Source organism: Cryptomeria japonica, chromosome 7 (genome assembly GCF_030272615.1).
Source record: "Cryptomeria japonica chromosome 7, Sugi_1.0, whole genome shotgun sequence".
Taxonomy (NCBI): Eukaryota; Viridiplantae; Streptophyta; class Pinopsida; order Cupressales; family Cupressaceae; genus Cryptomeria; species Cryptomeria japonica.
Genome location: NC_081411.1, coordinates 2,050,709 through 2,122,797, shown reverse-complemented (window position 1 = coordinate 2,122,797; position 72,089 = coordinate 2,050,709). Strand labels below are relative to the sequence as shown.

Below are 72,089 nucleotides of genomic sequence, written 5' to 3'. Positions count from 1 at the left end.
TCAAATTTTGATAATTCTTTTAACTTGGCACTTCCTCCATTAAACTCTAAATGTGAAAAAATACATTGGTTGTTCTATATATCTCATCGGATTTAGAATTATTTTTCTATTTTGTTAATTTGATATAAAGTTAGGCCCCATCCTAATTTTCTATTGTGTTAATTTGATATAAAGTTAAAATGCCTTTTTGTTGCAAGAGGGTACACACACAAACCCCCTATCACACACAACAATTCAAATGCATATGAAATTATGTGAACCAAAATAAAAAATACACAAACAAGAACCTAATTTTATGTTGGCCCAAGGTTTGTTGTTGCACCAAAAGATCAACTTGTTAAAGCTTGATATAAACACTAGATAGATAAACAAACCATGAGAGGTGGTTAAGAAATATCGTGAATCCCCAAGGGCGATGTTGAACAACTAAGGAAATGGAGGCATCAACCTTCCAAGAATCCTCCCACCTAGAATGACCATGGGATCTAAACCTATGAATTGAGCTCTGATTTACTGGTTGGCCCAACGTTTTTCATTGCACCAAAAGATCGACCTCTTAAGGGTCAATACAAACACCAAAGGTAAAAAACATGGGAGGTAGTTTTTTCCATGTCACGGATCCCTAAGCACAGCATTGAACAACCAAGTAGACAAAGGCACCAACCTTCCAACAATTTCTTCATTCAATAATGTAAGAAATGGGGTCATGTCTCTAAAAATAAAAATAATACATTATATTACATCCTCATGTGCTAATTAAAACTCATGAAACTTGTTTTAAAATAAGTCCAACAACATTTTAAAAATTGGAGAATAAGCTCCAAAAAATTCTTCTCCAAACTGATTCTTCTAAATGAGAATCTCACCTCTCTAACTTACAAAATTTCATATAAACCAATAAAACTTCGTTAATGGATTTTTGTAGCCAAGTTCTTGCTGCAAAATATCTTCACAATTGATAACAAGAGGTTAAAAAAAACTCTTTCAAATATCCACCCCCACACCTGCCAATCTTGACTTTTGCAAATGAAAAGCCAACTTAAATCTCAACTTATTGGAATGAAATTACATTCCATTTCATTGAATTTGTCTCCTAGAAATGCTACACATAAGTTTCGACCTCCTCACTTACATGCATTAAATGGCATTCTATATGCATAAACGTTCTCTTACAATTTCATAAAAGATTTGCCACTTGTCTCATTCTTTGTTGGCTAGCTCCTAGAATAAAAAACTGCCAAGCATGCACCTAGATGTTTACCTTGTTATAAAGAATCTATCATAACCTATAACCTCCACAATCATGCAATGGGTCTATTTTGGTCCACCGAAAGTGTTAATAAGCTTCTTCCAAAATCTCAAGTCTAACTTCTCTAGATTTACACAAAATTCATCCAAATGCTATTTAGGACTAGATTTAAATTTATTACAAAGATGCCAAAATATTTTCTAGAATATTTGATTTTAGTAAATACATAAAATCCACCTATTGTGTACACTAATCAACCTAGAACAAACAACCAAACAAAACAAATAAAACTGAAAAATCCTATTGAATGATGTTGATTTCCAATATACCAAAGATGCTTCTACATCGCTTATGTTTGTTAGAGTTTCCATTTTAGCTATCCTCCACCTGCAATGGATTCTTTGTCAGCCCTAATCCCTTGCAAGTCAAACTATGACAAAGAAACAAGGAAAAGTTTCCAAGTTTGTGATACCATAAGGTTTTGAAAATTTTGACTTCAATTTGAATTGTTTTCAACTTCGTTAATTTACCAAAATACTAAGAAAGTTCAACAATTATCTGAACACAAAGATTCTCCCCATATTGCTAACACAATTAGGAATATGATTGATTTTTTAATTTTTTAATAAATTTTGTGCAATTGAATAAACTCCCTTTATATTAAATAAAAATGAGCATTACATTATTTGCCTAACGACAAAGAGAAGACCAAGATATAGATGCCTTCTATTAGTTCTTGGAGTCTTTCAACCTAGGCGGGGTAAAATAGGCTTTCATGAAAGTTTACAAAATAATCATAGGTTTCCATGATAATTTTTGGGAAGACCCGCACGAAGAAGAGTAATGGCTTGCTGGAAGTTTCCAAATTTGAGAGGTGTGGTGATTTAGATCACATACCCAACAAGACCCTCCAAAGAGTTTCTGCTAAGGTGCTTAATTGCTATAGTGGCCTCATTGCAAAATCGAGGGACTTTCCTTCCCCACTCAAAGCCTATAGACATCCACACTAAATTGAATAGAAAATGTTCCAGGAGCTCAACATTGTGAATGTGACCAAAATGTTCCAGGAGCTCAACATTGTGAATGTGACCATGAACAAGGTGTTTTCATCGATGATATTTGGAACCACTCCTTCCTCCACATCGCTATTTAGCACGGAGATTTTCTTTAACTGATCTGCCAATGTCTGGTAGGCACAACTGTATTTGCATCCATGCATCTTCAAATAGTCAGTTGTGCGCACATTGGAACCACTAATCGAACCCACCATTGTGTCTTCTAGTGTGAGCGCCATGAAAAATTCTCATATAAATAACTCCAGAGGAACCCCTTGGGACATGCTTCAAGAAGCACAATCAAATCAAGATTAATCGCCTCAAACTTCGAGCAGGGAAAAAGTTCCTGATGTTAGAGTTATAGGATACATTAGAAAGTTCAATTCCACCACGACAAGAGAAATGTAGGAGCAGAAGAGAAGAGTCATTACTTAGTTCATATCAATCTTTTCCAATAGGTTTATTGAGTACCATCTGTGACATAGTAAAAGCCAACCGGTCCAAGATCGGATAAGAGAATCATTATGAGTTGTGCCATCTAGCTTTTCACTTGTAATTCTTCTCAGAAGACATATTGCTTGAATTGCAAGACATTCTAAACAAATCACGATATGATTATGGTGTTGTCTTAATCATTTTGTGTATTAAAGAATGATCTTCTTCTCTAGGATTAGGCAAAGGTTGGACAAATGGGATTATAACAACATTTGGTGTCTTCGGGGAAGAAGCTGTTGGAGAAACAAGTCCATGAGGCCTATCACGACATCTTTGTCAACATTCTCTCGCACAACAGTTTCGTTTAATAGTTTTAGCTGAAGGTTGTAAAGGTTTAGGAGTAATAGGCATAGGCTTCTTTTCTTCTTTCAAGGAAGGATACATAAGAGAAGTTTTTTTAGGTTGAAAGATAGGAGATGTCAGGTGATTCCCTTTGTAAAATGTAGGAGGTGGAACCGCACCATATAAAGGAGGAATAGAAGGTGTAGGAAGGAGACAGGGTCCATCATGAGGAGGAGGAATAGTATGTTTATCCTTAGAAGAAGGAATAGATTTTCTCTTAGGAAGAAGAGTTTTTCTATCCTTGGGGGAAGAATAGTCTCATCCTTAGGAGAAGGAACAAATTCTTCTTTAGAATAAAGAATACTTCTATCCTTGGAAGGAAGAATAGACTTATCCTTAAGAAGAGGCATATGGTCATCAATTGGAGGAAGACTAAGTGTTGGATTTCTAGGTCTACTCAAGCATAAAATCATGTTATTTTTTCATTTTTGATAGGATTTGAAATGAGCATTACTTCTAGGTTGAAGAGGTCGGAATTGTTCAGACCAAAAATAGTCAAGAAAAACATCTCCATGACTCACCACAGGTTGATACATGCTATGATTAATAGTTATAGTTTTATCATCATGAGGAAATTTCAAACACTTATTGACAATAGAAGCAATAGCTTTCATGGAAGAGATTCAAGTATGTCCCAACTTTACACGAAATTGATCGGATGTAGGAATGATAACAAAGACAACATCTAAGCACTTAGTGATAACCTCAATAGGAAGTGTAATAGAACCAATAGCAAGACAAGAGAATCCATCAAAGACTCTAAGTATCACATAAATTTTATCATATGTCACTTGATGCAATTGTAAAGTATAAATAAATTCTTCAGTTATAACATTAACCATACAAGTCAAATCAATGAGCACCCCCTGAGAGGGTATGCCTTTGATTCTCACAGTGATATATAATGGGCCTCATTTGCTTCAATAGTCTCACTAGGATCAAATGTGATGCATAAGTCTTTAGGAGATTTAATTTTATCAATAAGATTAACCACATTATTAGACTCAAGGCTAGGATCAGTAGAAGAGAAGGCAAGACGATCAATCTCAATAACATTAGTGGAATGGTCCAAGGTAAAGGATTAGTCAAAATTTGAAGATTTTGATTAGGAGGAGCTATAGATTTGTTTCCTTTATCAATCACACCAGTCACAAATATGGTATTGTTATCAATCAAGTCTTGAATCTTACTCCTTAAGGAATAACACTTTTCAGTTTCATGACGAGGTTGACGATGATATTGGCAAAAAACTTTGGTATCATAAGAAGGTGACAAATGGTTTGATGTATCAAGTGGCCTAATAGGGGGGATGTTCAATACATTCCTTTGTAACAATTGCGATATAATACTATACAAATATTCATTAAGAGTAGTGAATTCTTTTCTAAAATATTTGGACAAAGGAGGCACGCCTGTTGTTGTAGAATTTGATGAATCCCTTATTCAGATTGAACTTCTCAAAATGTTGTTGAGCACTTTCACTTTTATCAGTCGGGGCCATTGAAGAGGATTGTTCCAACTGACTCGCGGTAAGGTGATAATTGTGAAGTACTGCACACAACTACATAAAGGAAGTAAACTCGAAAAGAAAAGTTTATCTCTAATGTCTTTTTGCAAATTAGAAATGAAAATTCTTTGAATATCGTGATCAAGCACAGGAAAAGTAATTGGTGAATACAAATGTTTTTATCTACCATTAAAATCAGACACTTTTCTTTAACGCCTTGCTTACAACGCATCAAATTAGTCAAAGTAATCTTAGGACTAATATTAATGTGAAATTGTTGAATGAAAGCATTAGCCAATTGTTGAAATGAAGTAATAGAATAAGGAGACAAAGAAAAATACCATTGCAAATTTTTATCCCTATGTGTTATAGTAAACAATTTAGCCAAAAGTCTTTGATCATGAGCAAAGTCACTACACAAAGTTTGAAATGTTTTCACATGGGTTAAGGGATCACCTTTTCCATTATAAAGCTCCAATTGAAGGGCTTCTACATGTCTAGGAGGGACAGCACAAATAATGTCATTGGATAATGGACTTGCTACATCAAATGTGGGCAAGTTATACTTAGATTGATTCATGGAAGCTATTTGTTGTTGTAAGGAAGACATTGTTTGGGCTAGATTATTTATGGTAGCTTCAGTGGATGTATTGAACTTGGACATGTTTGATTGGGATGGATGGGTAATAGTATGGAATGAAGGAGGAGCTTGAGAATAAGGAGGTGGGACACTATGATAGGCAGGTATAGGTGATGATTGGGCAATAAATGGAAGAGTCATAGGAGGAGGGATGAAAGAATTATGATTAGAGGAGTTGCCCCCTTGACTAACATGTGTAGGTAGGACATTTTGTGTAGAGGTAGCCATGATGTTAGATGTAAAGGTAGGAACACTATACATAGGAGTAGTCATAGGGATAGAATGTTTCCTACACGTGTAGCTATTTCCTACACACGGAAAGAAAGGGAAATAGGTTGGGAATAGGGGCTTGCCTAAGTCAAATCCCAGTTTTGGAATTAACCATGAAATAGAGATAAAAGATAATTGAATTGTTGTAATTGAAGATTCTCCTTTTGATAGAGATGTTGAATAATGACTAAAAAATAAATGATATACCTCTTTGTGAAGGTTTGTTTGTCTCCACACAAGATTAGGGTTTCATGAAGTCTTTGATAAAATAGGATGTAAATGCCCACTTCAATGCTTGAATCTTGACTTTGTTGTTGCTCCAAGGCTTGAAGGAAGACTGATTACTTGCTCAATTGCTTGAATGCTCAATTTCTTGATGAGATGATCCCATAATATTGGGCTACACTTTTTGGCCAAACTTGACACTAAAATCAGCATTTTGCACCAAATCATTACTTACTAACACTTATAGCAACTAAACCATTAAGAATTTGAAGATGAGGTAAACTACTAATTTATGAGATTTTGCATATAGATTCTAAATATTATTTTTTTTAAATAATTAGAAATTAATTGTCCATATTATTATGTAACTTTTAATAACTTAATATTTACAGTACTCAACATTTTTGAGAAGTGACGTTTATTCTGTAATGCATAACATTTCTATAGAAAGAAGAAAATTCTAATTAAAAAAAAAATAGATTTGTCACACCAATATCTAGTGGATGGATATTTTTTTCATAATTTTTTTTTGCATATATTTTGTTAATTAATTTTTGAAGTCAATGTAATTGTAATTTGGACAAAGGTGTATTCTGTAATGCATAACTTTTTTTGTATGCATTTAAATTATATTTTTCTTTTTGTGTTGAAATGATGATATCAATGCCTAAGGAAAAGATAATTTTTACAAAAAAAATTCTGTATTTTTCAAATTTTCTACATGCATGAAACATAATCCTTAATCTTTGATGAAAACCTACATTCATTATAAATAAAAACATAAATATATTGATGAAATTAAATATATTAAAAATTATACTATTTGGAAAACTTTTATTAATAACTACATACTAAAAAACAAAACTTCTAAATGAATTCATTTGATCCCCCCAAAGCTAACGTAAAAGTGGTTTTTTATCAGCATTTTAATAGGTGCAAAGGAGACTCCATTGCGGGTATGATTTAAGAGTAGAGAGGTTTTATCCAATGGATTTTGATCTAAGAGCCTTTGATCTAAATCTCTTCAATTAATTACTTTAAATGGGACCACCCAAGCCTTAAATCACTGTATTTCTAAAAAATGTATGATTTCAGCAAAAATAAGGATGTACCAAAAAGTATAACCCAATATTGTGGGATCACTGGATGTCGAATTAAATTTCATGTGTGTGGATTTAGAATGTATATCAAAATAGGAGGGGAAAGCCTCCTTTTATACTTGCGCATTGAAAAACTAATTAATTTTCCACCATGAGCCGACATGGGGCTAAGAATCCCGCTCAAATTTGAAATGGCAAAAAGGGTTTGAAGGGAGCCCAAAAGAGGGAGGACCAAGGCATGGCACTCTGGTCCTACCCGTTTTGGGGCTAGGACAATGTGCCTAGCTAATGTGCAAGGTCAAAATAAAGTCATTTTTGCATGGTGTGAGCAAAATCGGGTCCCAGTCAGGCCTAGGGGTGCAAACACTAAGGTAGGGACCCAATGCAGTCAAATTGTACAAGGGTGCAATTTTAGGATGCTACACATATAATATCATTTTTAAGGTAATGGCGAATAGGCTAAAGAAATTAAACCCTAATATAATTTTGAAAGAACGGAGCAATTTCACTCTAAACGGGTCCATAGTGGAAGGAATTATAATTGCTCATGAGGCAATACACACTATCAGGATAGCCAAGACAAACAGAATGTTGGTGAAACTCGATATCAAAAAGGTGTATGATCTTGTAAATGGATATTTTCTCTTGAAGATTTTGCATAAATTTGGGCTCCATGATCAGTGGTTGGAATGGATTAATAGCTGCATTTCCACCTCAAGGATTTCAACATTGTAAACGATAACTTGCAAGGTTTTTTCTCGACTTCAAGGAGGATAATACAAGGTGATCCGCTTCCACCATTCCTCTTTGTTATTATGGCAGAGGCTATGAGACGGCTCATCAATAGTTGTAGAGTGAGGGGACATTGGAAAGGTGTTAAGGTTGCTAGAGGTGTTGAGGTTATCACCCACACATAGTTTGCAAATGATACCCTTCTCATGGGCGAGGCCTCAATCCGCGAAGAAAGGGTGATTCAGAAACCTTAGATAATTATTGTGTGGCTTCGAGACAGGTCGTGAACTGGCATAAATCTGAGTACTATTGCTTCAACACTCATGGTGGCATTCAGAGGAAGGTTGCAAGAATATTGGGAATCAGGGTGGGTAGACTACTGAGAAAGTTTCTTGGCATCCCATTGTTTGAGGGAGCATGTCATTCTCAATTGTGGAACAAGCTAGTGGAAAATTGCTACAACAAGATGGAGGGCTAGAAAAACAAATGGCTAACCTCGACTGGTAGATTGATGATGATAAAATCAGTAATATCTGTCATTCCTATATTTTCAATGTCTTGCTTAAAGATTCCAAAGAAGATCATTCAAGTGATTGAAAGAGGGATATGAAAATTCTTCTAGAATGGAAACCAAGTCAACGATAAGATCCCCCTTCTAACATGGGATAAAATGTGTCAACAAAAGCAAGTTGGTGGTGTAGGAATTAGAAAATGGAATATCGTGAATGTGGCAATGGGAGCAAAGCTAGTTTGGAATATGTATGCAAACCTAGGGGAAAATTGGGTGTGCATTCTATCCAGTAAGTATTTGGATGTGCAATCAATGGAAATGATTTTAACTCTAAAAAACCCAACCAGAGGGTCGTCTATTTGGAACTTTCTGATAGAATGTAGGACAGTGATTAAAAAATCATATTTCACGAAGATTGGGGATGGTCAGATGACTAACTTCTGGGAGGACTCTTGGGAAGGGCTCCAAAACCTTAATGTAGACAGGTCATGGCAAGAGGTAAAAAAAAATTACGGATGTGAGATGGGGTAAAAAGATTAGTGATTTCATGACCCAGGAGACACATCTAAGCGAAGTTGAATGGAGATGGAAGAACCCTAATGAATTGAACCGACCCAGCCTGACATGGAAATCTGGTTTAGGAATTTGCTTCAATTAAGAAATATCAAACTCTCGGGTGAAGAAGACTAATTAATTTGGTGTGGCTCTAAGAGTGGGAATTATGCAATCAAGATAGGATATAAACTCATAGACCAAGATATAGCAATAGAGAATTGACCACATCACCTTTGCTAGAATAATGATTGCTTACCAAAAGCTAGCTCTTTTTCATGGTTGGCTATAAGGGATAGAATTCTTTTAGGAGATCGACTTAGTTGTCTGGGGTTTGCGGGGCCATTTCAGTGTGTGAAGTGCAAAAAAGAAACAGAAACTTCTAGCCATCTTCTCCTGCTTTGCCCAATCACCCAATAAAACTGGAAGAAACTTTTGTGGAGATTAGAATGGTATACACCATTGACGAGTAGTCTTTTGAGCTAGTTCCAAGGTTGGATGACAGGGGAAAGCAAATTAGTGTATTCCCGCATTTGTGGAATTGCACCGTCAGTAGTAATCTAGAAATTTTGGAAGGAGAGAAATTGAAGGATTTTTCAGGAGGAGGAAAGCGAAGAGCAACTATGAAGCAGGATTGAGAGATAAATATCAAAGTTAGTTAGTACTGCAATATCAAGAGTTAACCTAAACAAGCATCCTTACAACTAGTTAGATAGTAAAATACACACTTTCTAGCCACTTATAAGTGCAGGCCCATTAATGTGCCCAATAGGGTTGTTCCTATAGCGGATGAAAGATCTAAGATTCAATGAATTCCTCCAAAAGCAAGCTGGATCAAGGTAAATTTCGATGGGGCAGCTTGGGGGAACCTAGGACAATCTAGAGATGGGTGTGAAGGTGTTATTTTTGCCAAGTGTGGACAAGTTTTAGGAGATAATACCAATAATATTGTCGAAGCAAATGCAACACTTCAGGCAATCAAGTTGATGAAGAGGCTTGGAGTGAGAAACATACATCTGGAGGGGAACTCAAAATTATAGTCCAAGCGATAACAAAAGGGAATGCGATACACTGGAAAATTAATAAAATTATCTAGACTATAAATCAACAGCTAAGTGACTTCCCCAAGTTCAGGGTATCTCATGTACGAAGAGAAGGTAACTAGGAGGCGGATAATCAAGCTAAAGATGCAGATGTAGTTGTTTTTCCACTAGGAGAAATTAAAATGGAGTTTGGAAAGATAGAAAGATACAAAGAAAAGATTAACGGTTTAAGTGGAATGAAATATCATATTGACAATATGTTTACTCAATGGGAGAAATAAAATCATTATGTTTGCAGTGGCAAGGACTTTGGTGACCCAAAATCTGATGGGAGCAATAGTATGTATGAAGATGTATGGGGCTCTTGGTTGGCGAAGGTGGTACGGAGACAGCAAAGGTAATACTAGGAGTGCAGGGGATGTTATTGACGGCAATGTGCAGTGACTAACTCCCTCATATCAAAATGGGCTGAATTTCTAAATCATGACAATTTTTTACAAATATCACCTTTTCTTGGAGCCCAATGACTAAAAAAATTGGCTCCTAAATTAGCATGATGCGAATCTTAAAGAGGTAATTTTGAATGCAAAGAGGCGATTATTATAAGTCGGTGAAGGCATAAATATTTCCATATTTGTTAGGCTAGTGCAGAGGGTTTCTTGGTTGTGATACTATTTGGTGTGCTGAAGAAGCTTGCAGAGTCGAAGGAGAGTGCAGTTGAAGATGGAAGCCAATTTCTCTTTACAGGCTGTAAAACTGATGGTGGCATTTTAGGGAGGTATTTCAGATGAAAGGCTATCCAACATCTTCATTTTCGATGATCAAACTTTCTTCACTCGGATCAAAATCATGTTGGGAGATGAATATGTCAAGGTAGGGTTCAAATATCACACAAATGTGGATGTTGTATCCATGTTCCTCGCATGGTGCCTAGAGTTGGAGGCGAAGAACATTGTAGTGTGGATAATGAACAGTTGTGTGAAAATGAATAGTTGTAGGGGTTGAATAGTCTATGCATATATCCTGAGAGAAAGAGGATCTCGTGTGTCTAGGTGGAGTTTGGATCCATGTCAGTGAATTTGCACCGCCATTATGTCCATTCCTATTATGAAGCGCAAATTGTAACAAGGAGGTTAGACGGGCATTGACGTAGATAGGGATGCAGGGGGGTGAAGTCTTACATCATATCTATGGAAGCGTTGGAGATTCAAAAGGAACTTGCAAAATGGGAGCCAAGGTATCCGCTAGCAATGAAGATGATGAAGACTCCCCCAAAACATAAGCATGGCCACCATGCAGGGTCGAGAAAAATGTGAAGGGTTTGACATCTGTTGCGAGGTGAAGCATATAGATGCAGAGTTGAACTAGAAATCATGTGCCAGAATGATGCTCGGCCTATGGTGATGGAAGGCAAAGGAAAGGCCATCTCGGAGGCAAGTCAGGAGGGTCACTATTGATGAGCTATGCTTTGTATTTTTTTTGAAATTTTGTAGCTATCTTAGAAGTTAGTTATGATATGAATGTATAGGGTCATATTTTGGTTGTTAGGAAGCTAACGTTGGACTGGATGGTGATTTTTGAATCCTGATTTCAAGTTGATGAACTATTACTATAAAAAAAATCATAATTAATACAAATATCAATTACCAATCAAAAAAAAAATCACTTTCAAGAGGCGTTCTTTTAATTCACCCTTGATATTTATACTCCGTCAAAATACGGGAGTTCAGGTCCTCCCCTACAATGATCACTTCTCTAGGCAGGCCTCCTAAAAAAAGAAAACAAGGCCACTTACTTATAATTACTCAAAGTTATTGTTTGGTTCCAATACAAGATCATAAATAAGTAATCCTGGGAATGAAAAGATGTTTTTTTTATTTTAAAACCAAATTGAAATGTGTATGATTAATTGTAATCCCTTTTTCCATATGTGGAAGGCACATCAAGCAAGAAAGAAATGATTCTATGATGAATGGAAATGATTATAACCACATTTATAAATGTAAAAGAGGCTTTTAGAGAAAGTGTGCCTTGATTTTAATGCTTTCCTTTTGTGTTGAACCCATCGATCCAATCATGAGCTTCAGGCTAGCTTTTTATCTTCCTCAAATCATGTGTATAGAAAATGCCAAAAAATGTAACCAAAGCAAGAAAATGTTATCACAAATATAATGTGATGCCCTCCTAAATGGCACAAGGTTAGTTTAAGATCAAACAACACAAAACACACAAAACATTTAGTGTCAGTCAATCGAAAACTAATCTAAAAAGGCATACCAAAAGAGACACAAAGAGACATGCTAATATATCTAATAAGTAAAACAAAGATCATGAGACATCTCCAACTGCCTCTTAGCATGGCCTTAGCTTCTTCTCCCTTGTTCCTCTCCTCTCCAAGTTCCAAAATAGTGTAGCTCTCAGCAGCTTTTTGCACTATGGATGCTTATGGAGGATTGAGATTTGTAGTATAGCTCCAAATATGAAATGAAAAGCTAATATTATGCTAAAATGATGTATTTTAACCAAAAAGACAAGATTTAGTTATGCTATGCTAAATGCTCTCTAAAAATGTCTATAGTCTAAATGCTTACAAGTTTTCAGGATCTGGATTATGAAGGAATGGGCTCTATTTATAGGAAAAATGGAGCAATGGATGGCCAGGATTGAATGGTTTAATCAAGGGTCAAGCTTGAAAGTTGGGAATCCATGTGCACAAATGGCACCAATGAAATGGTGACAAGTGTCAACATAGGGTTGGGTTGAAAGAAGAGGTTGGAGGCATTAAAGGCCTGAGAAGACCTCATGGTTATCTAAAGGCTAAGAGTCAAGTCTAAATTAGGATTACCTACTGAATTAGGAGTTAATTCAAGGATGAACCTTTGTGCAAATGATTAAGAGATAATCATGGTCAAAGCATTAAAGGCTTGATGAGACCCTTGGGTTGGGTAGAGGTTGAGTCAAAACAAATGTTTTAACCATGTGGGAGGGTTGAATTAACCATTAATGGTTATTGGAGACTTTGGGGGATTAAGTGGTTGAAAGTTGGAAGCCTTTAATGGCTATCAAATACTTTTAGACTTTGAGAAGTGACTCCATTTTGCTTAGGAATGTGACAATATTTAGGAGATGGATTAGGCTAATTAGGAAGGGGTTAGAAGAATCTAGAAGGGGATTAGATTTTTGCAAGTGGATTTGGTGGGTGAGGGAAAATAGGATTTTATTTAAAATAAAAATTCATTTATTTCAAATAAATGTGTGCAAATTGCATTTGTAGGAAAATGCAAGTGGGGTGGGGATAATGATTTAAATAAATGTTTTTATTTAATTTATTTAAAAGAGGAATAGGGGATTTAATTAAATAAATAGATTTTATTTATTTAATTGGTTGGAATTGGATTTAATGAATTAATTAAAATAAATTGAATAATTTATTTAATTAATAGAAGAATGTTTGGAGATGAATTAATTAAATATTAATTTAATTAACTGATGGCTAGTGGATTTTTAATCAAAATAAATACGAAATATTCATTTTATTAAAATGGACAGATTTGTGTGACTACATAATGTTTATGATATTAGAACTCATGCTAAAGAAACTTAAATGATGATAAATAAATCCTATGACCAATAAGATATATGCAAATAAATTATAAGCTCATCACAAAATTATCAACAAAAAAAAATGATTTTTTTTTTTGCAATGATTTTTACTCCAAAAATTAAAATGCAAAGAAAAAAACCCTTCTAAATTCGGAGAGATTTTTGAAAATGTAAAATTTTCAGAAAAATACCTTGATTTGAACCCTAGAAAACAAATTTAAGGAAAAAACCCTAGAATTTTTAAAGATCTAATTTTTCATCCAAATTAAAAGCAAAAAGAAAAAACCCCTATATAATTTGGATTTATTTCCATAAATATAACAATATATAAAAAAAAATTATTGATTTGCTCCTAACATTATTTTTTTATGAAAAAACATAAACAAATTATAAATAATTCAAAAATGATCCAAAAAATCCAATTTTCAGACTAGAAACTCCATATATTATTCCAAACCTATAGAAAAAAAATTGTGCACAAATTCACAACCGTTTGTGATATATGATCAAATCATTAAAACACCCTAATTTTCAAAGATTTGATTTTTTGCTAACTAATTTTCATCACAATTAAAAGCCCAAAGAAAATATCCCCTCTATAAACCTAATATATTTCTATTAATTTAAGACAATCTAAAAAATTCATTAATTTTCTCCCAAAATTATTTTTTATGAAAAATCATTAAAAAATTATTTAAAATTCAAAAATAATCCAAAAATTCTGATTTATTCTAATTTTTGGACTAAGAACTACTTAAACCATCTACAACCTTCAAAAAATTGTTTGTGAAAAAAATTGCATCAGTTTGTGAGATATGATCAAATCTTTTCAAAACCTTAAGCTTGTGTCTCCAACCCTAGCTGCAAAATGTGAGTCTCCAAATTTTTTTTATAAAATAGCATTATATGGTGAGAAAAAACTGCAAAAATATAGATCTAATAGGAATCTTATTCCCACAAAGCGTGCGAAAATGTATACATTGAGTTTGATCTTCTCAATATTGTAAATGCTAACATGAATTCAACCACAAAACCCTATACTTAAAATCAAATCCAACATAATGCTAATGAAGAACCATAAAACATGTAAAATCATAAACTAAATTAGATTATACCATTCACAAATTTCATGGGTTTGACCCTTATTATCCTCCTATCTCCATTCATCTTGCTTGGTATGGTTGCTCTCAAATTCGTTGCTTACACAAGAGTTCAATGGTGAATGGATGTGGTGGTGGTGATGTAGCTTGATGTGGGCTAGAGTCAATTCAACAGAATGTAAGCATGCTCCAAGGTTGCTATATGGATAAGAGAGGAAAGGAAGTCTGTTATATAGAAAGCATCCTAAAAATGGAGGGATAAGATTAAGAGGTGTGATAAAAGATAGTCAGCTAAAATTAAAGGGTAAGTAGAGGAAATAATAAAATAAAAGGAGTGATTAAGATAAATGACAGAGAAAAGATAAATGAATTAGTTAAATAAATTATAGAACTTATTTAATTAATAAAAGGAGGGCCACACAAATTAAATTAATAAAATATTTATTTAATTTGGAAAAAAAAAATTATATCTATTAAAATATTTATTAAAATTAGGATATAAAAAAGACTAGAAAGGGATAAATGAAATAATTAAATAAATAGAAACTCATTTAATTAATAGAAGAAAATAAGTTAATTATTTAAATAAAAAAATTATTTAATTAGGCTAGGACAATTTTGGGTGTCTACATTTTATAGAGCTCAAGACTTTTGAGAAGGATCAAAAAGAGGCACCCAATTTTCTACTTTATTTCCTATATAACTTGACCTTTGAAATTCCTTCAAAGAGAATGAAAAAAACATAGTTTTACTTCCAAAATGTGTTTTCAATGATGTTGCACCATATAAAATGATTTGATGCTATAGTTAACTTTGGAAAATTAAAAAATTATTAAACCAATTCATTATCTTTTGTTAATTGAAGTCATTAATTATTTTTTCAAAATTCACTAGATTTTTCTTCTATTTTGGCAACCAAATTAAAAGAATAAGATAGGAATGAAATGTCAAAGTTTACTTTCTTTACGAAAAACTAGAACAACCCACAAGATACTCTCGAAGCTTGACTTAAACCAAAAATTAAAAATCATAACATGAAAATAAAAATAAAAATTGGTGATTCAAAATTACTTTTGACCTTGGGTGCTCTTGCATCAATTGTATTAACAAAATCCTATAATTTACTTTTATATGTTAAATACATATTGTAGATGGAGAAAATCAAATATGAGATCTTATGGAACAAGATCTAGATGATTCAACATCTTCAATAATATAATGAATGCAAATATTGGAATGCTAGAATGCAAAAAGTACGCTCCAACGCTGGATTGTCAAATTGCTAAATTGCTCATTAAGATTGATGAAAACGAGGAAATCTTCTTATATAAAGAGTACCTTGGAAAATTGAGAGATAGGATTAAGAGACAAAAAAAATAAATGGTTGGCCATGATTGAAGGGTAGGTATAGAAAATGATAAAATAATAAGAGGGTACTTAAGAAAAAATAATAAAATAATGAAAGGGTAGGTAAAAGAAAATTAAGAGATAAATGACATGTCATTGAAAGAAAAAAACTAATAAATTAATTAAACAAATACATATTTATTTAATTAATAGAAGAAGTGGGACCAATTAAACAAATAAATATTTTTTTAATTTTTTTTTAAAAAGACAATTTAAATAAATAAAAAATATTTATTTAAATAAAGAAGGCTAGAAAAAAAAAATTAATGAAATAAATAAAAATCTATTTAATTAATAGAAAGTTTAGGATAAATATTTATTTAATTAAGCTAGGACAATTTTAGATATCTACATATACAATGTGTTAGCATTTCTAAAAGTGAGTATATAGATGACATTGATGGTTAGGATTTCCTAAATGCCTCCCAACATTAGCACAATTAAATTTAAAAAACATATGTATTTATATAATTAAATTGGACATATTTTATACATAACACATTTTATTCTTGCATCCATTGTAAAGTTGCTAAATTTTTCTTTCGAACATATTCATTTATTGAATTAATCAAAATAAATGTATATCATATTAGCAAACCCCCAATAATGAATGCATAAACATGCTTGATCCATTTATAATGTTGGTCTTTTAGAAATTTAGATAAATAAAATATGGAAGTATATTCTTTTCAAGACATCTATTTTAACGAAATATGATAAATTGGTTGGAAAATAAATTCCTAGAAAAAAATATTTCAAATATCTTTTACATAGATATACTAGCAGTTAATTAAAATAAATATGTATACTTATTAATAAAATTTAATACTTTATACGTAGATATGTATACTTCAAATATATACAATGCATCAGCAAAATCTTATATTTTCATGCTTACATATAAAAAATTCTACACTTAAATACATTCTCTAGAATCAAGTTTGGGTCAAGCTCAACATGTGAGTGACTTTGATGGCTGGGATCTTTGAAGTAGCTAATTAATTGAAAAATGATTTTTAATTTAGATGACACTTAAACATATTGCCGTAATCCACAATTATAAAAAAAAGATATATCAATTTGGTTGTTAAAAAAAAAAAAAAAACCTAAAAAGTTATCTACTTAAAAGTTATTTTATCAATACATTTTAATATTTTAAATGAATGTCGAAAAAAAAAAAAAAAAATTAAAAAAAGGGGAAAGAAAGAAAAAAAAATGGTGAACACACTCCCTCCATTAAACTCTGCCCCTTTTAACAAAATCATTTTTACTTCGCGCATTTATTGTAAAGTTGCCTCGAAGCTTTGCAAGGAAAATCCATTTATAAAATTAATTAAATAATATCCATTTATAAAATTAATTAAATAAAATCCATTTATAAAATTAATTAAAATAATTGTGCATAGCACAACCTCAACAATGGATACACAAACATGCTTGATAGATTTATAGTGTGTTTATCTTCTAGCAGTTCAGAATTTTTTATAGTTTTAAGCAGTTTTATTTGTTTGACACCTTTTTCTGCAATAATTCCAAGCGATTTTCAACTGAAATGGAGCCTATATTCATCACCTCATTGACGTATTGGCTTCTCAGCCGTTTATAATGTTCCCCGAAATCGGTTTCATCTGAAAGCATGTTTCCTGCTATTACCTTTTCGGTTTCCCATATGCAAATATCATGCTCTTCATTAAAGACAATCAAATACCGTATGACAACATCATTCTCATTAGAAGCCACCAAGACGTCATGAGCTTTTCTATACTTTTCCCATGAGAAAACCTCACAGAGAGCCATGACTCTGTATACTTTAGATTCCCCATGTATAGAGAAACGGTAAGAACGGCAATATGTATATGCCTTTTCCATGTGACGAGAAAGGTAGATCCCATTGCCAAGGAAATTTCCAGCAGACATGTACCCTGTCTCACTCAAGCATTTTAGGCCATTCCTGTAAAAATCAACATAGCAATCTATTTGTTAAACATCAACAAGGAGGAAGAGTCGACTGGAAATATATAAAAGAACAAAGGCAGGGTATCAATAGCACATACCTAAGGATAGAGTACCAATTGCATATATAACTTCCATGGAATGCAAAGACAGATCCTTCAGCGGCCCTGCGTTGATTAAATATTTCCTCACTCTCAGAATTATAGAAAACTGCAAACTCATAAAGAGATCCTTTCACATTCAATTTATTGGTGTTCTTTAGCACATAAAGAGAGGATCTATTTGTAAACAGCACATATGTGAGAATTTTGTATGGAAGTAATAATTGATCTGCATATTCTTCTTCCGATAAGTCATCCCGATTGATACCACCAGTTTTACAATCCTTTTGCAGCCATGATATACCCAGCTTCAAAACTAGTTCAATTTCATTGGAACACCCTTGCATCTCTGAAAGTGGGGGAAATGCATCTATTATCTGCTTTATAAGAGCCAAATTCTTATTAGCCAAAAAGTCCCTTGGTTCACTGGCAGTAGCTTTCCCTGATTCAATTGAACTGAAGAATCCAGAACGTTTTCGTATTTCATTGTTCTTCAAAAGAAAACTCGGATATGGCTCAAAAACATCACGATCTAAACATCTTGCTGCAGTAGCGGCAAGAGTAATTTCCAAATCAATTAACTCTGAGTTTTTCAGTTCCTGGAGCACAGACGTTCCAATTCCCAACTCTTCAAACCTGAACAAACTGTAAAGAAAACAAAGTTTATTGGTTAATGCTACACAATAGCATGATTTATATTCTAAGTACTGATTTGTTTAGATGGTTCATCTGGAATCACACAGACTACTGTATTTTCAGATGAAGTACTTGGCGTTTAAACCTGACCCACAGTATGCTTGCTAAAAAAACAAATTCTATTGATAAAAATATAAAAATTTGATAAAAAAAATCTACTTAGATTCAAGAAGAAAATACCATAATAGCATGATTTACATTCTAAGTATTGATTTGTTTAGGTGGTTCATCTAGGATCACACAGACTACTGTATTTTCAGATGAATGAACCACTTGTCGTTTAAACCTGACCCACACTATGCTTGCTAAAAAAACAAATTCTATTGATAAAAATATAAAAAGTTGGTAAAAAAATCTACTTGGATTCAAGAAGAAAATACCATAATACTTCGTCGCAGTACCACAGTCGAGAAAATGGTGGAAGCTTCTTCCTACAAACCGCACACCAGTTCTTCACATTCTTCATCCAATTTCCCAATGAAACCAGAAGGGAAACAATAATGTTATGAGACTCGGAAATCTGTTCCCCTACATATAGCGACCCATCAGTTGAAATTTTGCAATTATTGAAAAATTCTTTCACTGAAAGTTGCACCAACACATGAGGTCCATATGGGCGCATCCTATCCTGGAGACTTTTAGCAATGGCATTTCTCATTCTTTCATTCAATCCAACTGTCATCTTTTCCATTGAATCTCTCAACTGTCGAGACTGAATTGGGCTTTGCATCACATAAACTTGCACCGACCTAAAGATATCTAGAGAAAAAACTCTTGCAGACCATGCACTGCTACTAAATTGGAGATGAATCACAAGAGGAAGCTCGAAACAAAATCCTAGCCCTGTGGTCACATGATCCTCAACCATTATACCCTTAACTTCCATTTGCAATTCAATAGCTTCCAGATTTGGAATCAAGCTGACAGAGCACCATGGTAGTATTCCTTGTAGAATGGATGGATCATCATGGCATGCCCACAAGGCCTTATCACACTCCAATCTCGCATCTTCAGCTAAACTGACTACACATGATTCTATGTTCTCGCCACCTTCACTTAGCTTATAGCGCTGGTGTTTCTCAAATACTTGCACCATGCAGCCGAGTACTTTGCTCATGCAGTCTGGACTAAATCTTATTCGCTCAAGTTTCTCATTCAAGTCAAAAAGAGTTTCAGTGAAGGTCTCATCTCCTTCCTCTGGGTCTAAAAATATAGCCAGAAAGGAATCTTGTGAAGTAGAGGGTATAACCATCTGTATGATAGACCCTCCTATCCTAACATTAATAGACTCTGTCTCAACAGCTTCAATTTTCATGCCAAGTTCTGCTGCAATTTCTTTGTTCTGGATCATCCAGGAATTGATTTCTCCTTCCATTATTTGAATTCTAAGAGGTCATTCAACATAATCAAACGACCAACAAAATCTCTGCATACAATTGCCCAATGATAACAATTCTGTAACTTGATTGGTTGTCCACCCAAACTGAATTTTGCATTTGTAATGGATTGTCCCTTTTTATATAAGTTGGTTGTGCTTGCATCATTCATGATCTGTTTACATTTCAAGTTTTGAATCTTAGTAGTCGGTCATATACATGTGTGATATATGGCCCCTCTTGCAAATTGTATCTCTGTCGGCCCACCTCTGCAACAACCCTGACTAGATATATTTCCTAATAAAAGTTCAAATCCTATTATAACTAGCACTTGCACCCCAATGAGGTGCACTGGTTAGCCGATAGTCAGCATAGAGTTTGGGTAATTTAAATTCCTGCAAGATAAGTGAAAAAACAATGTGATGAAACTATTAAGAACTCATTGCTCATGTCATAACAAATGAATAATGAATTTTAAAATATAGACTAATACAAACAATTTGATAGTTGCCAAAACCACTTGTATTGAAAAGTAAAACTCTCCATATATTTAAGTATAAAGATTATTGTTTTGCATGCTGGTTTGGAAAAAACTAACCATTTGGCCTTCCAGTGGTAGAGTTTATTTAGGTTTTGATCAATTTTGATGAACAAATAAATTATTAAATGAAAATTTCGGTCCATTTGTATTTTATTACATTTCTTTTAGAAATTTTGAACTGTAAAATTTTGAGAATATTAGTTACTCTTCTATATATTTTTTGTTGAAGCAATAATTACTCAATGATGAAGAACCTAAATTGCTATGTTTCTTATGATTTTATTTCCTATTCAAGCTACTCATAACAGGGCACATTCGTTGCCATTAAACCAGGGCAGATGAAGATAGTGCTTGAAGTAAGTATTATTAACAAAAATGTCCAAACTTGAGTCACCAAATGCAAGCTGCAAAAATCTCACTTTTCAAGACATTTGGCAGAACAGCATGGCACTAGAAGCTGCATGCCACCTGAAGCAACTCTTTGCTAAAATCGTAATTTCAAATGGGGAAATAATTTGAGCAGAGGGATTCCACCTTCTATAAGCTGTACAGACCAAAATCTTTGGTTTTTGGACCTATCAAAGAACAGGCTAAGTGATTGATTCATACAAATCTATGAAAACGTTGTGGGCTGTAAATCTTGAATTGGGTTCTGTTGATGGCATTTTTACACGCTATGCAACACAAAATAAAATTCTAAGTATTATATCCTCTATTGAGCAAAGACTCCCAAATGCTAAGCTGCGTGAGCAAGTGGGACGACTCCAAGGTTCTCTAATGCCAAGTCTTGACGTTCTCTTGGATAGACTCAGTTGTATATGATGTGATATTGCTGGTTTCACAAGGTGGACTTACGTTGAATGCTTGAATGCTCGAATAATGCTGGAACATGGGATTTAACTTGGTTTAAAAAAAAAAAAAAAAGGAATAGAGTTTAGGAAAACTTTTCTAACTCTAGGAATGTAAGAGAAATGGACAATCTTTGATGAAACCCGACTAAATTTTGCTTTAACATTTAGCAAACATCTCCACAAGCCCAGTGCGATCTCCTAAGGATAGCTCTATGATTTTCAAATCACCACCACAAGCATAAACACCATCAAGTTGATGCATATCAATGAAGGAGCGATAATTGAAGTTAAGCTTTGGCTAAAATGGATCGTTCCAAGCTTATAGCCGCTAAGAAGGTTGATACCTCATCGCAATTTGTTTAGCCACCTTCATTTGATGTTACTGCAATCAAAACAAGAGGGCAATTTAATCATAGGCATTCAATGTTGCATAGAGAAATGAGAAAGCTACATACAAAATCGTGACATCTTTATTAATCGCCACCCACATCAAATATAAGACACCATGCATCAAATAATTGCAATTGATGCTTATGAAGGAGTTTGGATCTTGCAATCTGAACCATTATGTTGAGACATGGACCAGCTAGGACTTGAACCTAGGACCTTCCATACGCTGCTGGAGTGCTCTACCACTGAGCTACTAGCCCTTCTTGGACTAGTCCATCGTTGGTCCGGGTGTGGCTTATTTCCAACACCAACACCCCCCCTTAAGCCACACCTCTCGTGTGCTAGGGGCTCCTAGCTTGGACCTGGCTCTAATACCATGTTGAGACATGGACCAGCTAGGACTCGAACCTAGGACCTTCCATACGCTGCTGGAGTGCTCTACCACTAAGCTACTGGCCCCTCTTGGACCAATCCATCGTCAGTCCGGGTGTGGCTTATTTCCAACACCAACACCCCCCCTTAAGCCACACCTCTCGTGTGCTTGGGGCTCCTAGCCTGGACCTAGCTCTGATACCATGTTGAGACATGGACCAGCTAGGACTCGAACCTAGGACCTTCCATACACTACTGAAGTGCTCTACCACTGAGCTACTGGCCCTTCTTGGACCAATCCATCGTTTGTTTACCAACTAACCAAGACAATTACAACTTAATTAACTAGTTTTATTTCCATGTACAATATTGCTGCCAACATCATCCCCCCCAAAAGAAAAGAAGTCGTCTCCGGACAAATTAACACAAAATAGAGATGACATTAAACAGAATTGCTAATGCCAGTCGAGCCCGGAACTTATACACCTGCTGCGTCCTCGCTTGAAAACCCTTGGCTGCTACCATCCGATGCTCAAGTGCCTCTTTGACATCACAGTTCTCCTGTGCCTAAACCAAACTTGTCTGCAAAACACGCGTTGCAGTCTCAGCCTCCACCAACTGCTACTCAAATGATACTGTCTCCCTAGCCAATTTGTCCTCGATGGCCACCCGCGTTGCCCTCTCGGCATCCAACTCCTGGGTACGCTGAGCTAAGTCTCACGCTAGTACTACCTCCAACCTGGTGGTCAGCTCCTCCCGAGCCCTCTCTGCATCCACCAAGGCAACCTCACGTCCAGCCGAGACATACTCCAAGTTCCTCAAAGCGTACCATTCCTGCCTGGAGGTGGCCACAACCCACTGGCACAAAGGCTAGGAGACACCTCAAATCCTCCATCACACTCCCCAAAGGCTGCTAACTGAACTGAATAACTCTCTGTTGTCATACAATTGCGCAGACCTGCAATGCCTTCCCTCAAACTCTGTTTGTTCCCAACCTCCAAATCCGTCTCCCTCTACGGCTTATGGCTTCCCCGCCAATGCTTAGCTGCAGGCTTCTTTCTCACAGTATGGACAACCACAACACTTACCGTGACATCTCTAATGCCTTTTGCCCAACTCCAACAAGTGTACTATAGCTCAAAAATAAACTAGGGGTCTGGGGGTAGTGCCCCCAGCGAGGTCTGGGGCAGCGCCCCAACGAGGTCGAGGGGCGATGTCCCTGCAGGGTCTGGGGCCGCGCTCCTGCCGCCAACACCAATTTACAACCTTCAGAACCACACGGAAGTCCATGGCGCGCATCATTTCTGTGATATTTTATGATGTCAAAACCCTTCTTCTCCACTCTAATATTTTCAATGTCCTGGCTCCATATGTCATCGAATGATTTTTCAATCTGGTTGTTTTTTTTTTGTTTTTTGTTTTTTTTAAGTTTCCTCTGTCCCCGATGGCACCTTGGCCATACAACCTCCTCGTACAGTCAACAACAGCACTGACACCTCCGCGAGGTTTCCTTCTCCTCCTTTTTCCTTGTGTGGGCTGCATGGTGCGGGGGTTTCAAGTGCGACGTGCGGGTGTCCACCAAACGGTGGCATCCACCGCCAGTGGCATCCACCGCCAGTGGCCCCACCGTCGGTGTGACCACCACACGGTCGTTCCACCTTCGGTGGCTCCACCGTCGGTGTGACCACCGCACAATGGTTCCACCTTCTGTGGTTCCACTGTCGGTGGTCCCACCTTCGGTGTGGTCACCATACGATGGCCCCACGACTTCTTTCTCTCTCTTTTTTTTTTTTTTATTCCATGTCGTACGATCACCTGGCGTACGAGTTAGGCTTTTTTTTTCTTTTTTTTTAATATAATCTAATTGTCGAGAGTCTTCGGCTCGGGTCCCATGCTGCTGGGATCGCCCTTCATCCTTCTCGGTTTTCCTTGCCCAAGAGTCTCCCGCATTGGTCCCGTGCCTCTCAAGTCGCCTACCTGGCCTCTCGAGTCCCCTTCCATCCTCTCGGGTCCCCCTCCAGGCTCTCGGGTGTCCGTCCGGCCTCTCAGGTCCCCTGCGCGCTTTGCGTGGTAGGGTTTCAATTTGTACCCGTTGGTGGCCAATCTATTTTCAAGGTCCATCCGAAAACCTGGAACCACAAATTCTACAGGGACCACGGTCTCCTTCCGGTTCAAGGTTCAAGGTTCAATCGGTCTTTTGTCTTTTGTTTTGCAGTTGTCTCTTTAGTACTAGTCTTCTGGTCGCTTTGAACTTGAACCATTGAACCTTTTTTTTGAAATGGTTCAAGGTTCAAGGTTCATTCTCGTGTCATTGAATGTTCCTTTTGTCTCTTTATGCTTGTTCGCAAATGTTGATCTTTTGTCATTGAACTTTGAACCAATGAACTTCTTTTAAAATAGCCCAAGGTTCAAAGTGGTGTTTCAAATCAGCCCGATGGTGTTTAGGAAGAAAAGGCGGCACGATGGAAACAGAATATTCCTTGTTTTTCGTGTTTTCAAATTGCAATTATGGAAAACAATCATGAGAAAGCATGTCGACTGTGTGAAATTGATTTCTAATTAATGGGCATGTAAGAACTATATCAAATCATGAGGGGTTTTACACGGATAAATGAGCTGGGACGAAGCATGTTTTGGTACTTTTCAGTGTTTTCCGTCCTTAAATATGATGCTTCTCAGGTAAGACAATTATTGTTGCCGCTGGCGAAGAGTAGAAACGCGGAAGGTAATTTAGCTCAGTTTTTCCGAGGGTTACACAGTTTGATGGTGAAAACAGGTGAGTTCAATTGCTTATTTCGCCCTGCTCTGTTTTAGTTCTGAAATTGGAAAAGTGTAATTCTTTGCCTCGGAATTGAATGTTGTCTGATTGATGCAATTTTAAGCAAAAATGAGACCGACTCTTCCAAAATTGGGTCGAACATCATGCTTGATTAGTACCCTCCCAGAATTAGATGATACAGCCTTCGTTCAAAATGAGTTAGATAATTTTCTAGAAAGGGCTAAGAACCCAAAAGCCAATTCCATGATGGAAAAGATAGTTCACAGTGGTTTGGTTGAGGCCGCCGCATTCCCAATTGCTGCTCCTTGCCCAGAATTAGTATATGCATGCATGAACAGATATGATGCTAGTAATAGGTGTATTAGGGCCAATAATGGAGACATGCTAGTGCAGATTGACAGAGAAACAGTAATGGCTGCAATTGGAATTCCTCACAAAGAGCCGTATGAAAATTGGTCCATAGGAACCTCATATGCATTTTTCTCTGAGAAGAAAAGTGTTTATCGGAGCGTCATCGCTAGAAACTGGCTCCTTAAAATACAGAAGGGAGGTTCTAGATTGCCTAAACCCTTGACAAGAGAGCATTTTATTACAAAAGTAAGAGATATTGTGATTCTTTTGAATAGGCTTAAGGGGAATTTACATGCCTTCTATTGGGAAGACTGGATGTATTTTTACATTCAGGTATTATTATCTGGTGAGAAATACCTTGACTGGGTGCAAGTAATTGCTGAGAGATTGCACGAAGGTTTGAGTAATTTTGTCGGAATGGCTGGTTTTCATATGACTTCCTACCTGTTTTATATTTTAGCCTGTATCAGAGAATGGCCAGGATTATATCAAGAACCTTGGGTTGATGGAATGAAGGTCTATGAGTTCTATCCACATTTGCAGATACAGAGGTACACAAAAAACTTCTTGAGATGGAATGATGTCTTTGTGGGAAGATTAACTTTTGAACTGCAAGGAAATATGAATAATAGAATGTCACCTGAGGCATTAAAGTTGGTTAGTACATATGGGAGTTGTTTTATTCAATTTCCTAGATTTACTTATATTAGAATTGGTGGCTTTGAAGATGGAACCTTTCAAATTGCCCAAATATGCTCTCGATAGTTATGTACTCTTAGAAGTTTGCAGACAGTTAGCTCATGTTGATAAGAAATTAGGGATGAAAAGTGAGTCTGAAGCAATTTTCCCAGTTGAACTCGGATATTATAGTTGCAAAACTGTTTCTGATGCATTGAACTTAGAAGTGGAGCTCAAGAAAATGAATTTGCAGCCTTATGTTGCTCGACAGGGGTTTGACAACAAAGAATATGCAATGAAACACTTGAATGTTGATGTGAACTTTTCACATATACCTGTTGACGTGTATTTTATACACAATCATACACAGAATAAAATACCAATAGGTATCTTATCCTCTCTTGAGAAAATAGTCTCTAACTGCTGAAGATCTGCAAAAAGGATCAGTTAGATGGACTCCAAGGTTCTTCGATGTAGGGTCTCTACGTGTGGACAAGCTCCAGTGGTATGATGTGATTTGCTGGGATCACAAGGGGACTTACATGTGATGATTGAACTTCCAATCTGCTTTGCTGGACACAGGCTCTTACTAACTTAGATTAAAAAAAAAAAGAAAAAAAGGAAAGGGGAAAGAGAGGATCCAATCCTAATACTAAGAATGTAGGAGCAATGACTTGATTTTTGATGAAACTCTAACTAGGTCTTGTTTTGACATCAATGGAACATCTACACAAGACTAGTGCGATCTTCTAAGGGGAGCTTTATGATGTTCAAATTATCACCGCAGGCATAGATACCATCCAAGTTGATGCATATCAATGAAGAGGCAACAAATTGAAATTGAGCTTAGGCTGAATGATTCCAGTTGACTACACAAGGCAAGTCTGCAATCAACAAACTGCTAGTAGTATGGATGTACGAATTCCACCATCAATCAATCACATTTCCTCCATTCATCTAATCATCTACCATCTAAGATTGAAGACTCAACAAGAAACCATGCAAATTGCAAGAAAAACGACATATTTCACCATTACTTCAATGAAAATGGAGTTTGTTTACAATCAATGGCAACAATTTCTTGCCTTGTCCTCCTATTCTACTCTAATTGCTATTCTATCAACTATATTCTAACTCTTCCAACTATTTACAACTCTCTCTAATCCTCCTTTACAAATGAAATGTTTGGGCTTATATAGTGCCCACAATACAATTTGATGGCTTAGATCAATTCAAGATCAACGACCAAGATTTTACAATGAAAACCCTAATTAGGGTTTGTTACAACCATTACATAACATTTAATGTTTGACCAATGAAATAATTGTATTGCTTGGACACATGTCCCTTCTAGAAAAATCGACCAATGGATAGCCGGGGTAGGTACATTGGAGTTTGTGTCACCTTCCATGAGTTAAGTACATTGAATCTGGACATGCTGAGATGGACTTCACTGATTGGAGAAATGATGACTAGGACGCCACCTCATTTGACACTTGGAACTTGGTAGATATTCAACTTGATGTTGTTGAGAAGCTTGCTTTAATTAATTCATCTGGAACTATTTTGCTTCTTCAACGAGCCCTTGTTCTAACTCCTTGCGTCCTCGATGTGCAGGAAGATGATGTACCTCGCCTTGGAACGCTGGATTGAAAGAGGTCGCCCATGTCCTGGCTAAGACCGTCCCGGCGAAGACCGTCCTGGCGAAGACCATCCTTGATCCGGCTTGATTTTCCTTGAAGAGACCTCCATTTGACGCCTACACAACATTTCAAAATTAGTAACATGATTTTGCAATACATAACATAAATTAGAGAGCAATTTTTTAGGAAACTTAATGATAAGTCCTTTATTAATCATTTCCTAAAAAAGACTGAGCTAAGGAAAAACAAAATTTCAAAATTAAGGCAATGACAATCAAAATTTGAAATTAAAACAAGAGATCTTGCCATACCTTACTTGAGAGCTAACTCTAAAATGCAAAATGAATAAAATCGCCTAGGCAAAATTTGAAATAAGATGGTCTTGATGTGATCTTCAAAAGAACGTTCCTCTTATCAACTCGCTCAAATGGATCTTCAAGTTCGCCTTAACAAATCCTCCTAGTCTCGCACCTTTGACGTGGTCTTCAATCCTTGACAAATTCGCTCCAACGAAGTCTCCAAGATATCGCACCACCTTTATTAGTAAACTCCAAATCGCACTTTGAACACAATTTCGCACCTTCTCAAATCGCATGTGAATGAAGAATGATAATGTGAAAATGAAGATTCTCACCCTCCCTTTATAGCGCTCACCTCATACTTGCCTTAAGGCCGACTTGGTAATAATAAAGCAATTATAAATGATTTTTAATAAATAACAAAGGCCGACCTTCATAAAATAAACTCAAGCGATCCATTTTTATTGCAAACAATAATTAATTAATTAAATTTCCTTGTTTATTAATTAATAAATTCGATTTTTTTTTTTTTTACAAGGCAAAAATAATTAATTAATGTTTTGCGCAAATTTTAAATGCCATTTTAATAGAATTTTCAAAGATTATCGATTTTTAGCATTTAAAATAAATTCAGAAATGTTTGTTTGAATGCCAAATTGTGAAGGTGAAAGATACGTACCTCATCGCCCTGGTCCCTTGGAGAGGGACAGGAGCGATCCATCAATTTTGTCCTGATTCTCGCAATTTTGACGTTCAAAGTTCTCATCTCCACGTTGATTTTGCAATGTTTGTTGGGTCCTTCAAGCTTGAATGTCTTGCATGCGTTCATGAGTGTCTTTGGATGTTCATCGCCCTGGTCCTTGTCCAAAGGACAGGAGCGATCTTCAAATTTCCACGTTCAATATGCATCCTTTTATCTTCGATCTTCATTGTGATGTCCTCCAAACGTCGTCCCTTGCCTCGCTTAACCTCACCTTGCTTTGATCTTGAAGGAATATGAGTGCTCTTGATAGGATCGCCCTGGTCCTTGTCCAAAGGACAGGAGCAATGTGAGCTTTTTACCTTGATTAGCAATGTTTGGACGTTCAAAACTCTTGTATGTTATCTTCAAACGATGCCTTAGACCTTGCATTACCTTATGAAATCTTGTTCTTACGTAAATCTTGCACAAAATGACCAATGCATCTAACATCGCCCTGGTCCCTTGGAGAGGGACAGGAGCGATCTATGTTCTAGGATGCGAATTTCATCATTGTGACGACCTTTTAATGTTTGTGCTTGCTAAAGACACCTTGAAATGTCCCTCGCCACCTCGTCTTGACTTGGATCGACCTTGAACTTGCATAGGAAGTAACATCACCATTGTATCGCCCTGGTCCCTTGGAGAGGGACAGGAGCGATCCTCCTTTTGTAGCCTTTATCTCACTTTGTCAGGTTCCAAGTCTATATTCAACGGATTCGTCTTTCTTCACTCCATTCGTTCATGCCTTGACATTGTTTGTAACTTTGCAAGAAAATCAATTATATCAAAAATCGCTCTGGTCCCTTCCTGAGGGACAGGAGCGAACTAGACATTTAGGACCTTTGTGGACGTCCAAAAAATCTTCATTTTGTATTCAGTGCGTCCATCTCATGTTCTTCCTTGCTTTTGAACGTACACTTGTCTTGACATTTGCCTGGATTCTGTCTAATGAAGGAAATCGCTCTGGTCCCTGGGAGAGGGACAGGAGCGATTTTGCTCTTGTGGGCCTTATTTCACTTCATCACCTTCGAAAATTATATTCAACGGATTCGCAATGCCCCCTTTCATTCATTCATGCCTTGAGATCGGTTGAAATTTGGCGAGAAAATCATCTACAACAAAAATCGCTCTGGTCCCTTCCTGAGGGACAGGAGCGAACTTAAGCATTTTGGTCCTTTGTTGACGTTTGATAATCTTCAATTTGTCTTCAACGGGTTCGATTGACCTCCTTTCTTGCCTTCGAACATAAGATTTGCTTGATCTTTGCCTAGATCGTACCTTATGAAGAATTTCACTCTGGTCCTTCAGTGAGGGACAGGAGCAAATTTGACCCTCTAGGCAAAACTTCATCATCTCATTGTTTTTGATCAAGTCTGGATGCTCTATCATGCTCATTTCGTCCTTCACCATGCCTTTGATGTCTCGATTCGTCCAAACAAGGTCAGGAATGGCCTAACTAAGCATTTTCGCTCTAGTCCCTTGGTGAGGGACACGAGCGATTCGCTTTGGTCCCTTGGAGAGGGACAGGAGCGCTTTTCGCTCTGGACCCTTGGAGAAGGACACGAGCGAAATTTGACTTTTTGCACTCTCGATCAGGACAATTTTAATGGAATATAACATTTAAGTATAAGTGACCTTCTATGTTTCTTCTTTCTTATACTTTAAGTTATATTCCATATATACTTTCAGGATGTTTGAGAGTGGTTTCAGACCTCCAGGAGTTATATTGCAAAATCTAGTTTTTGGAGGTTTTTCAGTTTCCAGACTTAGTCAAATTTCAGGATCAGGACATTCCAGACTTAGCCAAATTTCAGGATCAGGACCTCACTCAAGCCGGACTTGCTATCCTATGTGATGCCCTGGGCGACACTTCAAGTTATATTCATTTGATAAAATGTACCTCTTTGGACCTTCTCACATCGTCAAGACGTTAAAATCTTGCAAGGACAAAGCAAAATTGGATTTGTAGCTCCGGTCCTTCACTGAGGGACAGGAGCGATTTTTCCCCTGGAGGCATTTCTGTGCTCATGAAAATCTTCAATTTATATTCAATGGAAAGATCTCGCCTTTCTCCATCACTTCCAATTCGTAATTCATCTTGACCCTGCAGGAATAGTAAAATATTTGAAAACGAGCTCCCGTCCTTCACTGAGGGACAGGAGCGATTTTGCTCCTACAGGCCAAAATATCATGATTTTACACATTTTATCACTTCACAAGGCGAAAACAAATCATTTGAAATGCCTAGGATCAAAATTCAAAAAAGTCAAAATTTGGTCAAAAATATTCAATTGGACAAAAATTCACATTTCATCTTCAACACTTAGACAAATTTAAGCTCTGCATCAACATTCCAATTGAAAATTAGACCATTCTGGCGAATTCATTTCATTCAAAATTTGCATTCTAGAAAAGGAAACTCAAAAGCCCTCAAAAATGACTGGATTTTGGTCCGAAAAGACGGTAATTAGAACCCTAAGGCTTGACCCTAAATCCAGACAACTAACAAACTAACAAAACCCTAAAAAAGCAAAGCGAAAACGAGCAAAACGAGCAAAAAAACATGGGTCCCCATTTGCAATGGGGCGATGTGTGAAAACGTCACAACAATACCCCAGTTAGAAGACTACTGGGAAGATTGCCGTGATGAATTTGAAGTTCGGAGAAGATTATGGTCAAGGTTCACTATACGGCAAATCATTACTTTGAAATTGTTAATGAACATAGCAGAAATACAAGAAGAGGAAGGTGAAGATGTATTGGACCCGGAGTTCAATGAAAGAGCTCATGAGCAACCTATTCCTGAAATTGACTGGGATAGGAGAGAAGAAGAAAATATTCAATCTAGAACCTTTAATGTTATAAGGAGAACAGAAAAATGGTTAAGAGACTGTAAATCTGGGATAAGATTGACCACTACCTCAGCTGGGAAATCAGTTGAGCAATCTCATGTTGCTGTACTGATTTCTTCTTCTCACATTATTGTTGATATTGCAGGTGTCACTGATACACAAAGTGAGAAGGTTCAAACTAGAAGATTGAAAGAACCACTATTTGGCCCCTCAACAATTTGAGTCACCCGTTCCAGAAGTAAGAAGAAGAAAAGTAAAGAAATTTCAGGAAAAGAAACTGTCATAGTTCTTGATAGTGAAGAGGCGCAAGTGATTATGGGTGAACCAGAAGCAAACATCCCTGCAGCTCAAGATGCAGGTAAAGAAAAGGAGCAACCTAAGGAAAGCCCCAGTCAAGTGGCCACTTTGGCTATCATGGATTCATCTGAATATCAGACGCCGCCAGCAAAAGAATCTCTAAATGTTTCAAGGTGGTTGGGAGCGTCAATTAGTAAGAAACGTAATGTAGTCCCTATCAGCGTACCATTGGAGGATATGGTGAGTAGATGCCTTGGGAAAACACCTAAGTCTAAGAAGCTAAGAGCAAAAGCTATGCTAGAAGTGGATGAGAATACAGGGCATTGGGTAGCTGAAGTGGCTAGGCCGATTTCAAACAAAGATCCAGAGAATGCTGTTGAGAAGGATTTTGCCGTTGAAAAGGTTGATTTAGGAACTGCTTCAAGGGCTGCTGACCCAAAACACCTAGAGTACTCCACTAAAAGAATGTTATCCAGAACATGGAAGGATGAGAAGGACAAACGAGAGTTAAAACAGGTTGTTAAGCGGATGGCAGAGTACATCAATGCCATACATCATCCCCGTCCACAGCCCTTGTCATAGGTTTCTCAGAGTTTTGATCCTAAATCACCCATGAACCAAAATTTGTTGGATAAGGTTCAGAGGAATCATATGTTGGCGGAAACCTTCGAGGAGTGGCTTGAATCCATAATTTAGCAAGGAACCGAGTATATCGTCAATCTGATCAGGGTGTACGAAGATGCTGTAACTGTAACCCAAGAGCTTGAAACAGAGGTGTCGACGTGTGAGAAGGAAAGGAAAAAATGGGCAGCAGTTTTGATTCAGATGAGAGATGTGCAGAAATATGGTGTCATGAAATTTCTCGCAGAAAAGGCAATAAACGATTTGGATGACAAGGTACTGTATGTGGCCAAGGAAAATATTGAATGGAGAAATTCAATCATAAAGCAAGGTTACGAAGAGTCCATTAAGTTGTTGAAAGAATTGAAAGAACTCATTGCCGTGATGCAGAAAGACTTAAAGTGCATTGATGTACAACTTCTTAAGGAAGACAGATAGACCATCGAGCAGGCAGTAGATATGGTGGAGAGTTTCAAAGGAAAGATGAACTTGGTTAAAGAATCAAAGTCTTTAACCAGAGATGACTTCACCAGAGTAGCTTGAATTGAATCTATGTTAGTTGTCTGTTCAGATCACTTAGAAGTGCATAAAATTAAAGTTATGCAAGTGAGTATGGACAAAGAAGTTTGGAAGCAACGCATCCTGCACATTGGGCTCCCACATTACCAGGTTGTTCATAACTTCTCCGTGGCTCATATGGAATGGCGAAATATACGTGGCACCACACACCCCTAAGACAATTTAAGCCATTTTCTGTTCTTATCATTATAGCTCTATTTACGGCTCTTGGCCATTTAGTTAATTTCAGTTACGAACAGTTGTTTCTTGAAACTTTGGTTTTAGTTAATGGGTCACTTTCGTTTGCTAAAAAAAGACAATTTAGCCTGGTGGCTATAAATATGAGTTATGGATGTTTTAGCGAGGATCCATAAAAAATTTTAAAAATTGAGAGAGCAGACTGGTTTTACTTGTTAATTTCAGTGAAATACCCATCTTTGAATGGAATAGGAATATATGATACAGCTTTAGAAAACCTGTGAGTTTGAATATATAAAGATTTCTGTTGGAATAATTATGTGTTCATGTATCGGATTCCTTTGTCTGATTTTTTTTTCATTTTAAGTCTGTGAATCAATTTGATGAATGAAATTAGCTGAAAGCATTTGAATGTTCTGATTCCCCTTGTCCTGTGAGACATGAGCGAGTATCAATCAGAGTTCAAATATTTTTCATCATCCTATGAGTTAATCTTTATTTGAAGTTTAATGTCTTAATATGAATTTCATTATCTATCATGAAGCGTTCACGTTGTGTTGACAAGTGAATGTTAAAGCCTTTTGTTTGCTTTCTGGTTAAAAGTGAATTACATGATTAAATTTATTCAAGATTCATTGAATATCATATAGGAAGTTGTACCTTTATGCAGAGGGTAAAACAATAATTATTTACCCAACTGTTGGTTCTCATTGGTTTTCTATTGGGCAACAGGAGTATTTATTTATAAATTTTGAGAGATCCAATCTGTTAACCAACACGCTAAAACACTTCAGATTGTGAGACTCTCTGCAAATTGACCCCCTGGCCTTGCAACTCAAAACTTATTGACGCCCCATCTCCTGCACGGGCTGATTCAATCCTCTCAGGATCATTACTTCACTACTACCTGCCAGACCTCAAAATGGTGGACAAAAAAATAAATCAAAATCCTATACCGGGCAAGACGACGACTGGAAAAGAAATAAGGGGGACCCTGTCGGCGACAGGGAGCGTGTGCAATGCACAACAACTTCGACATTCTCTTGTACATTTGCATTATCAAAATTGCTTGATCAATTGTTAGCTGCCTTATTACACCAAGTCAAATCAGTGCCTATGTTTGATCGGCATTTGCATCTTCATTTGCATGCTATGTTTGATCGGCATTTGCATCTTCATTTGTATCGACAATCAAGTCAGCCTTAGACTCTTTATTTGCATAAGATCTTTGTGGGCTTTTGTCTCTCATTTGTATTTAGCAAACTTGTTTGATCAATTGCTAATCATTCTATTACATCAAGGCTAAGCGGTGATTTCTTGTTCATTTGCACAAATCCAACTCTAAGCGGCCTTTAAGTCTTTAATTGCACAATTAAGTCAGTGTTCATGGTCTCATTTGCAACAACAGATTTGGTTAATCAAATTTTGATTGCTTTACTTCATGAATACAAATTGGCCTTTAGGGCTTTGTTTGCACAAACCATCTTGATGAACATATTTGTTATCCTCCTTTTGATAAAAAAATTCTCATTGCTAATCAGCCTGTGTGCTTCTATTTGCACAAGGATGGTGGTATGGAACCTTTCATTCGTTCAATCAAATTTGTCGAAATCAAACTTAGGGTGGAGGCCTTTTAGCTAGTCATTTGCACAAAACCCTTTGGGTGGCCTATGTAGGTTCATTTGCATAGAATTGCTTGGGCGGCCTTTTGACCTTCAATTGCACAAGAGAGTTAGTTTGATAAATTTTGATCACCTTTTTGCAACTAAGCAAATTGGTTGAGAACCTTTCATTTGCAAAGCTCAATCTTGCTTAGCAAGCCCACATGAAGCTCACACTTATAAGCAAATTCATGCCTTGGTCAAGTTTTCATCCCAAAAGCCTAACGTGCCTAATACTATGATACTTCACCATTTGTCTATCATTGAAAGCAATTTTGGTAACCATTCTTCAATTTAACCTATGCCACTCTCTCACCATCTCAAACCGTAAGATCTTGCTTGCAAACGAGATCTTGATCATATCCTAAGGCAAAAATCTCTTATGTGGAGCTTATCTCAAACTGCTAGCCACCTCAATCAATTAACCTATGCTGCTGGGAAGCAAAAAAAGGGGATCCTCATCTGCGATGGGGTGATGTGTGAAGGGTCACAACAATACCCATAGCTGATGTAGACCCAAACAATTTTGAAAATGCAGTGATCAGCCATGTAGGACAGTCACTTGTCAGTAAACAACCCATGTCATTTAGCTCAAATGCCAACCAATAAGCAGCTGTATTGTCACAAGAATTAGGTGCCAACATCAAATTTCCTCAAAAATAGACTGTTTACCTCAAAAATGGGCAGGCGGAGTTAAAACGCGTACTTTTCAAAATGAACTTTTTACCCGAAAATGACAAGTGAAAAGCGTAACTTTGCAAAAGGCCTCTCTTGGCCGAAAATCGCAAGTTAGAAGAAAGGCTTTGATTTTTTTTAAAGACTTTGCAAAAGTTGCCCTCAACCCGAAAATGGGCAAATCCCTAAAAAGAAGAAAAAACGCATAGTTAAGTAAAATCGTAAAGTTTGCAAAGCGGCCTTTAGCCCGAAAATTGAAAGGAGAGGAATCGTTAACTTTAAAAATTTGCAAAATCCCTCCTTCCACCGAAAATCATGAAATAGGGATAAGCATCATAAGTTTTTAAGTTTGCATTTGGTCTTTTCATCCTGAAAATCGTAGAGCACGTGAAATCACGAGGTTCGCATTTCATCTTTTGGGCCCTAAAGTGGGCAAAGGAGTAAATCGCAAGGTTTGAATTTTATGGTTTTGGTTTGTAAACTGGCAGAATATCGCACAAGTTATAAAGGTGCTTTTTTTTTTTTACCAAGTTTGCAGAGTGGAGGTTTACATTTCATCCTTTCAGCCCGAAAATAGGCAAGCTGAAAATCGCGGAGCTTTAAACTTTTTTTCAAAACCCTCGAGTGAAATACGTGAGTTGGGGAAAAGTAGGAAGGCGCAGCTTTTTGCAAAACCGCCTAAGTCTCCGAAGTTCATCCTACGTTGGGCAATTGGCCAGGTAAGATTCGACTCTCTCCTTTAGATCATTAATTTATGCAGATTTGGTCGTAATATTTAAGCTGTTGATGGAGAATTTAATTAGATGGTGAAATTTTGTAGATCATAATTTTCTTTTTAAAAGGGATATCAAGCAAAGCATTAAACATAGCGCAAAAGCAAACCTGCTAGGAAAAATTAACCTTGAAATGTAAAATTCAGACTAAGGGAAATTTTGAACATTTTGAAAAAAAAAAAAACTGAACTCAGGCAAAACTCTTCTCTGAGTACAAAAATTGGCAATCGTTAAAACACCGGAACCCTCAACTGCAAAATTGAACATTTGTACATACCATCGTAATTAGTCGAAAGTGGCACTTTTTGGAGCTCACTCCAAATAGCAGATTTAAACAATCCAGCTTAATTTCCTATTTCATAGCATTTCACTTCCAAATAAACAAGCTCTTTTACTGAAACGTCGTACTTTCTTCAAATTCGGTTTTCCCATTGATCATTATGTGCTAGCATTATCCTCTGTTTTGACTAACCCATTCGCTTCCTTCATCTCGTCTTGTAATCCATGTCTGGTTGTGTAGGATAAATGCCTAGATCGGCGATAGAATCCTCAAAGACACCTGGTGCAACCGGAACATCTCAGGTCTCCAAATCGGACATTTCCCACAGAGGCGAGAAAATGAAGTGCCAATACCAAAAAGAAGGAGTTAGGGAGTTGAAAGTCCAGAGCATATGGGAAAACGTAGGTGATACTGATTTGGGCCACACAGACATTCACGATTTTAGAAACAGTGTATATTCTCCTAACACCTATGGCAAGCCTAGGTGGATGATGGAGAGTGGTATTGCTCAGGCAGCAAGTTTCCCTCCATCCATGCAAAATTATGAACTAGTAGTTGAGGCTGCCAGACATTATCAGCCAGAGACCAGATTAGTGAACCTGGAAAATATGGTGCTAGCTGATTTCACACTTGAGGCCATTGGGGAGGCATTTGACATCTCATTTTCCGATAATCCTATTGCTACAACTATAGATGAGGCGCAGATTGCTTATGACATGAACCCTGCTAAATGCAGGACATTGATAAACAAAGAATGGTATAAAGAGAGAAGGCCTCCGAGCAATAGGATCAATAAAAAGACGCCCAAAAGTGACTTTCATAACGAGTACAGTGATATGGTCACCTTACTCAGCTGGGTTATGGGACTCCCTCAGACTAATCTTTTTGAAGAGTGGATGTTCTACTTTATGGAGAAGGTCTTTGCTGGAAAGTCCAAGTTCGACTGGGCTCAGATCATCAACGATAATATCCATACACAGCTAATCGAGCTTGAAGAAAAGAAGTACTTCGCCATGACTTCCTACCTGATTTACATGTTTGCCCGACACCAGCCACTGACAGGGTTAATCAAGAAAGGTGAGATTGGGAACGGGCCCAATCAGGTAAAGGTGTATGAATGCTACCCTCAACTGCATTACTATGACATAGCTCAAAGAGAAAAGAACAACATTGCTTACGCAATTGGTCAGTATGAGCGTGTCAATGACGCCTTTACAATGCGCCTAGTCAAGTTAAGGCAAGGAGGATTGGACATAAGGCTTTCAAAGAAGGCTACCATTTTGATACAAAAGTATGGCGCATGATTTATCCAATTCCCTAGGTTCACCTATATTAGGATAGCAAGCTTTGAGGGAGCGCCATTCCGACTTCCATGCTATCTGACAGACAAAATAGTCCTTATGGAAGTCGCAAGACAGGCACACCCAGCAGACAGCCTACTCAAAGATAAGAAACAGTCTGGATTCACCTTCCCCATGATCTTGGGAGACCTTGATGTGCATTTCAAGAATTCAGTGCAAGCTGATGAGTCACATGCTGAATTAACATCCTATGGCCTACAGGGACATTTCCCAAGGAAGAGTTTCGATCATGACAATTTGGCAAAGAGCCTATGGCAGGCGCTACAAAACGAAGGCATCAATTGAGGATTATCGGAGCAATTGTTCCGATGGCTTTGAGGTTCGACGGCGTGAGTATTCTAGGCCAAGTGTGCAGCAAATGCAGCTTTATGAGTATCGTTGGGTCCCAGATCAAGTAACAGATTATGGCAATTGCTTGCAAGTCCAAGAGTTTGAGGCAGTTAAGTACCTCTTGCCAGGCATTGATTGGTCTCAGGATCCAATTACTGATTTTGTATGGAAGCTCCAGGGAGGTATACTGATCTCTGGTTATCCCAGCAAATCAGGAAACTGACCCACGAAGGGATTCAATTTGCATACAATATGATGGGCGGTCTCGATTCTCAGTCTTCGGAAGATGAGGGAACCTCAAGCGCACCAAAGGAAGAGGTTGAGAAACCCGGAAAGAATAGGAAGAAAGCCAAAGCCAATAGAGGGACTCGAACATCAAAAAGAACTAGAAGGGAAAAGATCCCTATCATCCAAAGACCCTAGTTCAAAGGATGATGTAGTTGAACTTGACTATATACCTGCTCCGCCTTCCTAGAATGATGTTGATGCATTCGAGGCTAATAATCCTCCGACACAAGGTGAGCCAGATGCAGAGGCAGGATCGTCGGCTCCTATAAACCTGAGAACCGAGTTGAGGAGGGAGAAATTCCACCTAATCAAGAGGCTAGTAAGCATGAGCTCACACAGGGAAGTCGGCATGAATTACGATTGAATAGTGTCGACAAAGATGACACCGTTGTTGAGGGAGAACAAAAGGGGGATGAGACCCAAGAGCCCAATAAAACTGAAGAGCAACCATCACAAGGGGATACCCAGCATTTGTTCAATGAGGTAGGGGAAAACTCAGCCATAAGTAAGGGATTGGATACTGCGTTCGTTCCTTCTATGACCGATCAATTGCAGATAGGCAGTGAGCCAGCTGAAACCTCCAAGGAACAAGGTGGGAATTTGGCAATAACATCCGGAAAGATCATCCCTCAAGACTAGTTAATTGCTCATGTACAGCAGAAAGCAGTTATCAAGCCACCTATCAACTTGGAGGATATCTTCTCTCGCATAGGAGAGATAAAATCCAAAGGTAAGAAAAATCCCAAGACCTACTCCAGGATAACTAAAGATGAGCAAAGGAACCGCACCATTCATATTGCTACCCCGCCTACAGATAAGCTAGTCGATCAGATTGCATTGGCCGATTATAACATTACAACCATCCCGATAGAGCGAGCCACCAAAGAGCAAGAAAGGGAAGAGTTCAAGGATTTCGTGCAGAATATGCTTAGACAACTCGACGAAATGACTGTTGAGAGAGACATGTACCGTGTTTGTGCTGAGCAAGCTGAGGAATACACTGATCACCTACTGAGGCCGCTGCAACATGCCACTGAATCCCATGATCCCCCTTTAGCATTAACACAAAGAACCACAGCTGAATTTGACGGAGTGGGTGATACTGCCAAAGCCATCAGGGAATGGATTCAAGGCATTAAGAAAAAGGGAGAACAAATCTTCAAAGATCTGCAGTAAATGGCTCTCCATGGGGAATCCACTCTTACCAAAATGTGTCAACTAAGGAAAGAATGTTTTAACACTCATGCGGTGATTGCCAAGGCATTACCCCTCATAAGGGCTCTATTTTGAACCTCCTCTCAAATCCCCATAATTGATATTATCCTAGATCCTTATAATGTCAATACCTTCAAGGAATGTATTGGATTCTCAGCATGAAGAACAACATGAAGGATAATATCAATAAAATGCAAGATAAGTGCAATGACACTTTGTCAAATGTGAAGGATCTTGGTGAAAAGATCCTCAGATCAATGGTTCCTGGTTGGAAATGTAGTATGATAGATAATGAGGCACAACCATAGTGGGAGGTGTTGATGTGTTTTTTATGCACATGCGAACACAGAATAAAATACCTAGGGTACCTTATCCTCTCTTGAGTAAAGTTTCCCGACTGCTAAAGATATCACCGAAGGATCGGTCGAGGCAACTCCAAGGTTCTGTTATGTGGGATCTCTACTCGTGGATAAGCTCTTTGTGGTATGATGTGATTTTACTGGAATCACAAGGGGACTTACACTCGATGACTTGAACATCTGATTTGCTGGAATCACAAGTCCTATTTACTAACTGGAAGACAAACAAATGGCAAAGGATGCACGGTTCAGGAAGTCTACTCTACTACCTAGAATGCGAGAAGATGGATGAACGACTAGGTGGAGTCCTACTGAGCTGAGTCTCACCATCAAGCTTGAACAATCCGACATCAATTCAGTGCGATCTTCTAAGGGATGCTTCCAATACGTTCAAATCGTACACCATCAGACACTGATGACCATTCAAGATAATGCATGAACAATAGACGTGTAACGACTTAAGATTAAGCTCATTTTATGCCAGTTGACCACGCAGGGCGCACTTACAATCAGTAAGAGGCTAGTGGTATGGACTATACGGATTCCACACAAGTGCATTCAACGACTTCTTTCATTCAATTTAATTATCTATCATCTAAAATGAAGATTCAACAAGAGACCATGCATATTGCAACGAAACAACACACTTCACCATAACTTCAATGAAAATGGAGTTTGTTTACAATCACTGGCAACAATTTCTTGCCTTGTCCTCCTAATTTAATCTAATTGCTATTCTATCAACTGACTATTCACTATTTCTAACTATTCACCGGCTATTAACTATTGACTAACTATTAGCCTTTACAAATGAGGAGCCAGGGCTTATATAGTGCCCACAATACAATTCAATGGCTCAGATCAATTTGAGATGAATGGCCAATATTTTACAATAAAAACCCTAATTAGGGTTTGTTACAACAAACTCAATTCTGACCAATGAAATAATTGCATTATTTGGACACACATCTTCTCTGGAATATTCGACCAATGGATAACCGAGGTAGGTACATCGAAGTTTGTGCCATCCCCAATGAGTCAAGTACATTGAATCTGGACATGCTGAGGTGGACCAATCCGACTAGAGGAGTGATGACTGGGATGCCACCTTGTCTAACACTTGTAACTTGGTAGATGCTCAATTTGAAGACGCTGAGAAGATAATTTTAATTAACTCTTCTTGAAACTATCTGCTTCTCCAATGGACCCTTGCTTTAACCTCCTTTGTCTTTGATGTGCAGGATGGATGGTGTACCTTTCCTTCAAATGCTGGACTGGAAGAGGCCGTCCTTGATGATGCTGGACTGGAAGTGGTCGTCCTCGATGATGCTGGACTGGAAGTGGTCGCCCTCGCCCTGGCCTGGTCTTGTGGAGGTCATCCTTGATCTGGCCTGGTCTTCTTTCATCTGCAAGATAAACCATAAGATGATTAAGGACACGTAATATATTTATTCTAACATAGCATTTTATACCTTAAATCATCAACAAGAAGACATCAAAATGAATTTTGTTCAAGATTCTTTCCAGGGACAGGTTCTATAAGAATTTCGCCCTGGACCCTTTGGAAGGGTCAGGAGCGAATTTTGCATTCCTGGCTCCTTTAGACCTCACTTTCTGACCGTACTTGCTTAGATGCATGCCTAAGGATCCCTATATTCTCAACCAATACCAATTTTGATGTAAATTTGGGGCAAAATAGAGGTTTTAAGAATTTCACTCTAGACCCTTTGGAAGGGTCAGGAGCGAAATTTGTATTTTAGGACAAAATCCATTATGTCTCTACTCCAAAATGCCTTCCAAGGCAAGCATACACTAGTCTTCTCCTCACCAAAGGCTAGGAATCCACAACTTGACCTTCGTCATGGGCAAACTAGGTGATCCTGGGAATTTTGCTCTGGACCCTTTGGAAGGGTCGGGAGCGAAATCCACTCTTTAGCTCAAAATCCTTACCTCTTGGACTCAAAACCTATTGAAACACATGCCTATGGCCATCTTTAGGTCCAATTTGCCTTGATCATCGTCTTGGCTTATAGCTCAAACTTGAAGGAAAAAGGACATTTTGTGAATTTCGCCCTGGACCCTTTGGAAGGGTCAGGAGCGATTTTCATCATTTGGCTCAATCCCTTCAAACTTGATAATTATTGGCAATTTGAAGTCATTCCTAAGGCCTCCTTTGATCTTGATCCACACTAGATTTGGCATAAAATTGAGGGAAAAGATAGGTTTTGCACAATTTCGCCCTGGACCCTTTGGAAGGGTCAGGAGCGAATTTCTTCCTCTAGCCCAAAATCATCATTTTTTGAGACAACAATCAATTCAAGGGCAATCTCAAGGGCATCCCTCACCTTAGTCTAGGCATGGCTTGGCACAAATTTTGGAGAAAATGATGGGTTTTAGGATTTTCGCTCTAGACCCTCTGGAAGGGTCAAGAGCGAAAATCTTGTTTTAGGCTCATTCCTCCATCATTTCAACTTGAATCCACCTTAAAAGGCAGAAAAACACTTCTCCTCACTCATCCAAGCTACAAAAACCCAAGTTTGACTTGACTTTGCTAGGAAAATAAGGGATTTTAGGAATTTCGCTCTGGACCCTTTGGAAGGGTCAGGAGCGAATTTCCTATTTTGAGCTTGTTTTGACTACTCCATTACCTCAATCCAATATTCAAAGGCAAGAACACATCAAAGTCCTTCTAACCATGCCATAAAACTCAAGAATTTGACCATCTCCAAGAAGAAAATATGAGTTTCCAAGAATTTCGCTCTGGACCCTTTGGAAGGGTTAGGAGCGAAATTCACCCTCTTGGCTAAAATCCTTCATTTTTCAATGCTTTCAAACATTTCCAAAGGCCAAACATGTCCACTCTTCCTTTCAAGATACCTTGCAAGTCAAAATTTGGTCAAACAAGGAAGGGAATGAGGTCTAAGAAGATTTTCGCTCTGGACCCTTTGGAAGGGTTAGGAGCGAAAATCATGATTTGGGCTTGTTTGTTCAATTTTCAAACTTTCAATCTCATTTGGGAGCAAACATAGATCATTCTTCATCAAAGGAGCAAGGTTTCAAGCTAAAACAAGGGAGCAAATGAAGTATATAATGAATTTCGCTCTGGACCCTTTGGAAGGGTCAGGAGCGAAATTCATCTCCTAGGCAAAAACTTGATTTTCTAAAGCATCCCACTCCCTCTCAGGGCAAGAACATACTAAATCCTCCTTCATCATGCCAACGCCTAGCCAAAACAAGGAAGAAAACAAGAGATATAAGGATTTTCGCTCTGGACCCTTTGGAAGGATCAGGAGCGAAAATCATGTTTTGACCTTGATTCTTGATTTTTCAAACTCTAATCTTTCCTTGGGAGGCAAACATAGACTACTTTCCTTTCATTTCCACCTTGGTCTTGACTTTGGCTAAAAGAAAAATGAGTGTTTTCAAGAATTTTGCTCTGGACCCTTTGGAAGGGTCAGGAGCGAAATTCCTAATCTTGACCAAAATCCTTCACATTTTCACATCCCATCACCTCAAAACTAGAACATTGGTCTAAACAAGGGAGAAAATGAGGTTTTCAAGAATTTTGCTCTGGACCCTTTGGAAGGGTTAGGAGCGAAATTCCTACTTTAGGCTAATTTCCATCATTTTGTCACCTCAAATCTCCTCTCAAAGACAAATGCGCATCAAAACCTTCCCATCACGCCCCAGAAGTCAACAAACTTGGTCATGTCAAAGAGCAAAGTGGAGAAAAATGAATTTCGCTCTGGACCCTTCCAAAGGGTCCAGAGCGAAATTTGACATTTTGGTCTCTCTGTCAGGATCATTTTATGGAATATAACATTTAAGTGTAAGAAAGACTTATACTTTAAGTTATATTCCATATATACTGTCAGGATGTTTGAGAGTGGTTTCGGACCTCCAAGAGTTCTATTGCAAAATCTAGTTTTTGGAGGATTCTTCAGTTTTCCAGACAGTCAAATTTCAGAATCAGGACATTCCAGACTTAGCCAAATTTCAGGGCATTTGAAGATCAGGATGACATTCCAGACTTCATCACTCACCAACTTGACCTAGCTTGGACCTTCAAGAATGATACTCACTCACCAAGCAAGACACAATTAGCAACAAGATCAAAACCAGGCCCTAAGGAAGACTTTCAAGAAACCCTAATTCTGGGGCCCTGTTGTGACCATTTCACACATCGCCCCATTAAAATGAGGACCCCCTCTTTTTTGCTCATTTTGCCTGTTCTTTTCTCTGCTTTTTAGGGTTTTGGGTTAGTAAGCCAGTCGTCTGGACTAGGGTCAAGCCTTAGGGTTTCCGTTACTGTGTTTTCAAGCCAGAATCCAATCCATCTTGAGAGTTTGTTGAGCTTCCTCCCATAGGATGCAATTTTTGAATAAGGTAAATTCGTCAGAGGTTCAGTAAATTTGTCTAGGTTCAGTCAGAACTTTGAATGCAACTCCAAAATTTTGCCTAAGTGTTGGAATGATGGATTTTTTGTCCAATTGAATGATTTTGACCAAATTTTGAGATTTTTGATGATTGATCCCGAGTATTGGAAATGACTTGTTTTTGCCTTGTGAAGTGACTAAAATCCTGAAATCTTGATATTTTGGCCTGTAGAAGCAAAAATCGCTCCTATCCCTCACTGAAGGACCGGAGCTTGTTTTTCAAAATTTTACTTTCCTTGCAGGATCAAGATGATTTTTGGATTGGAAGAGATAAAGGGAGGCATGTTCTTTCCGTTGAATATAATTTGAAGAAATTCGCAAACATGGAAATGTGCCAGGAGCAAAAATCGCTCCTGTCCCTCACTGAAGGACCGGAGCTTAAAATCCAACATTACCTTGTCCTTGCAAGATTTGGACGATTTGACAATTTGAGGAGACTAAAGGAGATATATTTCATCAGTTGAATATAACTTGAAATTGCCAACGTAAGGAAAATGGACCAAAAATGCAAAATCGCTCCTGTCCCTCAGCCAGGGACCAGGGCGAAATTTGATGTTAGCTCCCGTCCCTCTCCCAGGGACCAGAGCGAATTTCCTTATAGGGCAAAATTTGGGCGAAGATCAAGTGAACATTAAGTTTGAAGCAAGCAAAGAAGGTGTAACGAACCCGTTGAAGACAAATTGAAGATTGCAGGACACCAAAATGAGGCTCATATTTGCCTAGGCGCTCCTGTCCCTCAACAAGGGACCAGAGCGATTTCTTCCTTAGACCAATTTCTCGCCAAGTTAGAACGAATTCCAGGCCAAGCATGAATGAAAGGGTGCACAACAAGTCCGTTGAAGATAATTTTGGAAGTTAGCAAAATGTGATTGAGCTTGCAAATGAAAGTTCGCTCCTGTCCCTCAGCCAGGGACCAGGGCGAAATATTGGTTATGTTGCCTTCCTCCCAAGTTTAAATCACTCTAAGTCAAAGTACAAGGAGGTAATGATGTTTGAGGTGTCTCGACGAAGAATGAAGTTGCAAAGACCGCCAAAGATGAAGGATTTGCACTAAATGCCCAAATTCGCTCCTGTCCCTCTCCCAGGGACCAGAGCGAAATCTCTAAATGAGCTTAAATTTTGAATGATAATCACATTTCAAGTGTTCAAGAGGGATCAAAAGACATCGTTTTACATTGTGAAGGCAATTAAGAGTTGATAGGAACAAGGATGAGCCCCAAGACACCAAGAATCGCTCCTGTCCTTCAGTCAAGGACAAGGGCGATATTCACTACACTAGCCAGTTCTTTCAAAAATCACGTCGAGTCAAGGTCAAATCAAAGTTGCACAAAGTCAAATGTGTTCTTGAGAAGATGATATGCGAGAGGCCAAACGTCAAAAGGTGACCAACTTGAGCAAGGAGACAAAATCGCTCCTGTCCTTCAGTCAAGGCCCAGGGCGATATTAACTAAAACACTCATTTTCCTTCAAAACTCACGTCAAAGCAAGATTATACAAGGTTGAAAATGACATTTAAGGAGTGTTGAACAAGAAGTTAAGGTTAAAAGATGACGAATTTGAGCTACAACACAAAGTTCGCTCCTGTCCCTCACCAAGGGACCAGGGCGAAAACCATTCGAACATCAAATATGCCTTGTTAAAGACGAGTAAAGTATGCTTGAAATGAAGGGATAACATTGTTGCTTGCCTCATGATGAAGATTGGTGATCGAAGAAACAAAGGTCAAGGAGAAAATGCAAGTTCGCTCCTGTCCCTCACCAAGGGACCAGGCCGATAATGATCACAAGGGGCATTCGTCTACGAAATCGAGTCAATCAAGCTCGAGATTCATAACGAAGATGTCAGTTTCAACGTGAAGAAGGTGATTTTGAACGTAAAAGGCAAAAGAATCAAGACTAAAATGTTAATTCGCTCCTGTCCCTCTCCCAAGGACCAGAGCGATATGGTTTTTATTTTTGCATCTCCCAAATTTGGCGCTAATAACATTTTTGAATTTTATTAAATGCTAAGATCGATGAAATTTGAAATATTTAATTATAATTGGCATTTAAAATAGCGCATGAGCATTTATTAATTATTTCTTGCCTTTAAAAAAAAAAATCGAATTAATTAAAAACGAAGGCATTAAATGAATTAATTATTATTTTAAATAAAAATTGGGGCACTTGGGTTTTATTTGCTTTATTTTACAAAGTCGGCCCTTAATTTATTTAAAATTTGTTTTTAATTACAAAGTCGGCCTATGGGGATTGATGAGGTAAGCGCCTATAAAGGGGAGATGTGATATTACATTTCAAATCATCATTTTATCATCTTTTCATATGCGATTTTTGGAGAAGATAGGGAGCGAATTTCATCAAGGATTCAAGGTGCGAATTTCCATTCAAAGGGAAGTGCGAAATATCAAGAAGACAAAAGAGTGCGAACTTGGTTTGTGGTGGAGCGAATTTGCCATCAACTCGTTGGAGGCCCCCTAAAGGTGGTGGAATTAACCAAGGAAAGTGTTCGCTAGAGGAAGATCACGTGGAAGACTTCAAGCTTCGATTTTTGCTTAGGCGAATTTCTTAATTTTGCATTTTAGAGTTAAGCTCTCAAGAGAGGTATGGCGATGTGATCCCTTGTCTTAATTTTGAAATTTTGATCGTCATAGCCTTCAATTTTGAATTTTGAAATTTTGAAATTCCAGTAGCTCAATCGTTATATTTAGGAAATGATAACTCAAAGACTTATCATGAAGTTTCCTAAAATTAATCTCTAATCTAATCTATGTTATACATTGCAAAATTTAGTTCTTATTATGAAATGTTGTGTAGGTGTTGCGATGGCAACCCCGAAGGCGGGAGCATCCACCAGTCGTCCAGCTCTCATGAAGGAAGATCAAAAGAACGAAGAAGTGGAGACCAAGATCGTGTCGAAGTGGAGCAACATTGGAGATACCAACTTGGGCAATTTCAGTACGAAGAAGTTTCGAGAGGTCCCTTACATCGGCAAGCCATCACCCGTCGCCAGGAGGATAATTGAGAGTGGCATCATTAAGGCGGCCGGCTTCCCTCCAGCAGTCCAGTGCCATGAGTTGATGGTCGAGTGTGCTCGTCATTGTGATCCACAGTCCAGAACGATCGTGTCTAAGGAGGGAAACACTTTAGCTTATCTTTCAGAGGAGGCTATAAGTGAGGCTTTCCATCTTCTAGAGCACAGGGATATGATCTACAAAAGCATAGAAGGAGCCAGGTCCATGTACGAAGATGATCCAGATGCTTGCCTAAGCATCATCAACAAGAACTGGTTACTTAAGAGTCGTCCTCGCCTGAGCAAGGTCCCGAACACACCACATAGGATCGATTTCCAGGAGGAGTACAGAGATTTGATTACACTACTCAACCGAGTCACAGGAGCCCCTCAGGCCTTCTACTTTGAGAAGTGGATGTTCTACTTCATCCAGGTGATAGTTCAGGGAAAAGGAACAATTCAATGGGCTAGAATGATTAGCCATTGCTTGGATGTACAGTTAAGGAGACTGAAGGCCACCAAGTCCTTCCACATGAGTTCATACGTCATATATGCCTTGATCAGGAGCTTCGAGTACGCAAGACTACCTCACAGGGGAGTGATTGGAAGAGGACCCGGCGAAGTCAGAGTTTGTGATTCCTATGTTCACTTGCATCATCCGCCAGGAAGCAACTACAAGTTAGTCAATGATACCTTCACGATGAACATCACAAGGACGTTGCAAGGTGGGATTCACAATAGACTATCTCAGGATGCACAAGAGCTAGTAAAGAGGTACGGTGCTTGGTTTATCCAGTTTCCGAAATTTACATATATTAGAGTGCATGGATGTCCTTCACCTCCATACATGTTGCCGAGATATCCGACAGACAGAATAGTGTTACTTGAGGTAACAAGACAGTTGGCAGCTTATGCAAAGGCATTCAGACACAGACATGGAAATGGAGTTCCTATACCTATCATATTGGGCAATTCAGTTGAGGTATGTCCTAATGCTCTAGCCATGGACGATGCAGAGAAAGAATTAGCTTTGTATTCATTTTCATTCTTTGCCTTGAGAGAGAGCTTTGATCCACATGGATATAGAGGAGACAGTCGGTAGAAAATATAAGCATGAGTTTCAGATAGAAGATTTTGTGATGAATCTCTTAGATGATCTTGAAGTGAAAAGAAAGATGCATTCTAGATTGCCTTTGGATTTCATCAGGAAATGCAAGATTTACAGAGTGGCCGACCAAGCTCAGGACAGTGGCAGACACCTCCAATCATCCTATGACCGAGAGAGCAAATCAGTGAGGTTAGATTGGAATGAGCCCGAGGTTGTGGATCTAGATGCTTTGATGGCTCCAGTCTTGTCTTGTACTCGCAGATGGGTTGATGTGCAGCGTCAGAAGTTGGGAGACCAGGGCATAGCTATGACTTTCACTTTGGAGGAAAAACCAGTTGAGGGTGGAGCAAGTGTAAGTGAAGGTAATCCTAATCCCAGAAATGCAAGTGAAGGCAATCATCGAAGTGTAAGTGAAGGCAATCCCCATCCAAGAGGCTCGAAGAGGAAAGAGAGACCTGAGAAAAGAGAGTCCTCCAAGAAGAAATCAGAGGCCAACCGAGATCGTTCATCCGGCACATCTTCTCGACAAGCGAAGAGGACACTTGAAGTAGAAGAGTCTATGGAATCGATGGTACAGAATGACAGACAGGAAGAGGGACAGGTACCTCAAAGGTCACCAAGTGGATCTCTCCAGGATAATGAGTTACATGAAGACAAGGAGGATAATGAAGTAACATCTCCTCTCAGAGAAGAAGAAACATTGCATAAGGAGATACAGATTAGAGAAACAAGATCTGCCATTCCAGATTGGTTGAAGGAAAGATTGACAAAAGTGATCGTGATTGAGGACGAAGACAATGTAATTGATTTAGAGAGCCTTGTTGGACATTCCCAGGAAGTGACAGAAAGGAGGAAGGCTACTAAGATGTCCAAGATGATTAGAGATGAAACAGGATCCAGGAAATTGCAGATAGCTACACCGGCAGTGGACAAGTATGAAGGTGAGATCCTCGCAGAGGAATATGATGTAGAGACATTTGAGCTAGGTCCATCCACAGCCGAACAGACAATGGATGATGCCACCGATTCACTTGAGGCATTGAAGGACAAGCTTAGGGAAGAAATGGAGAAAAATAGAAAGCTTGAGAGAGAGAGAGGTGCATGGAGAACATATTTCAGTCATCTCAATCAGCCTTTAGGACGTCAGGATCCAGCGAGATCACCCGTACAGGCACTTCCCCTTCAATCAATTGGTGAGGCAGAAAGATTCAGGAGTTTGGTCCAGCTTATGAGCACTTGGATTAACAAATCTCATACAGTTGCCATGGACTTTGCTACAAGAATGATGCAGACCATTCATCGAGCCATCCAGGTTCTTGAGATCATCCACAACTTAATGATAACGGTTGCTACCTTTGCTCATACTAAAGATGTTATCATTCCTGTCCTGCAAGTAATCAGACAAACATCAAGGAAGGTCTTAGCGCAGGAAAAGATCATGGAGGGAGGACCTCACAGTTTACTTCAGTGGTCAACCTTACTCCAGATGAAGGAAATTCTCTTCGAGGACATCAGTACCAAATGTAATCATGTTGAGGAGGTGATCAACCCGATTCAGGACAGAGTGTTTGGAGTGTTATGTACTATTCTTGGCAGGAGGATCGAAGTTGAGACAGATGTGGATTTGCAAGAATTGGAGGATAGGGTCAAGATCATCTTTTGCAAGGATGCTAATGTTATCACAGATGAGCAACGGGACCAGATGTTTGCCACCATGCTCCTGATTGAAAAGACTAAGGAACTTGAACCTGAATGGGACGCTGCTCTTCTCAAGGCATTTGATCAGGTCATCCACTTAGAAGAAAGAATGAGGAATCTTCCCGAGATTCCAATTGCTGAGATCGAAGGAATCGTGTCAAGATTCATTGCATATGCTAAAAAGGAGCATTGGAAAGAGAATAAGATTCTAGATGAGAGGTTGTTATAGATGACATGGCACCTTAATTGTCATTGGTCTATGTCTCCTAGATTTTTGTGCCAAATTTAATATTTGGCTATGCATTTAATATTGTTCAGTAAAAAGGAGGCTATTTGTAACAAACCCTAATTAGGGTTTAGGTGTCATAATCTTGGCCATTGATCTGCTTTTCGATCTGGACCGTTCATTGTAATTGAGGAAGCTATTTATACCCTCATTTCATTTCATTTTGTAATTAGAAATTAGAAGATTAGATATCTGCATTAGAGAGAGATTAGAAGCAAGTTGTTTTTGTAGCAAGATTGAGCTTTGAAGAAGGAATTCAAACAATTGTTGTTCATGATGGCTTTGAGATCAATAAAATATTGAAGTTATGGTGTTTTATTGCAATTCTCGTGGTTATCTTCATGGTTGTTCATTTTCTTGAATCATTCTCAATCAAAGTAGTGTGTTAGTTCGAAAGATAAAGTGTTGGACTTGATCTTTGGTAGGATTCGCTTCCAAACCACTAGCTTCTTGCTGATTGTAGGAACGCCTTGCGTGGTCGACTGGAGATACTAGAATCGCTTAAACTTTCAATCGTTGTTGTATCTTGGATATGTACCTTCGTGGTAGTGTCCTTGATCTTTGATGTATTGAAAATCATTTGTTACCTTAGAAGATCGCATCAATTTCAATTGAGTTGTTAATTTATGGCAATATTGAAGTTGGTAGAATCTTGCCAAGTCTCGTCCACATTGAGTCATTCTTAGGGTTAGACTAGATTAGATCTCTTGAAAACCCTACTCTTTTGATTTATTTTTTTGAAAGCTTGTTTAGTTTAGAAATTCTTCGGCGACGTAAGGCCCCTTGATGACACAGCAATCACAACGACCACTGGTGCTTATCCACACGTAGAGACCCTACTAAAAAGAACATTGGAGTCATCCTAACTGATCCTTCTTGCGATATCTTCAGCAGTTAACGACTTTATTCAAGAGAGGATAAGATGCCTTTGGGTATTTTATTCTGTGTATGATTGCGTACAAAATACACGTCAACAGGCCCCAAAGACTCAACCTAGCTCAAGCAGAGCCTGCTATCCAGGTAATCCCCCTGGCGACACTTGAAAAGCAAAGGCTAACAGACAAAACTCTAAAACCTAGAAAGCAAAACCCCACAAAGCGAAAAAAGTAGGGGTCCCCATTTGCGATGGGGCAATGTGTGAATACGTCACAACAGGAGGACAGGCTTAAAACCAGGGTCACTTACTCCATGGAGGACCTAGATTTTGCTAGTAGGCTACAGGCAGATATATCGTGCTTTGAAAATCATAGATCATACTGGAGAGAAGAGCTGGAGAATGTAGATAGCCTCCTAGAGGGTATTCATTAAAAAATATTTAATCCTCCTATGCCTCCTACAACCGAACTGTTCCAGCTATGCCTAAGATTCCAGGACTACATTCAGATAGAGCGTGCAGCCAATCAGGATATCTGGGGAGAGTACTTGCGCGACGAGGTCGAATTTATTGAAAAGGAGTCCATAGCAAGAAAAGAGAAAGTGCTTTCCTAAAAGTGCAAGTTTCTTTTTAAATCTTAAAAAGCACTTTTTAGACATATAGTTCATTTCTAACTACCAAAATAGTTGTAAATCTTGAGCTCCGTGCATGTGCACTTTTTGGAGCAGCTTTTTAGGTAGTTATTAATTACCTTTTTGGTAGTTATTGTTTCTCCTTTTGTTGTTGCTGATATTTTGCCTCCCATTTATGGGTATGGGCAGTTTTGATAAAGGATGAATCTGGCCCCCTTCTTTAAGTTTAAATCTTGGCCATTCATCCATTTTTGGGAATTCTATATAAAGGAGTTAGTTCCTCCTTTGTAAGAGCAGAAAACAAAGATTGTTGCAAAAACTCTGGCAAAATATATACAGGATTTAATGGATATTAAAGCTGTTTTTGTTTTACTATGAGTGCATGGTCCTCTTCTCCATTTATTTCATATTTCTACAACTGTATTTACTTTCAGACAGTTATTTATGCATGTATTTGATGGAAAATCTTGGTTCATACCATTAGGAAATAGTTGATTATTGTTTCCTCTGCATGGTTAGTCTGAGCCCCTTCTGTGCTAAGTTCGGTTATTCGATTTGGATAAATGGGTGTAAGAGTCTATCATTCGTATCTAAATAACTTGAAAATTCAAAACCCTTAGATGATTGCACTGGTTTTTACCTAGTTGTGCTAATTAGCTGGCAAAGTAATTTCTAGTTATTTTAAGACTTTCTCCTGCCTTTGCTCTTTGGACGACTTGGGTCTCTTCCTGCCTCTTGCTCCCTTGCATGGTATTTTGGCTTGTATCCTGGACAGCTATATTGGGTGTTGGAGCTTGGGCTGATGTTGAAGGTGAAGTAGCCTCCATAGCTCTCTTCTTTGACCTTGTATATTGTAGCATAGACTCACCGCTTGTCTGGTTCATACCACAAAATTCTGCCTCCTGCCAATTGACAAAGGTAGAATCACCTTGCAAGTAAGCCTGAGTGCCAACACTAGGCTGATTTGGGTCATACTGTTGGCCAAAGGTAGTTGGCTCATTGCACCACTAAAGCTTGGACAAACACTCCATTTTGGCATGCACCTTGGTTGTGTGGCTGATTGCATGGTTGACACCAATCCTGCTCTTGGGCGAGGTTATTTTACATTGGAACTATTGCTTTTGAGTTTCTTGCAGTTGTGGGGTTCACACTATTCAAAGGCCTGGCGTTGCTCCATTGGTTTTGCCCTTGAAAGGGTGGCCTATTCTGCTAATAGTTCTGATTTTGTGCTTGATAAGGTCTGCTATGCTAGACTTGTTGCCTCTTTAGTGTCACCAACTCATTGCTAAAGCTTTGCAATAGAGTCTTGACTTCGTGGAGCTCATGAGAGTATGTAGAGGATGTGGATGGTTGACCTACAGGAGCCATGGGGATAGGAGCCAAGGTGGGTTGTTGAGTAGGAGCCTCTGGGAAAAGAGGCATTGGAGGCCTTGGAGCTATCTTCCCAGCCTGTATCAAACAATTTTCTGCCCTTATAGCTACATATGCACCCAATAGAGAGGCTCCACCCATTGATTGTATCATGACAGTGTTGTGACATATTCACACATCGCCCCGTTGCAAATGGGGACCCCTACTTTTTTTGCTTTCTGGCGTTTGCTTTCTAGGTGTTTAGGGTTTGTCTGTTAGCCTTTAACTTTCGAGTGTCGCCGGGGGGATCACCTGGATAGCGGGTTTTGCTTGAGTTAGGTCAAGTTGGTGAGTGATGAAGTTTGGAATGTCCTGATCCTGAAATTTGGCTAAGTCTGGAAAACTGAAGAATCCTCCAAAAACTAGATTTTGCAATATAACTCCTGGAGGTCCGAAACCACTCTCAAACATCCTGAAAGTATATATGGAATATAACTTAAAGTATAAGTGACATTTCCCTTCTTATACTTAAATGTTATATTCCATAAAATGATCCTGACGAAGAGTCTAAAATGTCAAATTTCGCTCCTGACCCTTCCAAAGGGTCCAAAGCGAATTTCACTCCTAACCCTTCCAAAGGGTCCAGAGCGAAATTCTCCATAAGACATTCTAGTTTGACCCAAACTTAGAACCAACTCATTCCCAAGCATCTTTGAGGACAAAACACTTGTTTGGATGGAGAAATGTGAAAATGAAGTCAGGATTTTGGCCAAGATTAGGAATTTCGCTCCTAACCCTTCCAAAGGGTCCAAAGCGAAAATCCTTATACACCTCAATTTATCACTTATCAAGACCAAGTTCCTAGTTTCCAAGGCAAGTGTGGAGGTGTTTTTGAATGTTCTTGCCTTGAGAGGGAGTTGGATGATTTCAAAGATCAAGATTTTGCTTAAAAAGTGATTTTCGCTCTTGACCCTTCCAAAGGGTCCAGAGCAAAAATCAACCTAAGACTCATTTCTTGCCTTATTTGACCAAATTTTGATTTGCAAGGCATTTTGAAGGGAAGAGTGGACATGTTTGGACTTTGGAAATATTTGTAAACCTTGAAAAAATGAAGGATTCTAGCCAAGAAGGTGAATTTCGCTCCTGACCCTTCCAAAGGGTCCAGAGCGAAATTCCTTACACACCTATTTTTTGACCTTGCTTAGACCACAAACCTTGTCCCTTGGATGAAGAATGATGTTTAGCTACCTTCTAGAAAGGATTGGAGTTGAAAGGATAGAGGAAGAAGACTAAAAGGTAATTTTCGCTCCTGACCCTTCCAAAGGGTCTAGAGCGAAAATCTCTATAGCTCTTATTTTCTTCCTAGTTTTGGCCAAGTGTTGGTTTCTAAGGCGTGTTGAAAGGTAAATTTATGTCTTCTTTCCTTGAGAAGTGGTGGAAATCAACTCAGAACATGGATTTCACTCCTGACCCTTCCAAAGGGTCCAGAGCGAAATCCTCATTTACCCCCCTTTTATTTTTGCCTAAGACAATGAGAGGTGAAGTTTCCAAGCTAATTTGGTGGTGAGTGGGCTTGATTGTGGAGAGGAGAGTTGAGTTAGATCAATTTTGAAGATGGATTGGATGAAGGAGGTGAGAAATCAATCAAGAATATGGATTTCGCTCCTGACCCTTCCAAAGCGTCAAGAGCGAAATTCTTGGAAACTCATATTTTCTTCTTGGAGATGGTCTAATTCTTGAGTTTTATGGCATGGTTAGAAGGACTTTGATGTGTTCTTGCCTTTGAATATTGGATTGAGGTAATGGAGTAGCCAAAACGAGCTCAGGAGAGAATTTCGCTCCTGACCCTTCCAAAGGGTCCAAAGCGAAATTCCTAAAAATCCTTATTTTCCTAGCAAAGTCAAGTCAAACTTGGGTTTTTGTAGCTTGGATGAGTGTCCGGATTGGTTTCCTAGCCTTTTGAGGTGAATGCAACTTGAAATGATGGAGGAATAAGCCTAAATAAAGAATTTCGCTCCTGACCCTTCCTAAGGGTCCAGAGCGAAAATCTCTCTAAGAGACATTTCTTGCCTTATTTGGCCAAATCTTGATGTCCAAGGCATGTTGAAGGAGAGAATTGACATGTTGAAATCCTTGGAAATGATTAGAAGATTGTGAAAATGAAGGATTCTAGCCAGGAAAGGAAATTTCGCTCCTGACCCTTCCAAAGGGTCCAGGGAGAAATTCCTTATAAACCTACCTTTTGACCTTTCTTGGACATGAAATCTTATTCCTAGGTGATGAAGGACGAAATCCTACCTTGCAAAGAAGTTTCAAGTTTAGAAAATGATGATTTTGGGTCAAAAATGAAAATTTCGCTCCTGACCCTTCCGAAGGGTCCAAGAAGAAAATACCTAAAAAGCAGTATTTCTTTCAAAATCCTGTTGAGCTAACTTATTGGTTGAGATAAATAAACCCTGGAGATTGCTTTGGAGGAATTTAATGATCAAGCAAAGATGAATTTTGACCTAAAAAGAGAAAATCGCTCCTGACCCTTCCAAAGGGTCTAGAGCGAATTTTCTCAAAACCTATCTTTTCCCTCAAATTTATACTAAGTCTAGTATGGGTCAAGATTAGAGGTGCCTCTGGGCATGTCCTTGAATGGTCAACAATTATCAAGTTTGAAGGTATTGAGCTAAATGATGAAAATCGCTCCTGACCCTTCCAAAGGGTCCAAGGCGAAATCCTTTGAAACTGCTATTTTTCACCTTGTTGGGGCCAGGCGAGGAGCTAATTGTGAGTTCAAGGACGACCTTCTCCAGCCCAGCATCATCAAGGACGGCCTTCTCCAGCCCAACATCATCAAGGACGACCTCTTCCAGTCCAGCACTTGAAGGAAAGGTACACCATCCATCCTGCACATCAAAGACAAACGAGGTTAAAGCAAGGGTCCGTTGAAGAAGCCAATAGTTTCAGAAGAGTTAATTAAAGTTAGCTTCTAAACATCACCAAATTGAACATCAACCAAGTGTCGGACAAGGTGGCATCCCAATCATCACTCCTCCAGTCGGGTTGGTCCACCTCAGCGTGTCCAGATTCAATGTACCTGACTCATCAAAGATGGCACTAACTTCGATGTACCTACCCCAGTTCTCCATTGGTCGAATATTCCAAAGAAGACATGTGTCCAAATAATGCAATTATTTCATTGGCCAGAATTGAGTTTGTTGTAACAAACCCTAATTAGGGTTTCATTGTAGAATCTTGGCCATTGATCTCAAATTGATCTTAGCCATTGAATTGTTTTGTGGGCACTATATAAAGGCTCGGGCTCTTCATTTTGAAAGGTCAATAGTTAGTCAATAGTTGATAGTAGGTGAATAGTTAGCTAATAGTGAATAGTCAATTGATAGAATAGCAATTAGAGTAGAATAGAAAGAGAAGGCAAAGATTGTTGCCAAGATGTTGTTGTAAAAGGCTTGTAAAACTTCATTGAAGAAATGGTGAAATCTATGGGTCGATTCAACAATTTCCATGGTCTTTATACTTCTCGGTTTTGATTTCATGTTATTAGATGAGTGGAAGAAATGTGTTTGATTGATAATGAAATTTGTATATCCATACTACTAGCAGTTTGTTGATTGCAGACTTACCTTGTGTAGTCAACTGGAATCATTCAGCTTGAGCTTAACTTCAATTGTCGCTTCTTCATTGACATGCATCAGCCTGATGGTCTCTATGCCTGTATTGATGATTTGAACATCATAAAGCTTTCCTTCGAAGATCGCACTAACCTTGTGGAGATGGTCCTGCGATGTCAAAACAAGACTTAGTTAGAATTTCATCAAAGGTCATTCATTGCTCTTACACTCTTAGTGTCAGAATTAGATCCTTTCCTCGCCCTCATCCTTTTTTCTTTTTTCAAAATCTAGGCTAGTGAAATCCTGTGTTCAGTAATATTCAAAGCAAATCAGACGTTTAGGTCGTCAAGTGTAAGTCCCCTTGTGATTCCAGCAAAATCACATCATACCATAGAGAGCTTATCCACACGTAGAGATCCTACATAACAGAACCTTGGAGTTACTCCGACTGATCCTTCAGCAAGATCTTTAGCAGTCGGGAACTTTGTTCAAGAGAGGATAAGGTACCTTTAGGTATTTTATTCTGTGTTCGCATGTGCATAAAAAACACATCAACAGACAGCTATATCGTTGTTGGGAGCTCTAAGATAATACATGAAGGCATGATTTGGAGATGGTTTCACTAGAGCAGGAATTCTATTCCATGTCTTATGGAACCTGAAATTGAAATTTCCCATGAACTCATGAGGTGCCCTCTTGATCGTAGTCAACTGCTCCACAGGTGATGGGTGATCACTTTTGTCCTTGAAATGGTTGCACAACCTCTCCCCCTATTCATCCCAATTGTGAATGGAGCTCGACGGCAACCCTCTATACCACTGCAAAGCTTTTCCTTTCAAGGATGTGGCTAAGAGTCTGACAGCAACATCATCGTAAGTGACATTAGGCATGAATGGACCAATAGTCTCATCAACCACAACATCACGACTGAAAATGAGACGATTTGTCTCCACATCAATCAACCTGTAGGCCTTGTGGTTGTCGTTGTAACCAGTAAACATGAGTGTTTGGCTCTTTGAATTTAGCTTAGCATCTGGAATCCATACATGAGTCATAGAACCGAAGACTTTCAAATGACCCACTTTAGGCTTGCGTCCTGACCAAGATTCTTCAGGAGTCATCTTCTTAACGACATGTGTAGGTGACTAATTCGGGAGGTAGACTGCAATGTAAACTGCTTCAGCCCAGAATTTCTTAGGAACATTTTTATGTTCTATCATATAGAACGAGCCATTTCAGTGATGGTGCGATTCCTACGTTCAACGACACCATTCTACTAAGGGGTGTATGGTGTGGTGAGTTGGCGTTTAATGCCATGCGTAGCACAAAATGTAGAGAAGTCGTTGGAACAAAACCCCCCCCCATTATTTGACCTTAGAGTGACAATTTGAGAACCGGATTCTTTCTCAACTAAGGCCTTAAACTACTGAAATGTACTGAACACATCTAATTTATTTTTCAAAAAATACACCCACATTTTACGACTGAAATCGTCAACAAATAACAAGAAGCACCTGCAACCAGTAATAGATGGAGTGTTCATTGGCCGACATACATCAGTGTGAACCAACTAAAGGACCTTGTAGGCTCGCCAAGAATCACCATCTGAGAAAGGTGTCCGATGTTGCTTCCCAGCTTGACAAATTGCACAAACTCCATGATTTTGAGGTTGGATCTCAGGTAAATCAGCAACCAAACCCTCCCGATATAACTAAGAGAAATAGTGCACGTTTAAGTGCCCATAACGCTGATGCCAAAGTGTTCTGATGGATGTACTCCTAGCAACAAAAGCATGCTCCTGAGAATCGTCGAAATCAGCTAGTCTATACAAACCATGATCCTCAAGTCCCATAGCGATTGTAGTAGGAGTCTCCCTATCAACAATGTTGCAGATGGACGAACTGAAGATAACATCTAGTTGAGGAGAATGCCTCATGATTTGACTAGCGAAGAGGAGATTATGTTCAATGCCTGGAACATAGTAGACATCAAGAAAAATTAAATTTCTACCTCCTGAGTGAATCTGGACAGTGCCCTTACCAGCAACTGTGTACTCTTCTCCTCCTCCGAAGATTACTGAATCCGAAAATGGTTCGAATTTCGTGAACCAATCCTGACGATGAGTAAAACGTCACGAAGCTCCCGAATCAATATACCAGGCAAAAGAGTGTACTGGATCTGTTGTTCTCTTGGCCATAGAAGCATAGAAAGCAGATTCTTTTTACTTATAGTGTTCGGCGACATTTGCTTTCTATTGAGACCCTCCCTGCTTCTTTTGTTCAGAAGCCAATCAAATTCGACACTTGGCCTTCATGTGACCAAACTTATGACAATAATTGCACTGAACGTTCTTCTTCTTGCTATTCTAAGAAGAACCAGAGCCTTTCGACTGAGACGATTGAGCCTTCCCTTTGTTCTTAGCAGAAGGTTTGGCAGAGAACGCTTGCTCGGTGGAGGTGGAACTGGTATTGCTTCCAAATTGCTAGCGCCACCGATCTTGTTGTAAAAGCTTGTTACAAAGATCCGACGTCAATGGAAGTGATATTCAGCGTTTCGATGAAATGCTTATAAGATTTGGGCAAACTCTTCAGTTTGATGACGACCATGTCCTCTTCCTCCATTGTGTGACCAATCACCTCAAGTTGGTCACAAATGTCCTTGATCTTGGTCAAGTGATCCTGCAGAGGTGTTCTTTCGTCCATCATAATCGAAAAGAGCATGTTCTTCAAAAATAATGCTCTGCTCTTGTCAGAGGTTTCACGCAGACTCTTCAAATGATCCCATATCTCCTTCACAGTTTTGACGGACGGTACCTGAAGTAGCTGCTCATCGGTGACAGAGAGTTTGATGAGCATGATTGCTTCGCAGTTGCGCTATTCCCATTTGTCGTGATCTTTCCCAGCAATGGTTGGACGTTGAGACGTGCCCAAAACAACTGCATCAAGACATTGGTACTCAAAAATTGTTAACATACGTTGTTTCCAGGTGTTGTAGTTGCGCCCGTTGAACTTCTAGCTACTTTCAAGCAGCATTGTATTCGTCAGAGATGCCATCACGTACCCCGAGGTTGACCTGGTGGAGGCACGAATGCACGAAAACCTGAAGATGAAAACAGAGGGTTTTTAGAAATTCTGCAAGTTGGATTCTTAGACAAGAACTAAAACCCTAGCATGGTTTTCGAGGCAGCAATTTTCGAGTGACCTAGAAAAATTTGACAACTCAATTCAGATCTCGAAAACCCACAAAGATTCTACAAATAAAAAAAAATTGACTTGAAACGAAGGAGATAATCTCAACACCATAGCACAGTTTTCGAGGTAAAATTTTCATCTAACCCAGAAAAATTCGACAAAGACCCAAAAATCCTTGCAAAAAACCCAGAAAGAATCTACAATCAGAATAATTTTTTTGAAAATGCAAGGTCAAATTCACGGCAAAAAATGAGGCACGGAAAACAATGCACCCAAAAAAAATCCGACGACAACCCAATTGAGCTCTCGAAAAACCCATCAAGAATCTGTAATCTGAAAAACATTTCGAGTTGAAATAGAGGGTTCAAACCCTAGACAAATTTTCAGAAACCCTAGGCAGCCATTAAAACTCAGAAAAATTGCAGAATGTTGTCGCGCGGGTAAAACGACAAACAGTGCACGAAAATCATGGGATAAATCTCAATTTTTTTGGAAAAATCGCGCAGGATGAGGGCAAAAAAAGGCAAAAAATGAAAAACGCAACCCTACCGAAAAAAAAGGCCCCAACAAACTTGCGAATTCAAAGAAACCCTTGACGAAAACAAACATGGGTAGGAAAACTTTTCCAAGGCAAACCCAAGATACAGGAAAAATATTCAGAAAATTTTTGGATGCAATCTTCACTAAAAATTTTAGAATTATAAAATTGCTCCAAAAAGTTTTAATCCTGCTCTGATACCATGTGAAAATCAGAAATGATTCACTACCAAAAACTTAGTTTATTAACTAGGGGAAGAGATACATTTATAGGAATCACAAAATATCTTGGCTATTAAAGAAGTTACCTACTTCTAACTATCTGTTACTGTAGACATTTAAGATGCCTAACAATCAGTTACATTATTGACCATTAACACTAATAATATAAAATATTATTCTAACACTCCGGGCTTTGACTAATTTGAAGCTACCCTTGGAGGTTGGGGCTAATGGAATGCTAGTGAATAAGCTATGGACATTGTGTTATCGCAAGGCAGTTGACCTGTTCTTTACTTCAGCAGATAGGGGCTATCCAGTGTGTGATAGGGATCTCTATTCACTGGTTCAGGCTAATAATGAATGGAGAAGCTATATACTTGCAAAGGAAATTATAGTGCACACGATCCATAAGCCATTGCAAAACCTGCAAGCTAAAAACAAGTTACAACAATCAAGACATAATAAGTGAATGGGATTCTTGCAACAATATAATGGCAGGCTTGCCATTGCTGGGGCATTTTCAAAAGCCATATCGACCGTCTTTATTAGAATATTGTAATGTTTCTGTAATGATCATCTTAGTCTTCTTAGTCGTCTTTAGTTTATTTAGTTAGTTTCTATTTAAAACTTTAGGTCACGATTGTTTCTTTTAGAAACATCGTCTTTGTAAATCTATATAAGGAGACTTCGTCTCCATTGATTAATACAACATTGAATATTTTCATATGGTATCAAAGCGGGTCGATGGGGTTTTATAAAGTTTGGAAAAAATTTTAATACAAATTTGAACCCCTCCTTGGAATTTACTTCCAAAATTTTTTAATCGATTTTTTTTATGAAAAAAAATTGTTTGAAGGCAGATTTTTCTGTTCATGCGAGGGTTTTGTGATTTGGGGAGACTTCTTGTTTCCTCGCAGGGGTTTTTGTTCCCACGACCTGTGTCTTTTACATCGTCTATTCATGGCATTTGTTTTGTTGTCGCAAATTTTCTTTGGACGTCGTGTTTGTGACCTCGTTGCTACGTGATTTTCTTTCCAACGCGAGGGTTCCTTTTTCGACGGCCCTTTGTGCTTGACACGAGGGTGTATTTTCTTGGGAGTATGCTCTCTTTGCAACTTGCGGCTTCTTTTTCTCGTGTCTTCCGCGATTTCTCTGCACTGTTTGTGAGCCCGTGACAGGCTGTTTGGGGTTCAAACAAAATTGTGATGGATTTTGGATTGATTTTTTCCTGCACTTGGCGTTTTTTTTCTCAGTGTGCATCGCTACTTCTGGGCCTGCGATTTTCGTGTTTTCTTTGCTCACGACTAGGGTTTCCAAGTCTCTAAGTCGTGCAACCTCTGTCATCTATTTTTCATAATGGCTTTGCACTATTTTTTGGCGATTTTCTCATAAAATCATGTCTGCATTCTGCGCTCAAAAAGTTTTTTCAGATCTGGTTTCCACGTGAGAAGGGTTTTATATTTTTTTGACCACAAGAAATATAGTTGTGGGTTTTCTAATTTTGCCCTTAAAAGAAAATTAGTGGATGAGTTTTTAATAATTTTTTCTCCTTATAAAAAAAATTTGTGGGAGGGTTTTATAATTTTTGCCCATGAAAATTATTGTGGGTTTTGTGCGATTTTTTTTTGCCTTAAAAATCATTTTGTAAAAGGGTTTTACCGTTTTTCCTCAAAAAAGAAGTTTTGTATTTTGATCCATGTCTCCGATTTTTTTTGTCTTGGGTTCTGATTGATTTTTCACCTCAAAAATCGTGTCGGGTTTTGATCAATTTTTCTCCTCAAAAAACATGTTTCATCTATAATTCGCAATGTTCGCGTGGGATTCTGGGTTTTGCCTAATTTTATCCTCAAAAATCATGGGTACAAGTGTTCCTATCTTAGGGTTTTTACCCTTTTTTCCTAAAAAACAATGCTTTGTAAATTTCAGTTTCAGGGTTTGATGGTTTTTTTCCTCAAAAATTGTGGCTTCTTGCAGTCTATTTTGGGGCATCATGCTCATCTGCAAAAGTTTGTTGAGGGTTTGCTGATTTTTCCTCGAAATAGTGGTTTCAATTTCATCTTCATCTCAGTGTCTCTGGCTATAGGTAGTGATACCTTTGTTACCCAGCATCAAGTTGGACAATTTGAGATGATTTGTGGTGATATCTAGAAGTTCTATAGATTCTCGGTAGGGTCAGTGGCAGGCTCTTGTCTCAGAACATTCTAAGAAGAAGGGGGCAGCCTTCTCTCTTTTGGGTAGTTAGAATGATGACCATTAAGTGAGGGTATTAGAATATTGTAATGTTTTTTTAAAGGTCATCTTAGTCTTCTTAATTGTCTTTAGTTTATTTAGTTAGTTTCTATTTTCAGCTTTAGGTCATGATTGTTTCTTTTAGAAACATCTTCTTTGTAAATCTATAATAGGAGACTTTGTCTCCATTGTTTAATACAACATTGAATATTTTAATAGTCTTGACTGACAGGAGTAACCGGCATGCCACAGCTCAAGCTATAGTAATGGAAATAAACAGTCATGATGTTCGACACTACAAAATTCCAAATTATCAGAGGAAGCTTCCAGTGCATCGGAGAATTTTCAGACAAATTGATATTGGCATTTGGAAGTCATTGGCAAGGTTTTAGGAGGTTGAAAGTGTGTTTGTATACATCCAGCAGCAGGAAAAGACTCAATTCCAGTTAGTAGGATACTTGACTGAGAGCAACAACAGCTCTAATGTTGTAATCTTCACTTTGTACTTGTTTTCCAGATAATAGAATTCAGGAAGATGTGCTATTGGCACCTACCACCTGGTTTTTACTCCAGTAATAGAGGTTTTCCAGATAAAATTGAATGTTCTATGTTCAATGCATGATATTCTTCTTTATTTCCAGCTGAATGCAGAATCTAATGAACTCCAATGAGCAAATTAACAGTTCTAAGTAGAGCAGCAGTTCATTTTGGTGATTTGTAGTTTACAAGCAAAGTGTTTGACAAAGTTACAAATCAAAAGTCTATTTGTCATGTCCCCCCATTTATAGTAGAAATAATTAATATAATTTTTGCAATATAATATGTTGAGATCATATTAAAACTATATTATATTACATTGATATTAAAAAAATGATATTATATTATATTATCATATCAATTTACATTTTAAATATTAATGATGTCATTATGTTAACAATGTACATTATATTAAAAATGATGCATTAACACAATATATATTAACAATATACATTATATTATATACATTAAATATTGAATGATGCTTTGGTATTTAAAAAATATATTATATTTGTTTGACTGGTCTACTATTGTATTCCCCAAGGCCCGATAACCGTTCATTAAATGGTGGCTTGAATGGTTCCGTCAGATAGGAAAGTAGCGACCCTTCAAAAAGGGGCGCTACCAAACGGAAGTATTGTGGCTTTCCACCACAATGGGGGAAGGATAAATACCCCCCGTGCCAATTTGGGATATAGAAAAAAGATTATAAGGCTGCCAGCAGGGATAAGAAATAGGAGCCAGCAGTGTGTGTGTGTGTGTATATATATATATATATATATATATGATTATCTTATTTGTATATCATTGGATATAAACTGTTGTGTATGATCTTAATCAAATTGGTGACATTAATATGATATTAAGTTGAAAGGCAGTTACTCAAATAGCATTAAAACTACATTGCTGTGAGACATTATATATATATCTGTTAATGAATCCAAGAATGAATAAAGTAATCAAATTCAGTTTTGCACAAATTGTTATGGGACTGAAATTCATATAGTACTAATAATATAAGGAATAACGTAGTGATTGTAATGGAATAATAAAAATTAAAAAATAATGATTAATACTGATACAAAGTAGTACTAATAGATAACATTGATGACAATCCAATACAAGGCATGTGATAACTATATAATTGATTATCATAATGAGGTGAATTGTATAACAAATATAACTTCATTAGAATATCACAAATGGTTCATTGTATATTAGGGACCCTCTCTTAAGTACGCCACTCCATAATGGATGCCTAAACCCTGCCACATGGGGCCAAGAGGCGTGTAGCATTTGCTCTCGGGCTTAAGAGGGGAGGTGGTTGTGATGAGAGGGAACAGCGATAGGACACCTCACTGGGTACGCCACTCCATGATGGATGCTTAACACCTGCCATATGGAGCCAAGAGGGTTGTAGAATCTGCTCTTGGGCCTAGGATGGAGGATCTCTTGGACACCCTATCCAGCTAGCCTACGCTAGTGCACTAAGGAATTGGATAATAAAGAATGGCAACTAACCTACAATCTGATTTTATCTAACAAATATAATACTAATGGTAATTAATACATCAAAAATTTATATCATTCAATCTATTTCATTAGCATATGTTTCAGTTTATAAGTAGTACTTCATAAATGTACTCTATTTTTTGTTGCAGGAAAACAGTATACCAAGGTACTGCCAGAAATTTAATTACCTACTTTAGATTTGGGAAAATTCAAGTTAATTTAGAGTATAACTAATTAGGGAACATTACACTATTTACTTTGATCCTTAGCCAGCATTACCCTGCAGCACGTTATTGACAATCTGCACCAAATTTTCTGTAAATTTTATATGAAATTAGACATGGAAGAAAACAGCTACATGCAATTAACAGAGATTAGGAAGAGTGTTCAACTTTTTACTCCTTGAACATCACTCTCTCAATTGTCCCTTCGTTTTGCTTTAAAAATTTGTTCCCTTGAGGTTGGCTTTATTATAGAAGTGAATGGACCATTGCAGATTTTTTCTCTTTCCAAACTCCACGCTTGTTTACATATCCTGAGGTCAATGAAAAATCCACTTCATCAACACCGATCAGAGATGATATTTATTTCATAGATTTGGTCTTTTATCCTCTCCACAGGCTAGGTAGAAGGACTCAAAGTGAAATCAAATACCCCTTTTACACATTACAAAGCAAAAGTGCTCAACCAATGGCTCCCTGCTCTTGCACCATACGGAAGATTGAATGCCAAAAGCATCAACCTGTCACATGTATTTATACAGGAAACTTTGATTGAACCAAAAAACCACTGGCTTTTCCTCAAGTCTAATTTCCAGAGGTTTCCCTGTGGGCCAAGGCCTTTGGCATCTTGGTACTAATTCTATCCTCTAGTACTCTTCCTATTCTAATAATGAATCACTTATGTGTTCTAGATCTGCCCCAAAGCCAAAGAAGCTTGGGACTGGCCTGCTCGGCTTTCTGGCCCTTCCAGACTTTTCCAATTCCTTGAAAAATTGCCATTAAATTATTGTAATTGGATTCTTCTTTGTTCTTTGAACCCTTTGATTTTGAGTTAAGAGGCTCAGAACTGAAGTACTGATTAGGATGCCTAAGTTCAAAGCTTAGCTATGTTAACATTGTTTAGCAAACAAAACATACCATTAATTAAAGCCCCGCAAACCCAGTTGCTGAATGATTATGCCTGAGAGGAGTATTTTTGGAATATTTTGCTCAGCAGATGACTATTTATATATTGTGTGGTGTAAACCAGAAAGAAATTACTCCGTTCAAGAACAGACTATTGAAATAACCTGTAATTTGATCCACAGAATTTTCCCTGTTATTTTTCAATGCACCCTTTTTGTACTATATTTAGGGTACACTGTAAGTAACGCCCCATACGAAAGTCTCTGCCATGGACGAAAGTTAGAGACAAAATAGGAATCGATGTGGCTTCTAATGATAATAGTAATCTAAGAAAAGAGGCAGAGAATGCAGTGCGAGCCCCCTGCGCCAGTGAGAACGCGGTTTTAGGTCTGAACCACATGGAGGTACCCCCTCACCCATGGAAAAAAACAGAGGAAGCCCTAGAACGAATTTTGAATTATAATGTATACTACCTGTTCCCTGGTGACCTTGCCCTGTCCATTACATTGAAAGAAACTGAAACATACAAAAAACTAATAAAAATTACAAAATGGAACCAATGACCAAACACTTTTGTTTGCACTTGAACCTTTGACAGTCGATACAGAGAGTTGTAAAGCAAGCCCGGCAGCTGAGTATTGCATCAGAGCTCCTGCCTTTCCTTCGACGCTCCAACCAGGCTTCATCCTTATCGTCACTACAGTGGTCATAAAATTCTGGTTTGATGCTGTAGCATATTTCATCATCATCGGAAACTGCACGAGAATAGGTTACAGTTAACTCTAATTTAAAGAAGAATAAATGCTCCTAATTATGAATATGAAACTCTGGCTATGTTTTCTTCTTCGACAAAAATGGAAGAAACAAACATCTTAAAGAAAAATCAAAACCAACGAAGAAAAGACATAAAAACATCTTGCGAAAAATAGAATACAAAAGAACAGATCATTATTCAACTATTCTCTTGATATTTGCAGTGACAAAAAAAACAGAAATCCACTGAGACAAGTCTACTAAGATTGTAAGTCTCTAAACCCTAAACCAACGAGGGCGACATGTACTGAACAAGTAAGATATATACGGAATTGGCCCAAACCAACAAATACTAAAAATATAAGTGTCCATTCAAAGTACCAATTTGGTCGACCGCGCTAGAAGAGGAGGGATCTTCAGAATCCATGCAATAATCCTGAGAACCGTCAAAGTTGTAACTCACCAGAGAAAATTTGAAGGCACGCGTACGCTTCTCGAGTGGACCCTAAGAAGATAGCTTTCGATTTGCTGGTTCCAATTAAGAAAATGTAAAACAGCGGCAGAGAGAATTGCTGGAGAGACTACGTGCAGTCCGTGGAGGGGGTTTGAGCTTTAAAAAGGGTTTTAGCTTCTATATTTTTAGGAAGAGGAGGTTCTAATGGAAAAAAAAATATTTGCTTACTTCGAAAAAAAATAGAAGTTCTTAATTAGTCAATAGGCTTTCTTTTAAGTGGATTTGTATGTTTACATCTATTCGGCAAACCTGTTTCACGCTTGAAAACAAGCTTAACCTATCGTTGAACCATCTTCCAGTCACCGGGAAAAGTTAAGACTACCTTGTCATTAAAGTAGCCACATGGACAACAAAGATTGGAAACTAGTTTTTTGAACGAATTTAAGAAATTTAGCATAAAATATGGATGGTAACTGCAAGGTAACAATATATAGTTATTTTCCTAGTTGACGATCCTCGCAATTTCAGTGAGGCAACCGGTGAAAAACTCAAATATGGTGCTCATCTTTTACAGGTTTGGATTTTGCACAAATTTTGGAGTAAATGCTTTAGCGTGAGACGTTCAGTTTAGTTCTTTTGATCATGATAAGAAAGCGGTATATATGAGAAAGAAAGATATATGTCAAAGAAAAGAGTGTTACTTAACAAAAAAGCAAAGCATTCAAAGATCTTCTAGGCACCAATGGTTTTTCAATTAGAACATTTTTTATGAGGTCTATGGAGGGCATGGCACTTTTTGTTCTATCAATGGTTATATTTTTTAATATGGGTGTTAATGATAATGAATTTGTTCAACGCCTTTTTTATTTGGTATTTCTTGTTGTCATATGAGCATCATTATGCTTCAATTGTGTGGGCTTGCCTCTAGTTGTGGTGGTTGCTACTGTAATTGCATGTGCAGGAACTGCAAAACATCATGGTCCCTTATATCGACCCAAAATATAGAGGATGTTTCACTAAAAAGGTTCAAATTCCCTAACATGCAAGTAGCAGATTCATTCCAAGGACCCTAGAGTGCATCGACATTGTTCCATACAAAATCTCCAACAAAAAAATTGATCCTCTAGGCAAATACCTGTGGAGGCCCGTTATTTTGATGAGAAAAGCTACGATTTGGTGGATAGGGGAAGGTCGTGCATATGCTTAATTAATCCGTTGAAAAAAGTAGTGGGATAAACACATGGTGGCAAAAAGATATGTGTTTGACTATATTTAAATGTTGAATATTTTGGCTTTTCCGTCGCTGAAAGCGAAAAAAGTATTATCAGATTGAAAAGCACGCCATCGCTGAGAAACAGCTTAATCATGATTGAAAATGCCCTCGTAAATCGCTGTAAAAATCTTTTATATTTAGAGGAAGACAAATGGCTTTAAATACCGAAGGCTCCATATAAAAGGTTTTGGTAGGTCCTAAGATTAAACGGTGACGATTTGTTCAATCGTTTTGCACACCCTTTTGTAGAACCATTGATTTACAAAGTGAATTGAAATACTTCATAAAGGGTATGCCTTCGACCTAAAAATAAAAGTCAACGTTGTTATATATCTAATTAAATTATACAATGATACATGTATAGATTTATATTTTATATAATTAAATCTTGTAATATTAAAATTTATATATTTTTTAATCATGATTTCCTATCGGCATATCCTTGAACCTTTTAGAGGTGCAAGAGCTAGTTTTTAGGTTTGTATATTTGAGCCTGTCAAAATGAGGTGGAGCTAGATATTGCCTCACCAATTTAGGAATGTGTGAATTTGTCAAACATTTAAGTTTAAATTTCTATTAAAAATATGTTTTTGGATGGGAAATGAATTTGTTTTACTTGTTTTATCATTGCACATAGTGTAGAAGGCATAACTAGCAATCGCACCTTGGTGTGTAATAGGTATGCTAAAAAGGTGTGGAAGGTCAATTCGATATTTATTTGTCTATTTATTGTATGCATTTGTGTAATACATTAGATCAATTTGTAGGTCCTATAAATGATGTTGTTTGTGCAACAATGGTCTCAATGGAGAAGTGATAGCTTCAAATCAACTATGTATCCACTTAGAGGGATCCAAACATGATTTGAATAAAACCTCTGAATTAGAAAAATAATTAGGCTTCATTGCCAACAAACTCATGTTATGTTTGCAAGAGGGAGAGAGATAGGGAGAGAGGGAGAGAGTATAGAAATAGGGGGAGATAGAGGGAGAAGGGGTGAGTGATAAAGGAGTAAGGAGATAAAGGTAGAGAGGAAGATAAAAATGGATATGGAGACAAAGATACATATATATAGATACAAATATACATATATAGGGAGGGAGAGATAGAAAGATAAAGATAGAGATAGGAAGTGATATATAGAGAGATAAAGGGAGAGGGAGAGATATAGGTGTTTAGATAGATAAAGAGATAACAAGATAGACATAAAGGGAGAAATGGAAGAAGAAATATAGAGAGATGGAGATAGACAGGCAAAGATATATAGATATAGAGGGAAGATGGAAAGGGTGAGGGAGAGGGAGGTATGTATTGATAGAGAAAGGGAAGATTCTGGTCTATTGTTTGCATACATTTGTGTAGTTCATTAGGTGAATTGGTATGCCAAATTTACCAAATGGCTTTGCATGTGTAAAATAGATTTCAATGAATATGTAATGTCCCATTTTTCGCTCTAGTTTATTTTGGGGACTGTTAGCCTATTTCGAAGACCCGTAGGCTAGTCGAAAGCAAAATTAGGGTTTCCTACCTTTGGGAGGATGTTTCTGTAGTTTTGAAAGCTTCATGTTGAGGGTACATGCATAGCAAGTTATGGAATTTGATTTACTTACTATTTTCAATAAGTGGAGGCAGAAGCAGTTGAGTTATCTGGGTTTTCTAGGTTTTCTATGAGCTTTGTGATGGTATAACATGCAAACCAATTTGAGGACCTTTTCGCGACTTACTATTTTTAGTAAGTTTGGCAACTGCTCAAAATGTGATAAAAATCACTTTGGAAACACTTACTATTTTTAGCAGTATGTTATTTATAGTAGGTACTATTTTTTGCAGGGCTTCTACAGCTCAACTCAATGGCTATTTCTAGTAGTATTATTTTGGTAGGATCTTGTGTTCACTCAGATGACTATTTTTAGCAATTTAGTTCAGAGCTCCAAGTCAATTCATTTTGGGTAATTTCCAGCATTTCAGTCTCTGGTCCAATTTGGCAATAATCAGTATTTGAGGACAGGATATTTTTTATATATTAATACCTCGGGCACAAGTTTTTTATATTACATTATTTTATGGATGGATGACTTAGGAAAAGGAGAAAATGATAATTTTATCCTAAGTCTACTTGGGTGAATTACTTCACCCTCTTGTTGAATGCCAAAATACAGTGCAATATTGTTATTTTATATACTTCATGTTATCCTCAACAATTCGACTTAAGGGGGGACATGTTTGGACGCCATATGCTAAAGGGGGTTGAATTAAAAGATAAATGTATTTTACATTTTTGCCTTCACTGGAGTTGGATGCCCACCTTGGCAATGGACATGTTTTTTTTTGTTTTTTTTAAATATTAAGTGTTTTTTGGCGCCCATTCATGTGATGGAATTTAATTTCATTTGGAAATGAATTTGAAGTGAATTTGGGGGAGATTTGTCCTATAAATACAAGGCTCGGGGCTTCATTTTGGGTATCTCAGACAATTTAGACCGTTATGTTGTCAGATTGACTCCAGACAATCTTTCAGGGTGAATACCTCCTAGGGTTTTTGAGGCATCACTCCTAGCTGTGATTGGACCTCTGAAATGTGGGGTTCGATTTTAGTGTGCATTTTCAAATTTTCAATGTGGTGTGGATTTCAGTGTTGTTGGTTTTTGTGTGGTTGAAGCGAAGATTTGATCGTATCTCCCTGCCTGTGCAATCAATTATTCTGGGTAATAGCTCATTGGAAGCGTATTTGGAGGATGATCATTCTTCTACCTTGGTGTTTCATTTGGTGTGCTTGCTAATTTTTGTTGCAAATCATATTTTTGTTGTTGGTCGTACCATTCCTGGGTTGTCTTGGGTTGTCTATCACCTGTTTGTGGTGTTCGCGGTGCAAGTTTGGTGTTCTTGTTGCATCTCCTTTATTATAGATTTCATTTACTTTTGGATTTGTGTCATTCCGAGTTGTTTTGGGTGAGTTATGAGCATATTAGTGAATTCGGTAGTGGTTGATTTCTGCGTGTTATGTAGACATCATATTGTAATTTCAGTTTAGTGGTTATTGGTGTGTTATTTCTTTGTGGGTGGGTTAGAATTTGTCTGTTGTGATAAGTTTGGAGATACTTCAACAGTATTGGACAGCTTAATCTCTCTTTCCTATGCATTGCTTCTCTTATTTGTAAGGTTGGATAGTA

At 37.9% G+C, this 72,089-nt stretch overlaps 2 protein-coding genes across 3 annotated transcripts; both read right to left on the bottom strand.

Moving 5' to 3' along the window:
• Positions 1 to 17,191: 17,191 nt before the first annotated feature.
• Positions 17,192 to 19,956, bottom strand: LOC131056764 (uncharacterized). The gene is made up of 3 exons (XM_057991022.2): positions 18,962 to 19,956; positions 17,886 to 18,530; positions 17,192 to 17,782 (listed from the first exon to the last, which is right to left on the bottom strand). The coding sequence occupies exons 1-3, from the start codon at positions 19,954 to 19,956 to the stop codon at positions 17,332 to 17,334; spliced, it is 2,091 nt and encodes a 696-aa protein (XP_057847005.2). The 3' UTR covers positions 17,192 to 17,331.
• Positions 19,957 to 20,214: 258 nt separating this feature from the next.
• On the bottom strand, positions 20,215 to 67,989 carry LOC131056765 (uncharacterized). 2 transcript variants are annotated; one of them, XM_057991023.2, is made up of 3 exons: positions 67,574 to 67,921; positions 67,029 to 67,194; positions 20,215 to 20,352 (listed from the first exon to the last, which is right to left on the bottom strand). In XM_057991023.2, exons 1-3 carry the CDS (start codon positions 67,617 to 67,619, stop codon positions 20,313 to 20,315), a joined length of 252 nt encoding a protein of 83 aa, XP_057847006.2. In that variant the 5' UTR covers positions 67,620 to 67,921; the 3' UTR covers positions 20,215 to 20,312. The 2 variants fall into 2 exon arrangements, 1 of the variants encoding a protein (XP_057847006.2); XR_009108790.2 differs by lacking the exon at positions 20,215 to 20,352 and having other exon boundaries at positions 67,058 to 67,194; positions 67,656 to 67,989.
• Between the last annotated feature and the right edge of the window lie 4,100 nt (positions 67,990 to 72,089).

Excerpts from the sequence above, each read along its gene's own strand:
- LOC131056764 (XM_057991022.2), bottom strand. The coding sequence starts at position 19,956 with ATGGAAGGAGAAATCAATTCCTGGATGATCCAGAACAAAGAAATTGCA. Across the intron at positions 18,531-18,961 it reads TACTGCGACGAAGTATTATG|TTTGTTCAGGTTTGAAGAGT; the intron begins GTATTTTCTTCT and ends TTTTCTTTACAG. Across the intron at positions 17,783-17,885 it reads AATTGGTACTCTATCCTTAG|GAATGGCCTAAAATGCTTGA; the intron begins GTATGTGCTATT and ends TGATTTTTACAG.
- LOC131056765 (XM_057991023.2), bottom strand. The coding sequence starts at position 67,619 with ATGGATTCTGAAGATCCCTCCTCTTCTAGCGCGGTCGACCAAATTG. Across the intron at positions 67,195-67,573 it reads TAGCGCGGTCGACCAAATTG|TTTCCGATGATGATGAAATA; the intron begins GTACTTTGAATG and ends ATTCTCGTGCAG. Across the intron at positions 20,353-67,028 it reads CTCTGTATCGACTGTCAAAG|GAATTTAAATTACCCAAACT; the intron begins GTTCAAGTGCAA and ends CTTATCTTGCAG.